Here is a 72089-nt window from a genome sequence, read left to right as displayed (position 1 = left end):
CTACAGTTAGTGCCCTCTCCATGGAATCTTTGTGACATTTAGGAATGTGCAAACCAAATTCCTTGGAAGATAGTAGGGCTCTAGGAATTTTTCAGCAGCAGTAGTGAACACATGCAAAAGGATTGGGGATTGGTATAATGCTTAAACTGTTTGACTCGCAGACACACAGGACAGTGTTTGAGTATCACCTTTGGGAGGGAAATTGGATAGGCTTAGAATGGCCTATTAAGGCAGCTAGCCTCATAATTACTGATAAACTTATGAAACCATGAATCTAAGAGAAAGGGAAAATAAAAATTTTAAAGTGCTTTCTATAAATCTGAATAGTATTAATAATCTAGCAAGAAGAATAGGGATTTTGGACAGGTGTAATACATGGGATGTAGATGTGATTGTATTAGAAGATACAATATTTTTAAACACATTTTATTTATTTATTTTATTTTTAACACAGTTTATTTATTTATTTGACATTTGTTGACCAGATTAGTCCGACTGAGCTATGGCCCTTTTTCAGTGGAGGCCGGGGAGAAAAGCTCCACAAGTACATATAAACATATAGAATAGCAAAACCAAAAGATACAGTATGATATATGAGTGTATTACATAAAAATGAAGTACAATATTTACACATCAGAGACTATATACAAACTTGAAGAAAGATTGGAAACTACAGGAAGAAAAGATAATCTGGTATTTGGGGAAATTAGAGCTTTTCGGGGATGACTGTATTCTGCAGAAATATAGTACAGATAATAGATATAACTTTAGAAAAATGGGAAGATTAGCCATTGTAGATTTAAAATGGAAAAAATTATATAAATTATAGCATTATATGCTTATACTAATTGTAAAGAAACTAAAAACTACAAGAAAAAAATAGCTAAGCTTGAGTTCTCACTGTGTGATATCTTAAACATTCTGTAATAGTGGCCCATGGGATATATGCAAATAACCTCCTGAGGTCATTAAGTGTTTCAGTTATATGGCTTCTGAATGTCCTTATTGGCCTGAATGTATTCACAAAGACTTAAGAAGAAAACAGTAAAAAGTTATGGACATTCAGTAGCCATATAGATGAAACACTTGATGTCCTTGAGTGGTCATTATGTGAAATAAATAAAAAAAAATACAAGAAGTGTTATATAAAGAAAGATATTTTTGCAAGGCAAAAGACTAGATTATTGAGTTACTTAAGCAGATTAGTAAAGGAAGATGGTAGCATAATGAGAAAAATAAAAATGTAAAAGGTGAAATAGAAAGAACTCAGAAAAAAATTATGAATAGTGTAGCGCAATATGAACAAGGAATGTTTAAAAAAGGAAGGTAGTGAAAAATAATGGGAAGTAAAAAAGTTAACAAAAACAGAGTATAAAGAATTGAAAAATGAGATTTCTTTAAATGAGCAAGATAAAGTATTATGACAAGAAAATATAGATTTAGCTGCAGGACCAGATGCATTGGGATATGAAATGTATAAAAATTTAAAGAACTGTCAAAAAATATTCTTTAAAGATTTAGAATGAATAGTTAAATTAATATTTTATGTCTAAAGAATGATGTAGTGGAATACTTATTCATATGGAAGAGGGGAGATAGAAGACAATTACAAATCTGGAGACCAATAGTATTAAATAATAATGATTATAAGATCTTTATCAAAATAACATAAAAGAGATTTAAACTAAAATGGAAAATATTATGGAAGATAATATGAAGCAGAAGGGTTGTCAAGAATTAATACTGATAGATAATTTGTTTGTGATACTATGAATGGAAAAGAAGAAGTGAAAATCATGGTAGGAGACCTTAAAAGGCTACAGTTGAACATGAAATCTTATGAGAGTACTAATGAAAGGATATAATATAAGCAATAAAGTTAGGAAATGATGTATGCCAGAGTCTAGTAATAAAAAGTAAAAATACTTGTAAATGGCTGATTAAGCCAGGAGGTACTCATGAAGAGTGGTTTAAGACAGGAATGCCCAATGAGTTGCATACTCTTTACATTAGTTATGAATGTGATAGTATGTGAAATAAATTACAAAATGAAGGAGGTAGGGTATGTAATACCAAAAGGGTTAAGAATTCCATTTCTGTTTGTGACAACCCACCACTGGACCAGTAATCAAGGAGCCTCAATCCTCACCATTGGCACCTGTGGGGGGACGTTCACTGGGAGGATAACAGGAACACACACACAGTGTTTCCAGCTGCAGCTCACTGCATCAATTGCAATTTCCCTTAAGAACAGAAAGACACCACAGTCAGTCAGGGGCTGGTTACTCCCTCTTCCTCCAGATCCCCAGTAAGACTCCCCACTGGCACAGCTATAGAGTTCAGATCTCAGCTGAGTGATCAAGCCAAGGCATCCAGCACCCTCTTTGCCCAATCAGTGCTTCGTGTCCTTGCCCAAGTAGCTTACACACACACTCTGAGGTTTGATTTACACACATACACCGGGGAAAGACTGACACAGGTTTACTAGCTATGCCCCCTTCAGCCTAGACTATAAGGTAATTACCACTGCCACTAGTCACTCCTGACAGCTACCTTAAGACCCTTAACAAAATGTGACCAATTTTACTGTGTAATATTAATAAATGGTAGTTTGACCAAGAGCAAGACTGTTAGGAGTGGCTCACACTGTGTCACCAAATAAATATGCAAGTACTCTCAAAACTTAAATATCTCTATACAGATCAGCCACAATGAAATGTTTAAATGTATTTAATAATAATGAATAAAAGAACAAGACAATACTAAATATATATTAACAGCGACATCAGAGTTCTAAACCACAGGAAATATTTAAAACAACATTGCAAGACAGACTCAAGTAAATAAAGAAAAATATCTAGACTAAGCTTTGCCATTTTTCTGACTATATCTAAGAGAATTAATAGTCCCTGCAGACAGCTTGGGAGGGACCCTTCAAATTGTAAGAAAGGTCAGTGATGTTAACTACATGGTAGAACTGCTAGGCAGGAGGCAGGAGCACAAACTGTACCATGTTAACATGATGAAATCTTACCATGACAGAGAGACCCTTGTGCTCAGTATTTGCAGTAGGAGGCAAGAGTAGTCTTAGGGGGATTTTGGCTATAACAAGCCAGCAAGCATAATTCCAAGTTACTATGGTACAGCCTAGGTTGCAGGCATACATGATGACAGCACAACACTGTAATGGGGTCAGCAATGTCAAGGCAGCTGGGATCTCAAGACAGTGTATAGCGAAATGTATTCCCAAATAAGTTCATCCCTCGCAAGCAACATTTCTCAAGGGTCACTTAAAAAACAAACTTGAGTCTTCAAAGGGGGGGAAGAAGTGTGATGAAAGGAGGTACTGCCAGCACAGCTGGCCTGAATTTTGTAAATAATTATATGTCATTTGTGAATATCAAACAAATTTATATAAGATGCTGGTGTTACAAATGTATTAGAACTGTATGTCGTATATGATGCTTGTGTTACAAATGTAGTAGAACTGTATGTCATGTATATATCAAACTGATTTGTACAGATGTTTTTTGTTAAAAATGTATTTGTAAAGTGTTTGTGCTTAAAATGTAGGCACAGTGTGCTCTACTAGAAGAGAACAGAAATGTACCTGCACTATTGTAACTGTTTAAATGTATATGCTTAACAGAGGAAACTGGAGGGATAACCTCAGTCCAGCAAACTTAAGAAAAATATTTGAAATTAAATTACTTTATAGGCTATGCTATAAAGGCTGTCTGTCAGGTTTCAATGCAGCCAGAGACACAAAGTCTGTACTAGGAAGCTTTCTGTATTATCTTTAGAGTGAACTAATTGCTGCTTTGGAAGTATGAAGGAATGCAATTCTTTTATAACTTCCAGCATTTGCTGAAGGTCTGAGCAAAAAGCCATTGTGTATGTATTTTTATAGGTAGATGCTAAATACTGCCAGCATTCAGCAGTGGGTGTTTTGCCTGGGAACTAGAAGTCAGATGACAAGAAATGATGTCAGGAATGAGAACCATAAACTGCTGTCCCACAGCAGACTCTCTAGCTTGAGCATTCCTGTCATGCCAGACATTTTTCTGCTGTTGGGATTCTGCCAGGTTCACCTGGGCCAAGTCCATGAGCTCCCTGAGCCTTGTCCTGAGGCTTAGGACACATGCCATAACAGACTCCTTGTGGGATTCACACTCACCCTCACAGTTATCACAAATCCACTCTAGAGGTCCCCTCACCCTATGCCCATACAACAAATCAAAGAGTGAAAAACCTGTGGAATCCTGGGACCAGACTCTGTAAGCAAATGACAGATGGGGAAAAAAATTGCCCCACTTCCTCTTAAACTGGTCTTCAAATGCCTGTAGCACGGTCTTTAGTGTAGTTTAATGTCTCCACAAAACCATTAGTCTGGAGATGGTAGGGTGTGGTCTTTAGGTGCTTCACCCCACAGTTCTTCCATAGACAAGCCAGCAGGTCTGACATGAAATTGATGAAACTGGTACCTCCATCAGTCAGTATTTCTTTTTATGAAACCTACCTTGCTGAAAATCTATAACAAAGCATTTGACACCTTTTCTGCCTCAATGGAGGACAGAGCCAATGCCTTGGAGTATCTGGTAGCATGATGTGCTACCACTAGGATATATTTCTTCCCTGTGGAACTTAGGATACTCAGAGGCCCCGCAATATCCATAGCTACTCTCTGAAATGGCTCCTGAATCACAGGCAAAAGCACCAAAGGAGCTTTTACCTTGTCTCCTGCCCTGCCTACCTTTTGGCACTGCTGACAGGTCCTGCAGTACCCTGCTACACACCTAGAAATCCCAGGCCAATAAAAGTTCTGCATAATACGCCTCTTGGTATGCTCTATGGCCATATAACCTGCAAAGGGAATGTCATGGGCTATGGCTAGAAGTGCCTCTCTCAGGCCTTGTAATGTAGGGTCTGAGAGCTCAGCCCGTCTCAACTCTCTCTTTGTAACCCTTCCCACCTCCCTTTCCACAGGAAGTCTGGTATCCTCTGACAGTGTTGCCTCACTGCCACCTAGGGTACTACTACTACTACACACCTATGCCTTTGCAGTCACTCTGTCCAAGGGAACATCAGTACCCACAAGCAGCTGTGACTCACCCTCAGTCTCACTGCTACAGGGTAGCTCCCTCCCTGAATTAGCCACCTCACCAGTCCTGGCTTCAAATGTAAGGTCTGTCTGGGTCTACCCTAGGCTACCAGATCCACATGCCTGTCACCAACCCTGACTGCATGTCACTGTATGCACAGAAGGTACTGCATTTTCAAATATCATTCCTTATCAAGACATCTTCAGGGATATCCTCAAACACACGTACTTGCTTGCTTCCTTTTCCACCGTCCCAATCAAGGTGAACCCTAGCCAAGGGTATTTGGAATGGGGTCCTTCCTAAAGCTCTGACTGGAGTACATTGCCCACGCAAGTAGTGCTCATCTTTAACCACTGCAGGCTGCACAATGGTTAGGTCAGAGGCTGTGTCTCTCTTAGCAGTAGCCTTTTTCCCTTCTACTAAAATATGATGTAACCTCTTGTGGTAGTTTGGTACTCTTGTTTTCTCCAGAAAACTTACCACTTGCATTCTGTCATTCCCACTTGTTGACTTCCATATCTTTTGTTCCCCATCTTGCCTCTATGGACATCTATATGCTACATGACCCCACTTGTTACATTTAAACATTTAACACGATCCTGGCTGTGTACCTGAACTAGTGGCTTCCCCTGGTACTGGTGGACTCTGTTGGGGTGGTTTAGGCTGCCCATCATGGGCTCCCTTATACTAATGTGCAGCACTGGGTATCCCTTTCCTGTGCACTGATGCCCTGCTTTCTAAGTATATGTCTCCTTTTTTCACCAACTCATCTGCAGTGTTGCATTCTCTATCTGCCAACTAGATTCTCATTTCCTCAGGCAAAGTGCTAAGGTCTTGTTCTTTCACCAAAAGGTATTCCAGTGCTTCAAAAGTGGTGACCTGACACCCACTCACCCACCTATGAAAATAAGTGCTTAACTCAGCAACATAATCATATACACTTTCATCTGCCTTACATCTATGCTCATGAAACTTTTTTCTGTAAGTTTCAGGTGTTAACTTAAAACATTCAAATGAACATATATGGTACTAAAATATCCATGGCTGCTTTTGCTGATGACCTTAATATTTACTGTACGACGCCTGCTTCAGATACCAAGAAAATACTAAAGGCAGTGGAAGATTTTGCAGAAATATCTAATTATAAAATAAATAAATAAAAAAACAATTTATTTCCTTTAAAAACGCCTAAACCCTTTTCGCTTTTACCATTGGTAGGTCAATTAAAATCCAAAGAAAAAATAAAATATTTGGGTATTGTTTTTTCAACTGATAATAGAGATTTCTATGTGAACAATGTTAAGCTGATTTGGGATCATATATTGTCTGATTTAAAAAGATGGAATAATTTGAAATTACCAACAATGGCAAAGGTTTCAATTATTAAAATGAATGTACTCCCCAGAATATTATATATTTTTCGAGCTGCCCAAGTTTCAATTTCTAAGAAATTCTTTAAACAAATTCATACGGAATTAGCTAGATTTGTATGGGAACCTAGAAAAATTAGAATATCTTATGACAAATTAATGACTCCAAAAAATAAGGGTGGTTTAGACTTACCTAATTTTGAATTATATTATTTAATAATAATCTCTAATAGAATTCTAAGAGTGGTTAATTTTGACATATCCAGTAGTAAATGGCCGCCTTAGTGGTTGGTTCTGAATTATAAGCATGCTGTTAGATTGGGTATTAACTCTAAGGCATTACCCTTTTTAAATAAAGATACCCTTAAATTGTATGCTTTGATGGAGCATATTAGACTATATATAATATTGTTACAAAACCTGTTTAAATCATTAAATCTCTTACAATATATGATGACTTTCCAACCATTTCACAAGAATCCGAATTTGAAAATCGGTAATCAATTGATAGATCTTAAAAAATTTCCACTTATAGTTGATTTAACCGTACTTGATCTATATCCTTATCTTGGTATCTCAATACATGACATGTTAAGAGAGATGAGCCTTCCTAACTCTTATTTAATTATAATGGGACAATTAAAGGATCTTTCCATAAGTTATTTTAGTAATTTCAAAATTAAAGAAGAAGATTTAACCAATTGTTCAAATCTATGGCAATTTCTTATGCAGGACTCTAAATATATAACGTCTTCATATAATTTGGTAAAAGACGTGAAATATAAAAAACCAAATACTCTTATCAAAATACTGGAAGGATAAAATATTATTGATTGATGATAATAAAATATTGAAAGCAATTAACCTAAACTTAAAATCAGTATCTCTTCAAAAGTTATTATTTACTCAGTTGATGATATTTAACAATGCTTATTACACTCATCTCAGTCTGCATAAATTCAACTCTAAAAATTCACCTAAATGTCCATATTTAATTGATCAAACGGCTGACCTTTTACACATGTTCTGGAGCTGTAAATGTATATTTAAACTTTGGAACTCTTTAAAAAATTCAATTACAAAAAATGGGTTATCAACAGTCCACACTTTCTTGGGAGTTTATGATTCTTCATATTCCTCCGAATAACTTGGACAGATCCCAAATGATCATACTTATAAATATTTTCTTGTTAATGAAGCTTTATAAAGCTACAAATTGGCTGAATCCATCTCAGACTTCATGGGAAAACTTTAAAAGTGTAGCGATAAAACATATTCTAGCACATAAATTACTAATCAAAGATCATAAGAAAAATATAAATAATACAAAAATATGGGAGCAAATCTTTAATATTGTGTTGGCTTAACGTTCTAATCCAGTTATCCCCTGGAAGTACATACTTAATATGGAAGTTAGTATTGATAAGCCTGTATATTGATACTAGATCTTTTAATACTCTTTTCAGAATTTTATCTCAATGTATAACGATCTTATGTAACTGTTGGAAGCATTCATGTATATAATGTATATATATTGTAGTATTGTATTAACAATTGGAAAATAATAAAGATTTATTATTGAAAAAAAAACATTCCAATGAACAATTTTAACTTTATTATAATTTAAACAGTCAGTATCAGACAATTTAGAAAAAGCAGTTACAGCTTTACTATGGAGTAAAGGGATCAGGAACTGTAACCAGAGCACTTGATGAACATTATACTGTTTACATACCCTTTCAAACATGTGAATAAAACTGTCAAAATCATCATCTTCTGTAAATTGTAGAAGAAATTTACTGACCGTTATTGCTTCTTGGATTCAGTTACTCACTTACCCATTACCTCCATGACCCTGGCAAAGAGTCAGCATTTCTTTTTCATGTTGCCTCTGCCTCTCATTTTCATTGGCTTCCAGATGACTCAGTCTTTCTGCTGATTCTAATTCCATCTGTTTCTCCTTTTCTTCAGGCTACAAACACTGCAGTCTCTCTGCTGATTCTAGTTCTAAACATTTGGCCTCCAGTTCAAGTCTGTTTAACTCCAGATGGATTTTTATGTCATCTGAGGCAAAGCTGAACTGTCCATTTTCAGAAAGTTGTACACCCTTAAGGACAGTCTGGATATCTTCCTGGTTGCTGGTCTGCAATGCAACAGTGGCTAAGGTTGCAATCATTTCTGCTTTAGTCAGGTTGGCTTGGCACATCTCAGCCAACTAGCTCATTGTCAGCTTGCCATAATCTTCTGCTGACATCCTTGCCTGCTCTACCTGGCTAAGCTAACAAAAAATAATATATGAAACTCTGAATGTCTACCATGTGGCTGCTTGAGAGTACAAACAACTTCTTTAGTGACCACTGTTTACAGGATACAGGAGTTCAATATCCACACCTCTGAATCCCAGTATGTGATATGGTGATCCCACCACTGCCAGCCAATTAATATGTGATGTGGATATCCCACCACTGCCACCAATTAATATGTGATGATCTACCACTGGACCAGTAATCAAGGAGCCTCAATCCATACCACTGGTACCTGCAGGGGATAGTTCACTGGGAGGATAACAGGCACACACACAGTATTTCCAGATGCAGCACTCTGCATCAAGTGCAATTTCCCTTAAGAGCACACAGAGACCACAGTCAGTCCAGGGCAGGTTTATCCTGCTGCATCCAGATCCCTACTAAGACTCCCCACTGACACAGCCATAGAATTGAGATCTCAGCTGAGTGATGAAATCAAAACCTCCAGCATCCTCTCTGCCCAATGAGTGCATCTTGTCCTTGCCCAAGTAGCTGACACACACACACACACACACACACACACACACACACACACACACACACACACACACACACACACACACAAACACCTGGGGAAGACTGGCACAGGTTTACTAGCTATGCCCGTTCTGTCCAGACTATAGGGTAGTTACCACTGCCACCAGTCACTCCTGCCAGCTACCTTAAGGCCCTTAACAAAGAGTGACTAATTTTTCTGTGTAATACTAATATTAATTAGACCAAGAGTAAGGCTGTTAGGAGTGACCCACACAGTGCCACCAAATAAATATGCAAGTACTCTCAAAACTTAAATATATCTACACAGATTAGCCACAATGAAAGGTTTAAATGTATTTAATACTAAATACAAGACAACACTAAATATATATTTAGTGACATCAGAGTTCAAAACCACAGGAAATATTTAAAACAACATTGCAGGACAGTCTCAAATAAATAAAGAAAAATATTTATCTAAACTAAGCTTCACTATATTCCTGACTATATCTAAAAGAATTACTAGTCCCTAGTTTACTTATTTAATTAGAGCAAAGCAGATAACATGGTGAATGGTTCTTGTTGTCAGGTACATGGCAGAATAGTGAATGCTCTGTCTCACTCACAGACTTCTCAAAATAATATCTAAAATATTATTGATGGGATGGGTTGCAGAATGACATAATTTCTTGTCATCTGACTTCTAGAAAAGAGAAATAAGTTATGGGTAAATCTATGTAAAGAATTCTTGAAGATATAAAAGTAGCGGATAGAATAAACATGGATATGATTAAATATGGATATTATAAGAACAGAAGTAAAGAATATACTAAAAGTATAAACAAAAAGTTATTTTATGTCATATGGGTTATATGGGAATGAAGAAATAAATGAAATTATGTTTAATCGTAAATGGATTTTAGAAACAATATTAAGCAAAATCATATGTGGTTATTGAAATGGATTAGGGGTTTAATAGGGGTAAAAATTTAGTATGACTGAAAGGAAAACTATGAATATGTGTAAATATATTTGTATATCTCTATATGTGTGCATTTGTAAGGTTTACCTTTACATGTGCGTATTGCACAAGAAAGTCTGCAGACGCCAAATGGAAAAAGGTTTGAATGTGCAATGAGTGAATGCACAGTGAGATTCGCTCATTGCACATTCAACATTCTGGGGCGGAGTGCACTATAGTGGGGATTGGGAAATTATTTCTTTCCCCACTGTAGTGCGATCTCAGAATTAGAATAATAAAGTAGGGGGTGTGGGGGGTGCAGCCCCCCACATGGGGATTGCAGGGTTTTTTTTTGTTTGACATTAATCTTTGAAAAACAGCAAATCTGCTTTTCGATTTGCTGTTTTTTGAACATTAAGGACTGTCAATGTTTTCACTTTCAAGGTTTTGAGTCACTCATGTGAGCACTCAAACCAGTGTGATTCAAGTTTATGAAGGTAAACCCATTTGTAAATTTCACTCGAACCACTGTGATTCGAGTTTATGAAGGTAAATCCATTTGTAATTTTTTGTAACAATGTTGTAAATAAAAGTTATTTTTGTATATAAATAAGAGCCCCTACTCTTTTTGGTAGGTGCTATGGAGACTTTTACACCATCCTGAGCTACATACATGGGATACTGCTGCACAGATAAAGATGCCCATATCTAGTCCAGAGCTATGGACCATGCCATTCATGCTAGTGTTTTCTTTCTTCTAAAAAAAAAGATGCAGAATAATATTGGTGCATGCAGTGATATCTCTGGGCTATGCTGGGTGGTGCATGGCCTACTGTCAGTATTCATCAGACATTCCTTCTCATCTTTAAAAAATACTTTTTTACTTCACAGTAGGTGTTCATTTTATTGTTTGCAAAAGTCATGCCTAAGTGCTCACTGACTCTTGTTTAGTGATGTCATAAGGCATTATATAAGAAAGAATCACATTTTAACTGCTTTACATTATACATTCCAATAAGGTGGTTTACCTAAGAATGCATGGACTGAATGTCCTCAATTGGTACAGCTAGTAAAATGTGTTATTTCAGTATTTAGTCCATACTTTGCAAGTGAATGAAAATGTATCATCTTTTTCATATCTCACAGTTTTCCTTCAGTTTGAACCATGTTGTCTGTTGTGATACTGCACTTCAGATTATTTCATTTTGTAATACACAATTATCTGTGGCCTTACAGACAAAAACATAATCATTTGTCCAGTGATGAGGGTGGAGTGCCAGCAGTGTTTGTTTACATGGCAGATATTCATTTTTTTACCAGGTTTTTTCCTGAATGCTTCTGTATTATTACTTTTAAGCTGTAGATAATTGCCATCTGTAACGCTGATAATGCATAAAGCATGCATGGCGTTTTTCACAGAAATCTTATGTTATGACATACAGTTTTCTTTCTGCAGTTCCATGAGGTTTTATGTAGTACTATTAGATAAAAGAAATGCATACAGTTGAAAAGGGTCCTGAGTCCCTTTCCATATTTTTTACTTCCATTAATAACTTATTCCACTTGGATTTAAACACTGATGTGCGTGTAAAGGTCAAATGGTAAACAGCAGAAATATCATACTTGAATCACAGTAGGTCAATGTCAAACGTATCATACACAACTTCTAAAGATAGGCTAAGTGATGGTGCAAGTGATTTTGAAGAAGGGCTGTCATAAGAGCTGAATGCTATGCTAGTCCAATATCATGAACTCCTTGATGCAAGGTGATGTTGCAGAAACTAATCTGACAGTGCTTCAGGACTGCAACCTTGAATTAGAGGTTCTGTTAGGTGTAAATGAATGCTAACATGGCCTGCATGAAATTTGTTGTGCTTGTCCCCCTCTACTAATAATTACAGTACTTTCTTGAGATGTACTTGTGGTCTACTCCCACGTGGCTGGACATTACCCTGTCTTCCTCCCTTCTAAGACTGACTTTTACTTGAGTCTTTTAAGTCCTAACTAGTATATGAATGCAGAGAGCCACAGATGGTTGGTGATCCACCCTACTAAACATCATTGGCATCATGGAATTATCCCTACTCTCTGCTATTTTCACGCAATGCTGGGAATCCTCACACATACCCTGTAGGACCCTAACCATTTCCAGCTGACTCTCTGTGGCAATGCTTTAAGCCCTAACAAAGTCATGGCACATTTGCTGCTATGAAGCCAATGCTTTACATGTTTCCTGGGGTAGCTGTGACAAATTCCTGCACTTGGCACCTCTTTGTAAAGATATCACTGTGGATAGTGTTACCTTTCAATTTCTGCCATCATCCTGAAAGTGCTCATCTGAGACTGGAGACACTGGTGTAAATGTGCATGGGTTTTCCTCCCATGCCAGCATGAGTAATGACAGCATGTGATTTACTTTGTGGCACATTGTCACTTCCTGCAGAGTTACTAACCTGTTGTGGGGTGTGAGATCTTACCATTAAACTCGGATAATTAATATATCTATGCAATCATTATCATCGTCTTCAACAACCACTTTGCCACTGATATTCTCCAAAGTATCGGTGTAGTGGAACTGTTTGCTTTTGCTGCTGACCCATTACCAGTAAGGAAGTAGCTTACATTAATTACTGGATAAGTTAAGTGTGTGGGACACTTATCTGCACCCTGCTTTTATTGCCATCCCATGTAGAAGTGGGACAATCAGCTGTTAATCGTAACTGAAGTGTGCTTAGTGTAATCATTTCATGTCAGCATTCAGTTCTCTAAATAAATATATGTTACTATTTTTAAACCAGTCTTTCTGAGCAGATACATGTCACTGCTATTGTCATTGGTAATAGCCAATGTGCACACTACCTCTGATTACTTCAGTCCCATTATCTTCCATGTTACAGTCATTCCCATGAATGAGAGGAAGTATTCTTCATCTGGTGTTAAAGGGCGTTAAAGGCCTCACAAGTATTGGTATGGAGAATCCCATTCTGCCTGACCTTTGCTCTGACTTGTACTATCATAACATTTGCCCTCCTCTTGCATTGTGTTAATGTGTGGTACCATCCACTGACTGTGTTAATGTCCGTAACAACTTGCTTCCAGACCATTATACTCTCAGCTTGTTTGGGCCCCCCTTTCCCTAAAAGATGTTTGCCATATGTGCTAATAGCTGCCTTGAGGATGCGATTCTTCTAATGGCTGAAGTTGTCCATTCTCTGCATCCTTCAAAAAAAAGTTAGATTACGTAAACCCCATAATTATATACAGCTGAAGAGTTTCAATCCAGCCAAGTAAGGTTGTGTTCAACTAATCTGCACCATCTAGAATGCATTCACAATAATATAACAAAAGCAGTTTATTAACAGATTCATCCTTCCCCCTAGCCATTACCACTTCCTTGTGTTTATAATACTGTTATTTTTCATTCAGCACAGACACCCAGAAATCTCAAGTAAAGACATATGTATGATGAGCCAACAAAAATCATCCTTCCCAACTTCTGTACTTCATAATTAAATTACTGCATTTCTGCCAGGTGTGCACAATCACTAAATTACACAAAAGTAAACATCTTTCTCAGTGTTCACTAATCATTTACACTGCTGCTGCAATGAATAACCATTTACAAATGACAGTTTTACAGTACTAACTTAAGCCATGTTAATATGCCCATTATATCAGTAAAGCAAACATTTCTTTCAGTAACTTAGTAGTCTAACACCATTTTGAACTGTTTCATATTAATATGCAATATAGCTATTATTTTTGTTTACCTTAAAAAGTCAGCGGTTTCCTAAGCTATTTGCTGCCTAACTCAAATAATCACAAGTTAATAGGACAGTGTTAAACATATTTGTATAAGTTCAGGGTTATTTACACATTTTACATGCAAATTAGGCTCATTTGCGATTATCTCCATTAGTCACAATAATACTGGAATGTGTAAGGCAACTTATCCATATAATTAGGTCTCGGCTACTTGTCAACATGGCCTTATGTTCATGTAAACATGCTGGGGATAGTGATGTCTCCTGCAATCCCCAGAATGCTGCAGGAACTATATGTAACTTCAAGAATATTTATAAAATATAGTAATAGAAGGACTAAAGTGCTTTCAGTACTGCATTTCAACCAAATCCATATCATGCACAAATATCAAATGTATTAATAGTTCTTATGTTACATTATTTAGACTGCAAATGTAAGAATCAAGTAGCATGCTGTTCACGCCTAACAAGCGATGATTCAGCATATAGGAATGAATTGACGGGCTTAGATGCTGACTTTAAATCTAGGGGTTACCATGACAATGATTTGACAGTCCTGCAACAAACAGAACGCAATGAAGAAACAAGACCCTACATTAGGATAGCAACTAGTGAACAGGTGGAACAAAGCACGCCATTTACTAGAAGTAAAACGAGGATGGTACTTTCATATACCAACAAGAACAAGAGTATTACTAATGTCTTTAGAAAGAACTGGGGTATCCTACAGTTGGATGATAGGCTCAGAGCACTTGTAGGTTCTTACCCCAGTTTTTCCTATAAGAATACTAGATCTTTAAGGAACATGTTATGTTATGAAAGGCGACTTCAAGATCAACCACTTACTGTTAGAATGGGTACCTTTCCATGTCGCAGTTGCAATCAGTGCAAATACATACTGGGCAGGAATAACTTTAGGCACCCGGACACAGGTGTGCTATATAAATTTGATCATTATGCAGACTGTAGGACAAGGAACATAGTTTATTTAGCCATCTGCAACAAATGCCAGGCTTTCTATGTCGGTATGACGAATAGAACGTTGAGGGAAATGGTTAGAGAGCATTTATATGTGATCAATAGGGAGAATGACAGAAACGCACTGGCTAGACATGTCCTATCGCAAGGCACCCCACACATTTTTGAGTTCTTAGTTATTGAATTGATACACACCACATTGAGATTAGGCAATGTTAGTAACTTCACCGAAAGGGAAGAATGTAAATGGATCATCAGAATGAAAGCAGATGAAGGACATGGCCTCAATGAGAGGGTTACTTTGAAACCCTTTCTAGTCAGTCGTCATCTGAAGCATTAGCAGTTATTTATTGCTATATATTTGACTTTTTCATGTTTTTGGTGTTAGTAGGATTATGTATTTTTAGAAGTTTTTCAGTAGTTTCATATATTTGAAATGTTTTTTATCACATGCTGTTTTTATATGCTCTTGTGTTTTTAATAAATATTCTTATGCTATTTGCTATCCGAAATGTTAATAACAGTAATAATCTATTACTACGTCCATTTTAGTGTCAATGTTGAATTTTTAATTTTTACAATATAAGTTTCTGACTTTTTTATTTAGAAGTTTCTGACTTTTTATAGTTGTGTATTCATACAAAGGCTTTCATTGGTTAACTGTTTAATTGATATGTATTTAAATACAGAAGTGATGAAGTGTTTTATCAAAGTCTGAAGAAGCGTCCAGAGTAGACGTGAAAGCGCTAACAACCCACGGAATAAAGTTTTTTTAGTTGTTCAATATAAAAAACTTTTTATTGATTTTCTGCTTTTTTGGTTGATGGTTGGCTTCGATAGTCGTGGAGTACCTGCACCTTGATATTGACATTTTTCGTTTGGGGACATAGCAGGTACCTTACCCTGAAAGATCTTTGTTTATTCATTTTTGGCAGTAAGACACTAATTGATATGGAGAAAAAAAATCTGTGTGTGTGAAAAGGTTCTCTTTTTCACTGTAAGGGCAGTATGGAGATAAAAATGTACACTTATGGCCAAAAGATTGTGGCACAGACACAACATCAGCTGATTACCCTTTTGGGAAGCCAGATAATTCAGGATGGCAATGTGTCTAGTTCATGAATTGTGACATTTAGCCCCTAGGAGCAACCTTTGGAAATAAAATATGCCAAAAAATAGAGCCTAATTGACCAAGGATTGGCTAATCTGCAAATGCTCATGTACATGACTGCAAAGACTGAAGAGTCTAGGCAACAACCTCAACAAGGCTCAGCATTAGACCTTACTAGAAAGCAAAGCAGACACTATCATTATGATGAAAATCTATGCAAAAACCTTCTCAAAGCAAATGTTGGCTACTGTTTTATACAGGATGAAAAAAGTTATTGTGGCTTCAGGGTAGCATGGTTTAGGGATAAGTCATATCCTCTTGTTAAGCAGCAGCCTGTACATAAAACTAACTAGTGTGCTGAATTAGCAATTGTATATGTACAATCAGCAGCTCAGTTTGCAGGACATTGTAATATGTGCAGACTCTGCTTATATTAGTCATGACTTCCTCACACTCTTGCCAGGCTGGAAGGAAAATGGCTTGCTCAACCCTAAAGGAAAAAATAGTTATTCATGCCAAACTAATCCCAGTCACAGATTCTTTTGTGGAAAAAAATATAACTTAATAGTTTTCTAGGAAAATATCAAAGTCCACTCAAAAATGCATGGAGTAGACAAAGCAGGAAATGACCTAGCCGATGGTCTGGTTAAAGAAAGTGGCTGGAAAGGTAAAACCTGGGACTTTACTTCAGTCTAAGAAAGTGTAGATATTGTTACTTGTCTTGCTCTCCAAAGATCGTCCATATATTTTTATCACCACACTAGTGAAATGCAGTCCTCTGTGTCAGATTCTATTTTCATGGATAATTCACACTATTTACATGGTTTAATAGCAAGGCCATTTCTGCAGTGTTATTAGGGGTAGGTAAGCACTCCACCCATTTCACTAATATGATAATAGAAAACGTATGGAAGATCTTGAGAGAGGAAAGAAAATATTATGTGCCTTATCACTCAAAAACATATAGTAAGGTGGAGATACCAAACTAGCAATAACCTTAGATCCTTAGGGGAAGACTGCTGTGTCTAGTTACCAGTATTACTGTACTCCATCCATGTCACTCCCAATATATCCACTGCTGTCTGTTTTTTGACAAGTAACAAGAGTATGTTTTTATTTTTATAATGACTAGCCTGATTTTGACTTTGTAATTATGCAGCAAGAAGATGAAACTGCAGGCAAGTTTTACCATTTCATCCAGAATCCCAATGCAAATAAATTTGTTGAAATTGGCTTATAAAACAACCGTTATCTTAAGACTATTTTTAGTGAATACAGACAGACTTTTTAAAAATATGGTCTCCTGGCAAGGACTGGTGGTTCCTCACATAGATTTCAGTGGGTAGTGACTTCTGGGCACAGAGGGATTGTACTACATTGTACACAAGGTGAGCTCACAGGATCCAGTTGGATATTGAAGAACTTGTGAGACACTAGAAGAAGTAGCTTACTGGCTTCACATGTGTAGTGATGTTACCAAGTATGTGCAGGGATATATCTCCCTAAGGCGTAGAGAACCCTTCACACCAGAGGACTCACAATGCCCTAGGCTGACCTACAAATTGATTAGACTGGACCAATAAATAGGTAATTTGGAGGAAATCATAATTGTTAATTGTTACCTCTAAGTTTACAAAATGGGAAAAGGATCATACAAAGAATCCAGAGGAAGGGTAGTCAAATTTTCTGCCTACAGGAAACAAAGCTCTAAGCTAAATAGGCACACAAATCCAAGAGTTAGTCTTGCCCTACCCTATATGAAGATCATAAGCCCAGGGGGTAAAAAGGGGATGATGTTATTGTTCTATAAGAGTCTAGAAGTAATTTCAAAGACATACCAATGTAGTGGAATGGGGCATTGGATTTTTTAGAAAAGCAATATAACTGGACATAATTGATCCAGCAATAATGTCTATGCCCCCAATAGGGACAGAATGGACTTTTTCCAACAGTTACTACAAGCTTTAGGTAGTTGCATTGCAGAAGCAGAATTAGCCCTTCTGGTAGGAGACTTTAACTTAACAACAAAATGTGTCAGAGGATAGGTTATATCAGGGTTAATAATCCCACAAGAGAAGCCACAACTTTCTAAAGAAAAAGTGTGAGGGCACGACTGGATAGATCTATGGAGCAGGATGAACCCAGGGCAAGTCGATGTCTCCTTTTCAAAGCTACTTGACAGATGAGGTAGTCATATAGATTTTGTTTTAGCACCATGTGAGACAGTGGGGGAAACAAAATAAAAAAATTGTTTATCTAAATCTATCAGACCATATCCCTATAATATGTGTGTTTGGCATACAGCCAGAGCCAAGTGAGAGGTGTTGGATGCGGACTTACTACAAATGGCAGACTAAATAAATCAGTAGGAATTTAGAGAGACAGTGGTAGATGTGATCCTGAGAAATATGGAGGTAGAGAGGCTATGGAGACTGTATGATGGGAAGGTCATAAGGCTGTCATATGAGGAGAACTCATGGTTAGAGCCATGGTCATGGAAACCTTCACAATGGAACCAAGCTATGAACACAGTACTACCCAAGGGTAAATCAAAAACCAAATGTGAGAAATTTTAGACTCACACCTTTGATTAATGTGGATCTAAAGATTTTAGCAAAAATATTAAGTAAACATTTGGAGACATTTCGCTCATTTATAGTGGCCCATGGGCAAAATGGTTTCTTACTGGGGAGAAAGGCTATCACTAACTGGTGGATACTGAAATGTTACTCAGGTACAGGCGTGGACACAGACATTGTACGATTTGACATTAAGAAAACATTTGACAATCTAAAATGGAATTTCTAGTTCTGTGCTCTTAAAACGAGGGGACTAGGCAAGAAGTATCCTGTAGGTGGTTCAGATGTACTCCACACCATCATTCAGAATAAGTATTAATGGGTGGCTGTCAGAGTCAGGAGTAATTAAGAAGGGAATGAGAGAACAGTGTGCACTTCCCCTAGTGTATTTAGTAATGGACAAACTTGTTTGGAAAAGTAGAAAGTACCTTAATAATGTTAAGCTAGCACCTTTGTGGCAAAGGTACTACCTTAATGATGTTAAACTAGAACCTTTGCTGCAAATAGTGGTTTCTAAATGTTTGCAAATAACTGTATGTTGTTGACAGAAGATGTTGAAATAACTGGAATTTTTCTGATAAAAAATTCAAAGAATTTGCAGGAATGTCTTGTTTATGATGCAATGAGGGCAATATTATTGTGAGTTGGGAGAAAGGTGTCTTTCAGGTACACCCTTTCATTTCAGACATGATCTATTCTAAATACCTGGGATTAGTTATAAGTAGGTCATGGGAGGATTCATGTCATAAAAATGAGGACAAACTAGAATTGAAAGTCAAAAAAGAGTTTATGCCTAGTCTTTGGGCATTCCCAACAATTCAGGGTGAACTTTGTGTCCTAAACAACATGGTAGCACCCCACATATTTTATATTCTTAGAAACTTACTGACAAGCCCATGAAATCCTGCAGCATATTAAAAATTCAGTCTTAGGGTCAACAGAGAGAAGACTGACTACATGGAAGTCAAGGTTCCATGTTGCTATGGTGGCTAGAGTCTGGCTGACTTACCTAGATACACTTTTGCATTCCATTTTTCCCAATTAATAGGTATGTTTAGCTGCGGACTCTCATTTGTTAGAGAACTGGAAACACGGGATGGTGTCAAAGCTCTGCCAGCATGGCTGCTTACCTTGGAGGAGTGTGTTAAGGCACTAGAGGATCATTCCTGGGGTATGGGTCTTCATAAGTCCTGTGACACAGTCCAGTGGTAATAACAATCAACTCTACTCCAATCAAGAAAATGCTGGCAGTCAACAGAGGTTGAATACAGGGAACAGATCATGTCTGACTTGCATGGGGGAGATGCTTGGTCTTTTGACTCATTTAAGAAGCAATTTAACCCCTAGAAGAAATTCAAGGTCATTTTGCACAAGATTCATAAAGATAGGCTGACTCATACTTGCTCTTTCCAGTGGGGAAAGTGGATATCATGTAAAAATGTAAGAGCCAGCACAATATATGGAGATTTATGATAAAAAGAGCAACACTTGTTGAAAGGATTACACTTATATTGGTCCAGAAAAGAGGGACCGCTAGTCAATAGTATTGAACAGAATAGGATACCTGCTGCAATATAGAAGCTTATCTTGTGGTATAAATACCAAGATCAATATATAATTGGAACCATACACCCCAGAAGTTAAATGAGCATAGGTTATTATCTCACAGTATAGCAGGAGATGAGGGCAGATGAATGCAGGAAGTGTTCATGTTCTGAAGTTGCAGAAGAGTGCAGCACTATTTGGAGTAGTGTCCATGGGTAAGTAAGTGAATAACAGGTATAGACCCTCCAACTAACTGGAAGTACTGCTTACTGAGGCTAAATACTGCAAAGATAATAAAGTGAGCTAACAGATAGTTGAAATTAATGGTATATAGCATAAATCAAGAGAAGCAGACAATATGTTTAACTACAGCTGAAAAGACGTGAAGAGAGGCTTTACTAACCAGTCATGTTTGCTAATATATTGGCTAAGAAGAGAAACTCAGTGTTGCCATCTAGTGTTTAAAACAGGTACTATATTTGGTGCAGTGCCATGGTAATATGATATGTCCCGAAACACAACAAGCTGAAGTAAATTCAGGGATAGTTTGGTCAGACAGTCCCCACTCAGCAGTGCCATTAAATGAGCGTAATAATTAGAAGATTTTAGAAGGATAATATCTATAACTTTGGTGCAGATGGTCACAGATTTCACAGGGACTATGGTTGTGAAGTGATAAGGTAAGACAAAAATGCCACAGAATCACAAAGTTAAGCAAAAACAAACAAAAAAAACAGTGACTGATAACTAACAAGAACTGTTAAAATGCAATGCAAAATAGGGAGAAAAAAGTCCCAAGTGAGTTAATTAAAAATATGTATTCCTTTACTCAGAGTGAGGACATGGGGTCTAACTGCAAGTTATTTAAACAAGCATGTTAATATAACTAGAAGTGTACTACTATGAGTAAGAGACAAGTGAGAAGAACGGAGATTTTTTGTACTTACAAAAATTGAGTTAGTATTTCCCCTGTGTGGTCTCTGATGAGTTCATAACTAAAGAGTGATGAACAAAATTGAAATTCTGATCTATAGCTTAAAGGCAATACAGTGAATAAACCCATTACATCAAAATGATTCTACACACACTATCAGTCATTTTTTATAATTTTTATGCCAGTAAAACTGTTTCTAGTATATTAAGTGCCTCAAAATGCAAACTAATAACAAAGATGCAAAAAAATATATAGCAATGGCTTGCATATGCATAGAGCCTGAAATTATGAGCACAACACACACTAAAGGTGAGATTGATAGACAAGAAGCAACTATTGTAATGCCAGTGTCAGAAAATGCAGACAAAAGAAGCAAGTGCGATCTGTGAAAACTATAGATAATGAGAGCAGGAAGCTGGTGAGCAGGACATATATGAGTGACCTACACAGCAGGAATAAGACAGCTTATGCTGATGTAGCCATACTGTAAATGAAGGCTGTGTATAGAAACAGAAGTGCTGCACAGGTAGACAGCAGCGGTAGTGTGTAGCTCTTCTGAGAACAAAGAGCATTGCTCCTGAAACACACAAAACTGTCAAATACATACACACACGCACACACACACACACACACACACACACACACACACACACACACACACACACACACACACACACACACACACACACTCAATGCAAACGTGTGAATCAGAAAGATTGGTAGAGCACTTTGTTTTTACGTTCACTGTATAACGTTGTCCCTGATACTATAGCACTACAGCACCATTTCAGATGAGGTCAGTGTGCCTGTACTAATAGCAGAACTGATCAGTGCAGTACTAAATGTAGCAGAATCCAGTGCACCAATGCTATAATTGTTAAAGTATGAAGCTCAAAATGAGATATGGTTCTATCAAAGCCATATTTTTCATGATGCTTTAATATTTTTCTAATACCCTTTCTGCCCGCCTTAAGCTTTACTTTTATACCACATATACATATGTATATATTGTTATTCATCTCTAAATACCTCTCTTTATTTAGTATTACATCTGTAGAATCTTATTCTTTCTCTTTGAAAATTGAATTGCTGTAATTTTCACTGTTTAAAAAAATATATTTTTTATCTTGTGTATGAACTATATGTCTCTGAATACGGAGCTTATGTATTGTAATTCTCTATGTTAGAGTGTGGAGCTTATGTACTGTAATTGTCTGTATTGGAGCTTTTCTCCTTGGTTCTCCACTGAAAAGGGGCATCTAGCCTAGTTGGATTAACCAGGTCAACAAATGTCAAATAAACGAAATTAAAAAAAAAATAAAAAAAACATTTTTTCCTTCACAAACCTTCTATATGTGTTTAAATACTACACTGTGAGTGCTAGCATTAATCATTGCTGCTTTGCTTTAAAATGTGATTTTGCTCTCATTACCCAGTAACAGTCTGACTCTGGTTTAGAACTCTCAGTGCACCTAATCATGTGGATTTAACAAGTAAAGTAAAACTGTTGAATAAAACTGATGGACGAGCAGTAGCATACAAGGATAGGTAATGAGCAAAACACGGAGTATTAACTTTCTGGGCTGCGTTACTTCTTCCTACATATTAAACTTAGCAGCAAGTCTGTACTGCAGATACCCATCCTTTACATGCTGCACGGTTAGCTCCTCCCTCATGGCTAAGTGTGTATATAGACAATGAAACAGTATAGGATGCATAGTGCTCTGTGCTCTACTCCCTCTGTATTCCCTACAGAGAGATGTAGAAAGCTGCTGCAGGGAGACATAGGGTAAGAAGGGCACTTAACAATGTAAAAAGCCAACTGTATGTACATATATATGTAGATATTTAGTTGCTTAGGTATTTTCTACCATAAGAGAAGAAGATAATATCTGGAATATGTGCATGCCTGTCAAAGCATGCAGAATATGTGCAGTTTGTTGTAACATGAAACTGAACAGAAAAACATCAGGTTTTCCCCAGAACAGAAAATAATTTTTATTATTATTGGTTCCCATTTCATAAGACTACAGCAGTGATATGCTTGAAATATGTATTGAATTTTGTCAGGTGAAAAAATACAAAAGTGTACTTTTTTTGTGAAAAAATGGCAAAACCAATGCACCCACATCTACAAGTAGATAAGACTGCTGGTGTACAAAGCAGTGAAGGACCATTTCTTTGTAGCAAAATGCTTCAGAGTACTGTATTGTGACCTTCAGCTACAAAATGCATTTTTGTGGTGATTCCAACTGCAATGGCATGTATATAACCTTATCTTCTCATAATGTACTTTACTGTAAATTAGTCTAATTTTTGAGGGTTATAAGACCAATGAAGAAACGTTTTTCAGTATTCACCAGGAAAAAATAGGATTTTTACTTCTGATGTTTTTGCAACCCTGTAAAGAAGTATTCTAGGCCCTCATTGTGCTCAGAGTACTAGACAGAATACCACAATGAAAACAGAGAACAATGCAAAGTGTCTGACGTGGCAGTAAAGGCACATGAACTAAAGCTACTGCGACCTGTCTTTGAAAAGCTATCTCTCCATTACCCTTTGAGATTTACAAAACTTTCTGGTAATAACAACATGGTGTTCAGATACAAAACATGCTAATTTCTGCAGTTCTAACCATACAGCCTCTAAGCACAACACACCTCTACATTTGGCTCCACAGCTTTAACTGCCTGAAAACATGCCACTGTAGCTACAACATATTGCAGTAAAAAAGCATATATTTTTGCTGGTGAAATATAAAGGAGGGATTCTGGCACGTAGCTCGCAAGACATTTCCCTGCGAGCTACATTGCCGAAACCAAACGGCTGCAGCAGCACTTTGCCGTAGTGCAATTTGGCTGAAAAGCATAGCAGCTGCAGCTGTAATCTATGAACGGGCAGATACAGCCATACGGGATGTGTAACGCATGCCTTCGTCTCATTCAAGGAATGCATTTATTTAATTATTTATTTATTTTGTTGTCAAAACAAACAGATAACCATTTTTTTATGGTCACCTGTATTCACAAAAAGTGGTAAATAAAAGTAGTCACAGTAATTTATATTTTGTTTGCTGTGGGAATAAGCACTGTGTTTTGCACTTAACACACAGCTCTCTAAAAACAAACCTTAGCCAAAATTCTCAACCATTTAAGACAGAGTGAAAAATCACTAAAAGATTTGAAAACCATCCTCTTCTATTACGTACTTAGATTGTTATTAGAATAGTATATAAGCATCCATTTTTTTCTTCAGAATATAACTATGTAACTCAATCTGTCATTATTTAGTGTCAGCAATCTTCTTCAGTCAAGATTAGATCAAAATCATGAGGTAAACTCTGGGACTGCTGAAATTCATGAACTATATCCAGCTCAGTAAACCCATTTCTGAAATCTCCATGGCTTATCACAATATGAACAAAATAGGCCCTAAGAACATATTTCAAAACTGTCCCTGTTTTTCATGGATGCCCCTGATTTTACCTTGCATTTTGCTCTGTCACTCCTAATAAATTCTAAAACTGTCAGTTTTGGGAGAAAACATTGTGGATTACACTTAAAAATAATGACAACAATTACAATTATATACTTTGTTTGCTTCAGAAAATGCATACTAATTCATTTCTCTTACTCTGTCAGGTTGTAACTGATTCTGGAGGTATGCGACTCAGGAATATGGTCGGATGGGACAACAGTTTAACACTCTCAAAGCGATGTCTCACCAACTCACATCAGTTACTGTTTAGTGCGGGAATCCCCAGCAATTTTTCAAAAATCCACAAATGTCCTAGACAAAAAAAAAAATATGTGGGTAAACTAATTGAAGAGTGCACTATGAAATTAGGGGGAACTGAACAGGCCTAACTTAATGCAGCCATTTAATGAAAACTGTAGCACACTCCTGTCGGTATAATACATTCTGGGAAACATCAGCAGTCTAAAGTACCCAAGCGGCTAAAAATATAAATGTAATTCTAACCTCTTCTTTTGATGAAAAGGCGATAAGCAGTCAAGCTGCAAGACTAGTGCCTTTGCCCAGAGCTACTTGCCGTAGCAGACATAAGCACAGCATAACCCTGCATATTTTATTTTTCCATCTCACTACTGGAGCAGCCTCAACACCAAACTTGGTGCCTGCACTGTACCTGCATATCTACTTAGCAACAAAGCAGATGCAGAAACAGGCAGAACCTTCAGTCCATGTTTCCTCTCTCCAGATCCCTCCTCCACAGAGTGAAACTAAAATCAAATGAAGGAGCAAAACTATTTTAGCCAAAAATAAAGACAGAAGTTGGTTTTACTGAAAACAAACTCTTTTCTTTATTTTCTTCAATAGTAACTGAATAAGTGCTTTTCCTTTTTTAGCTGAGTAGATACCCAGGGGCACAATCAATAAATCTATGGAAAATTGGGGGAGATGCTTGCCTCCCTCACTCTATGGTTCTAACATCCATTTCTCCATAGCATACTCCTTTGTGCCCACCCCAACAGTACTTTCTGAACTCAGAGAGTATCAGATTTTAAAGGTAACCCCCCCTCCATTTTAGTGCAATGGCTGCAAAGTAAGACATAAACTGCTAAAAGGCAGCAATCTGTAATTCCTCACTTAGGGTGTACCATCTCCAAGGATACTTCCTACAGCCTCAACAGGAGTACACATATTGTTTGTTCTATTTTATATCCTTTAAACTATGAAACATCTCTCTCTTGAGTACTTCCTGTGTTCCTCATATATATAACTGCATACTCCACTACTTTGCATCCATTGAACTAGGGTCCCTAACTCCATAAATGACCCTTGCACTTATCTTTAGCATGGGAATACAGCTTGCACTTCTGTGTGCCTCTAGCTACTTTTCCAGGTGCCAGTGTTCCTTGCATCACTCGCAATGGCCATATGGCATTCCCTTTACAACCCATATGAATTATCAGTATATTTTTCTATTGGTTTTCCTTTTTAAACCACAATTTTGCTTTTTAGCTATCACTTGACGTTTACACAAGTTTAATCATAGTTGATTGGGTGAAGGAAGAGGTTACATGAGATGATGATTGTGTTTGTTTTCATGTCATCCACATAAAATTCCGCTCTGTTAAATACTTCCAGTGTAAAATGACATAGGGTATAGAGCACTACTCTGCTTATGCCCTGTCCTAAAATTTCTGACCCTAAAGCACCATGTTTCCTCATCATTGTGCTTAGCTCATTATTTAAACAGCATATTGTGCCTCTGCAGTATGCATTTGATTTAACAATACAGTGCACTGAAATATGTACACTTTTGTTTATGTATCACATCTGTTGGCACAGTGGATAAGACAGTTTCTTTACAACCCATGGTGTACCATATAGGATGTATCTTAGAACCATGTGAACAATTATTTAGCAGGTAAACTTTACATGGCTACAATTAAAATTTAACAGAAGATCTGCAGAAGAGATAGCATGAGATTGTCTTTTATTGAAAATATACAGAGTATTTTCTACAGTCTGTTGTTCTTTGATGTGATCTGAAGGAAATACAGAAACTAACATTATGCAATCAAATGGAATTATAGTTATAGTAAAAGGGTATAAATAAGTAAGTGTGAAATAGGTCCAGCCAGTTCCAGTAGTACAGAGAAATGAAGCCTTGACTACAACACTAACAACTCAAGTTTGATTAGCATCATCGGTGCCTGATGGAGCTAGTAGGCAAGGAAGGGTGTGTTCACCCTGAAGGAGGTAGCATGCACTGCAGCAATCCTTTATATGAAGGGTAAAAATGCTAATGTATGGCATGGGGACAATGATTAGATCCGACAAGTCACTGGCTACTGTCACCCATCAGCTCAGGTATGCAGAATCATGCCTTTCCATGGTAAAGTCATCATAGGCCACTCTGGTAATATAGCTTGTATGTCCCCTTGCCCATGGGTAAGGTTAGGCCATTACAAACACATTATTGCTGAGATGCCATCTAAGGCCTAGAGTATTCTTATGGCTACTTGATTGACTGCTTCCTCTGGACAAGTCTTGCCTTAGTCTCAGGTGAAAGTCCAAGTTAAGTGAATGAATGAATTGTGTTCCATTTGTTGTGTGGTTAACTGCTGGCATGCAGAGGGGCTCAACACACATATTAAAGAAAAACAAGAGATAGGTCCACTTCTGTGATAGAATAATACATTTTATAATAGGCACCATCAGTTTCAGGTAACTTGAACAGAAAGGCTGCCTTTAATGTTCACTGTCAGTACAAAAAAACAGCATGCAAATGGTGGTGTATCAAATGAATGTGTAAATCTATTTTTTATTTCATTTTTTAGATTATTTATGTATTTATATGGAGAAATTAACTGTGGCATGTCATTAATAACAAAGACAATGGTAAATGTAGTATATATCTACATATTAGAGTAGCAGTTCAACTGGCCTTTTGGGGAGATAGGAGGAGACCAGAATACTCAGAAAAAGTTAACATAGGCACAAGGAGAATATGCAAACTTCATGCAGATAGTAGCTAAAAGTCAGGCTTGAACCACATTCACTGGAGCTAAGAGATAGAAAGTTACTGCCATATTGCTTATTTTCCTGCAGAGATCAGGAGTTCAAGTTTTGTGCAAGGACTACTTTTGGCCTCTAGTCTAAAGCAACATAACATGCATAGTTTTTGTTATGTATACTCAATATGTGGCGCTAGATTGCACAATGGCAACATTACAATGGGGACAGTTGCAGCCTCATATAATGCACATAGGAATAATGCATCCATCCTTGATTCACATCACAAGCACCATGAAATCATTCTGGAAAGCCCGATATCAGCCTTTATATATGTCATATGTTTGTAATGAGATAATGAACTAGGTTATATTTTTTTTGTAGCATTAAGTCTTTTGCTTTCTACTGACAACTGATTTTCACTTTCACATCACTTCAGTGACCATCAAAACATTTATGTCTACTTTACTTACATAGCTGAGGTCTGACAGCATCATTTTCTGAGGAGTGGAGAGGCAGCTTCAAATTTCCAAATGGAGCAAGAGAAAAGATAGTAAGCGAGCAAGTATTTCAGTCGACTTTAATCTTCTGTTGAAAGCATTTATTTTTTGCCCTTTTGTGCAAAGACGTTAATGTGAATGTTTACATGCCTACCAAATGAGGAATAGCACTGACACTGAGAGTTTAATTCAGAAGGTGATTTTGCTGTGATCATCTAGTCATAATCAACCCCCCATCTATAACGTTAAGTGTACACTTTCAGTTTTAGTTATCAACAGTAAACTTTAAAAACTGGACACCAATTATAACAATGAAAGAGCTGTGAATGGCAACTATTAATTTTCTGTGAAGGTTTCAGTATAGATGTTACTCCTGTTTTAACATATCTAATATAATTGCTTTTAGCACACCTTATGAAAAGCACTACTACTTTTTTTCCCCATCTCTGACAATGATGGTTTAATGGTGTAATACAATAAAATATTTTGGTTGCAATTTACACTGCTTGCATATCTCTTTCATAAAATGACTTTACATACATATTAGGCTGAAAATTACAGATTTAAAACAAATTGTGAAGGTGTATGGCCCTATTTAAATGCTCTTGCATGTGTTCATTCTTTCTTACACGTTTTAATATTATATCCTGTCCTGGACATAGTACTCACTAACATGTTAGAGCATTGCACCTAACCCCCCCCCCCCCGTGTGATGTCTTCCCTGATAAGATCGAACCATAAATCAGTCTCGTTCAATGTAATTAAAAGACCAGATACTCCATCAAGTTCAAAAGTGCTTTAGAATTTTTCAAAGACAAACTATTTCCTACTAAGTGATGGTAGAAGATATTTTCAAAGTCCCCTTGAATGCAGATAACATGGACTATCATGCAGAGATGTACACCAATGCCCTGTATAACCACTTAAGCAGTTGTATAGAATCAGCTGTACCTGAGTGGATTAAAACCAGGTCTTGCCAAAAAAACAAGCCACCCTGGTGGAACCCTAGTATAAACAGCCTACACACAAGAGAAAGAAACTAATGCCCAAGAAAAAGAGGGAACTGGCTTAGCAAAGGAAGGAATCCCTTTCTAGCTTAAACAAACAAATTAGAGATCTTGTTCAGTTCTCCAAAGCTAAATATGACACAAAATTTGTCTCCTTAGCTAAGGATAATCATAAGGAATTCTTTAAGTACATCCAAAATCTAAAAGGGAATAACCAGCTATGCGCTGACCTGGTGGTGGATGCCACTGCCCATACTCAACCAGAGGTAATACAAACCTGCTAGCTGACAGATTTGAAACAAACTTTACCCCATTGTCCCCTTCATTCATCCCCAAAATTATACCTGCCACCATTCCTCAGCCTATTAACTCAAGAGAGCAGGTCATCTTGGTGGTTTCCAAGGCCAAAAACATAGCGTCAGTGGAACCAGACAACATCCCAGGCCGGATTTTAAATAACTTAAAACATGACCTATCAGGCACACTTCAATCCCTCTTTAACCACAGCCTGCGAACAGGCTATGTTCCAGCAGAATGGAGGACAGCAACAGTAATCCCTTTGCACAAAGGGGAGACCATCAACTGACCCTGGGAATTATAGGCCCATAAGCTTGACTAGCCTCATCTGCAAGGCCATGGAAAGAATCATTATGGAGTTTGTGAGCATGGAATGTCTGTGAAGTGAAGGATTTGGTGTAGAAGGTCTAACACAGGTTACATCACAGCATGATGGAGTGAGTCCACAAAGTAAAGAGAAACAGGAAGACCAGGAGACATCTGAAGAAGAAACATGGACATGATATGTTGTAATATTTATGCATAGGAGAAAGCAAACCTAATCAATACAAAAAGAGCAGCACCAAAGATATTTGAAAAAGAAACACAGGCAAAGGAATCCAGACATGGAAAACTTTGCAATATAAAAAATAAGAAGACAGAGAGGAAAAGTAGAAAAAAAGATTAGAAATGGAGAAGTTAAAGAAATACAAACTGAGGTTATGGAGCACCTGTGAAGTGAAGGATTCAGTGTAGATAATCTAATTGAGAAAGCACCACAGCAGGATAGAGCAATAGACATTCACATTAAGGAGAAACCAGTGGAATGGGAAGCAATACGCCAGTTGCCATATGAAGATATTTTGGAGCCTTCCATAGGAAACCAGTAAAAATATTCACTTGTAGCAGGACACCAAGGGAAAGAACAAGAAATTGTGACAACTCTGATGCAGTCAATGTTGAGGAGGGATAGGCCAGTGTGTTCCCATATGACAGAGCAACGGATGACACAGGATGAAATTGAAGAGAATGTGCCACAGGCAGATGCTACAGAACTTTCTATAGAAGGGTTGACAGGTGCTGACTGAGGGTTATTTTTAGGGATAAACTTGGCTAGGCATGTAAGGGCCCCAGGGATATTACTATAGTAACCTCCTGTGATCTTATGATCCTATGTCTGCAGAAAATGGAAAACAAAAAATGTGCCCTCAGTTTAGAAGAAAATGAGCTAAGAGAAGAGTTGCATGATTTAATAGAGATTGATCGAGATACTAAGATCAATGAAAGAAATAGACTGCAGAAGGTCAAAGTTAGAAGTTTGAAAAAACAAATGAACACAGTAATTAGGATTGTCCATAGAGATCCATGAGACATAACATAAGTAAACAGGATATATTACTGTGCAGCTAAATTAATAACAGATAAAATTCTGCCACAAGAACACAGAGTGGTAAGGAAAAGGAAGGGGAGAAATCGAATACCATCATGCAAGTATCGAACAGACAAAACTATAAGTAATTAAGACAAGAAGTGTCACTCTTAAAAGAGTACAGAAGAGGAAACAGATCAACAAAAATACTCAGAAAGGTAGACATGATAAAAGCAATGCACAATATTATAACAAATCAGAATTTAGCATGCACTGTCACAAATAATAAACTAAAAATGTCAGCACAGACAGAAACACTTAGAAGATACACAGATAAGTATAAAGGAAAAGTACAACATAAACATTTTTTGATGACACAAAAAAGTGTTATAGAGAACCTGGAAGCAAGGTCAAAGCAACTGAAAGACCACCAAAAAAGAAGAAATAGATACATTTTATAGATGTATTTATGAAGATCTAGTGGAACATAACAAAGATGCTAAATGGATAGAAGAAGTAAAAGAAAGAATAAGATAGACTGAAACCAAGTTAAGAAAAGCCTCTAATTGGAAAACCATGAGCCTAGATGCAGTACCTGACTTCTGGTTAAAAGTATTAACATTATTGTACAAAGATTTAGCCATGCTCTCCTTATATGTGCACCCCAAACAGACACCAACCTGGCTAACAGCAGGAAAAAAACAACACTTCTACTTAAGACTGAACCTGCAAGCTACCCTAAAAAGTATTGACAAGTAACTTAACTTCTGACAAAGTATAAACTATACACTGGAACTGATGCTGACAGAGTTTATTGTCATTTAGAAGAAAACTCAATTATGGCGATAGAACAAAAGGGCAATAAAAGAAAGCCATATGAAACAAAGGATCATTTGTTGTTAAAGTCATAGTGCAGAACTTTAAAAAAGGAAGACTCTAAGTATGACATGGATTGACTAAAACAAGTATTTGACAGTATCCCACATTCATGGATAAAAGAGTACTTGAAAATGGATAAGATACTCCCTACACTGATAAACTACATCACTGTGACCATGAAACAGTGGCAAACCACTCTGCAGTTAAGCCATGATAAAGGACAAATTATTATTCAGGGATAAACATCCAAAGGGGGATATTCCAGGGTGACTCTCTGTCACTGTTGCTCTTTTGCCCTTGCCCTTAACCCATTAAACTGTCTGCTTAACAGATTAGATCATGGGTAAAATTTGGTTCCCAGAAAGAAACAAAGTGTAAAGACTTCTCATCTTCTCTTTGCCGATGATTTAAAACTGTATAGCTCATCAGATAAGGAACTGAAAGCACAACTGCAAGTTGTCAAAACTTTTTCAGATGATATAAGAATGTCATTTGGTCTTGATGTTGTTGTTGTTGTTGTGTCTTTTGGCTTTTCCCGGTTATGGGTCGCCACAGCGGAACTCCGGTCGGCTACTGGTCTTGATAAATGTGCAAAAGCAACCTTTAAAGCAGGAAAGCTACAGCACTAAGAAAATATCAGTTTGGGACAAGAAAGTGATATAAAAGAACTTGAGCAAGAGGGAGTGTATAAATATTTTGGAATTGACGAAGGAATAACAATAAAACATGAACAAATGCAAATAAAACTTAATAAGGAGTATTTTAGAAAACTTTAAATTAATCCTGAAGACAGTGCTGACATCTAGGAACAAAATTCAGGCTATAAACCAATTTGCTCTTCTTGTCCTAACTTACAGTTTTGGAGTGATTGATGGCCCTAAAAGGTGTTGGATAGATTAGACTGGAAAACAAGAAGGATGCTTCATGCTCATCAAATGATTTATAAAAATCAGTGTATACTAAGATTATATATTCCCCATTCCGAAGGAGGAATAGGCCTACTTATAATCAATAACATGTATAGATCTGCAATTGTGGGACTCCACACATATCTGCTGACCTCAAAAGACCCAAATATAGTGAAAGTTTTTAAATATGAGGAGAATAAATCTAAGATGACTTTCCTTCTTAGTTTAGCAAAAGCATATCCATGTCAAGCGGGAATGGAAATCAAACCAGAAGTAGACAAAAGTCAGGCAGCAGCTGAATGTGTACAAAAACAAAAGAAAGAATATAAGGTGAAGGATCGGATGAGAAGGCAAGAAATTTGGAAAATGCATAAGTATAGTTGCATGTATAGAAAACTCCTGGAAGAGCCCCATGATAATCAGGATCAAATACAACAATGGTTATGGAGAGGCAAATTCAAATCAAAAGATGAAAAGTTAATATTGGTGGCCCAAGATAGTGGGCTACGTACACATTGGTTTACAAAGTCCATTGAACATGTGGGAGAAACAGACAAATGTAGGTTTTGTAAAACAGAATTGAAAACAGTCACACACCTTGTTGTTGGTTGTGATATACTAATGGCAGAAGGACTGTATACTGAAAGGCATAATAATGTGGAAAGACTGTTGCACAGGGGATTGTGTAAACCTTATACTATTGAAGTAGCTGAAAAACACTGGAAACATGACCCATAATGCATCATAGAAAATGATGAAGTCTACATCACAAGAGATCACCCATTACCAACAGTTTAAAAGATAGATGTGAGAAAATCAGATACAGTGGTCCATGAAAAGAAGACAAAAGTAACATTGATCACTGAAATCATTACACCCAGTGACTACAGTGTCTTGCATACAGAGAGACACAAAGTCATAAATATCAGGATTTGTAGGCAGAAACAAGAGCAATGTAGAAGAAAGATACCTAGACAGTTTCAATAGTAGTAAGAGCAATAGGTCCTATAAAAAAGAATTCACAATTGTCTTTAGATATGTTGTTAATACATGCAACTCCATACAAATTGCAGAAGGGGTCATTATGGGGCACATTGTGGATGCTGCGAAGAACACTTCTGGCTAACATCAAAGATTAAAACAATACTAATTTCATGAACTTTAATTATACTTTGACTTAGGAATGGGGTTGATTCCTCTTATGGTATTAGAAACCCAAAAGATTCACAGTCATATTTAGATATGTTACCAATACATGTAACTCCATATGAATTGCAGGAGTCATTACTGGGCACACTGTGGGTACTGCAAAGAGCACTTCTGGCTAACGTCAAAGATTGAAACAATACTAATTTCATGAGCTTTATTCATACTTTGACTTAGGAATGGGGTCCATTCCTATCTTGGTATTAGAAACCCAAAATACTTACAGAAATTAAAAAGACAGCCAGACTTAATTAACCATGACATAGGTAACCTCCAAACTCTGGACCCAACCCAGTTCGGATTTATTAAGATCATGCCTATTATACATGGTTGGCCTGTTTGAGAAAGTCACCAAGGCCCTGGATGAGGGGAAAGACAGTATATCCTGTCTATCTTGATCTATCCAAGGCATTTGATATAATCCTTACTCAGGTATTATAGAGAAACTCTCCCAGTTGGGAATTAACCCCTACATTACCAGATGGGTAGCCAAGTGGCTCACCAACAGGACATATACTGGCAAAGTGGGTGACTTCACCTCAAGCAAAAGACCAGTTACCAGTGGCATACCACAGGGTTCTGTGCTGGGCCTCTTACTGTTCAGAATTTATTTCTCAGAAGTCCAGATAAACTTACATGGCCTGCGGCTGACCCAGTTCACTGAAGATTGCAATTGGGAGCAATCATTGAGTCCCCCAATGATGTTAATGTACTGCAGACAGTGTTAACACAGACAAATGACTGGTGCCACAGCTACAGATTAAAGCTAAAAAGAATGCATTATTATTCCCTTTGGAAAGGCTGACATACCTGATAATTACATTATAGACAGCACCCCCCCCCAAGTGTAAAACCAGTGGTACATGATCTGGGTACTCAGGTTGATAGCATCCTGAACGTTGACCACCACATATCCACAGTAGTAAGGAAATCCTCTATATAACACATCTTATAAGTAAAGGCATTACATCTAAATCTAAGGATGTTATAATTCCATTATAATTGGCTCTCATCAGACCAATAAATGAGTACAATTCGCCCTTTTGTATGTACCTCACCAGACACCTACAACAATTGGAGACACCACAGAAGTTTCTCATAAAGAAATTACAAGGAACACAAAACAAGTCTTACACAGAAAGACTGAAAGCCCTGCCACTGTATTCTGTCTCCTACAGGCTGCTAAGGGGTGACCTGAGCCTGACTTACAGGGCAGTCTCTGACCTTGCCCTGATGGAAGTGGTACACATTCGTAAATCAAATCACACAAGGGTGACTCACTCCAGGGATCTTGACCTAGCCTGTGACATGAAAAGGTCATGCTGAAGAGGTAGATACATCTCCCAGTAACTGCCACTTCACTGGAACAAGCTTCAAATTCACATGAAACAGAGCTCCTACCTGACCCTCCTCAAATGCAACCTAGATCAATGATTGGGTGACTGCAAGTTCCCTCCTGGGGTGGTATCTGTGTCCCTCCTGGACAGAGGAAGTCATTATTAACCATAGATCCTTACCTCTGTGAACTTCACTCACCTAGTCACCAACAATTGGGGCAACTTGGGATAAATATCACTAGACTAGTAAGGGGGTCTAGGGCCTTATCCTCTGCTGAGAAACAGGTGTACAAAGCACTGGTCTTCCAGCAAAATGGTCATTGGCTGCAGCAGACCTAGGTGGCCACTGCCATTGCACATCCTTCACTACAACTGGACTTGTAGGTGGAGGAGACATAAACAAACAAAATACAACAAATTAGTACAAGTTTATTCATAATAAAAATTATATTTCACACAACAGATATTTACAATGTAAATACACACTCCCACCTTGCCAGTCTTTCAGACCGCATTAGTCTGGGTTCTCTGCTGAAGTATAACCCTTCGGCCAACAATGTAGAGATCATTCATTACAATGTGACCCTAAAAACTGAAAACAAAAATCAAAAAACACAAATAAAACCCAGAAATAAGAAAATGACAAAGCATATATACAGTTGTTATTGTAAAAGTTGCACACTCTCCCTAATGTCTGCCTCATAGACGTGGAGCAAGTCAAGATGGCACTTCAGCGGGTCACTAGAGTGATGTCTGCACTACTCAACAATGTAGGTGATACCAGTGTCATCACTCATCATCCTAGCTAGCTGGTGCCAGTCATTGGCCTCATATGATGTATAATTACAATTTTCCAGCAACTGCTCTTGATAGTGCCTGCGCAGTAGATACAAGAAAGCTTGGTTTCCTGGCTTTACCATGTAGGAGTCCTGCTGAACCCAGCATGTGAAGGACACATGTTCATACTATATTCACGAAGATCAAAATGGTAACCCTGTTTACATGGTTGCACATTATGAACATCACATGACATTCATCATAGGGCGGCAACAGAGCACTAATGAATGCATCACTAGTATAGGGTTCAGGCTCCATGGACTTTGCAGTTTCTATACATGGACATAGTGTGCACATGTGCTATTTGTCCAGGGATGGGCAGGAACCAATATGATCATGCTACCTGGGTGTGATAGCATAATGTATAATAGCAGAAAATCATAAAGGGTCATGCTAAGGTAACTCATCAGCCTCATTATGATGTTTTGAGACTAGACAAGCATGATAAAGCGTATGGCCATCATGTTACAGGAGACTGAATTGAATGGAGCAAGTCAAAAACAGGAATTCAGTGGATACTTATTTGCACTGTGATACAGGCATAATGAAAAAAATAATAAATTACCTGGCAATGTATCTTTGCACTGCACTGATTACACCCATGTTTCAAGGCAGCAACAGGAACAACAAAGAAGCAGGAGCAGTAGATTAAGTGAGGTGATATAGCCCATGGCATGACCTGATAATGTCCAGAGGGTGAGCTCAGCATGACAGAAGTTGACAGGTTGACAGATTATGTCCAGCTGAGGCTATCAGTATGACACAGAATATTACAATGTCAAAAAATGTGAATGTCCAGCTGGGAATGACCACATAGCAGTTTATGCATATAGACTGCAAGACATCTTACAATGGAAGCTATAATTCCTGTACAGAGGTCATGACATAGCCATGTTTATAACGTGAGGTGAGATGCACAGTATTTACACACTACTATGGGCATCAGCACAGTGCTGCAAGAAGTTGAACAGTGGTGACATGCTTATTGATAGTATAAATATGAGACAGGGTGTGAATGGACACAGCACAATAGGAGATGGGTATCTGGCCACCAAACAAAAGGTTGGAACCTATACTAAGACATAGCGTCAGCCAAGGACAGTCAAGCATACACACACACACACACACACACACACACACACACACACACACACACACACACACACACACACACACACACACACACACTGACACTTAGAACCAATTCATAATGTCCAATCCACCTACTGCATGTCCTTAGAATGTGGGAGGAAACCAGAACACCCAGAGGAAACCCATGTAAATGCAGGGAGACATGCAGACTCCGTGAAGAAGGCTCTGCAGTTGAGAATTAAACCGGAGAACTTCTTGCTGTGAGGTGACAATGCTAACTGCTACACCACTGCGCAGCCCATAATAATAATCACATTATTATTTTTTTGTTTTTGTCCTTTGCATAATCCCTAATTATGGACTAGACTCTGCTTGTTTGCCAGTGCAACACCATATTGTGCCCACCTCCATATAACAGAGGGAAGCATTTACTCAAATTATCATGCAGGTTCAGAACTCTGCAACATGAAGATATAAAACATCTCACAAAGAAATTGAAGGCAACTATTGAGATCAACAAGGTGTTCCATAAGCTTAGCCTAGCTACTCAGTCAAATGATAGTGACAAGTCTTTCTTCCATTATGTTAGAAAACTAAGAAATAATTCATACCACTGCTTTGATATTTTTCCATAATAGTCCCTTCCACTCAAATCCAAAAATATTGCTAAAATACTACAATGCAAGTTTGCTGCCAGTTTCTCACCCGGAATCATCAACCCCAGTCCAGTCATTCCTGAGTCACTTCCTTTCAATCATCAAGAAAGAACATATTGTTAAGGTACACTCAAATAACAAAAGCCCCTGTTCTATGGGTTACAACAATATACTAGGTTGTCTTACAATCAGTGCAAGAATGTCATCACTGATTCTCTTCCTAAGCTGTCTAACATAAGTGCATTTATAGGCTATGTCCCCCTGTCCTGACAAACAATGTGATGATGGTACCCCTCTGTAAGGGATCCAGGAAACTACAGAACAATCCGCCTCATGAGTCTTGTCTATGAAGCCATGGAGCATATCATCACTGACCTCATTAATCATGACACCAAAAGTTTCATTAAGCTTGAATGGCACCAGTTCAGCTTTGTAAGGGGTAGGTTACAAATGTTAAATCTTGTCAGCTTCTTTGAAAAGGTCTCATAGGTAGTAGACAGCTGTCATACTGTCTATGCTGCATATCTGGCTCTGTCCCTGTCGTACTGTCTATGCTGCTTATCTGGATCTGACCCTGTCGTACTGTCTATGCTGCTTATCTGAATCTGACCCTGTCTTACTGTCTATGCTGCTTATCTGTATCTGACCCTGTCATACTGTCTATGCTGCTTATCTGGATCTGACCCTGTTGTACTGTCTATGCTGCTTATCTGGATCTGACCCTGTCGTACTGTCTATGCTGATTATCCGGATCTTACCCTGTCATACTGTCTATGCTGCATATCTGGCTCTGACCCTGTCGTACTGTCTATGCTGCTTATCTGGATCTGACCCTGTCGTACTGTCTATGCTGCTTATCTGAATCTGACCCTGTCTTACTGTCTATGCTGCTTATCTGTATCTGACCCTGTCATACTGTCTATGCTGCTTATCTGGATCTGACCCTGTCGTACTGTCTATGCTGCTTATCTGGATCTGACCCTGTCGTACTGTCTATGCTGATTATCTGGATCTGACCCTGTCATACTGTCTATGCTGCTTATCTGGCTCTGACCCTGTCGTACTGTCTATGCTGCTTATCTGGATCTGACCCTGTCGTACTGGCTATGCTGCTTATCCGGATCTGACCCTGTTGTACTGTCTATGCTGCTTATCTGGATCTGACCCTGTCATACTGTCTATGCTGCTTATCTGGATCTGACCCTGTCGTACTGTCTATGCTGCTTATCTGGATCTGACCCTGTCGTTCTGTCTATACTGCTTATCTGGCTCTGACTCTGTCGTTCTGTCAACACTGCTTATCTGGATCTGACCCTGTCATACTGTCTATGCTGCTTATCTGGCTCTGACCCTGTTGTTCTGTCTGTACTGCTTATCTGGCTCTGACCCTTTCGTTCTGTCTATACTGCTTATCTGGATCTGACCCTATCATACTGTCTATGCTGCTTATCTAGATCTGACCCTGTCGTACTGTCTATGCTGCTTATCTGGATCTGACCCAGTCATACTGTCTATGCTGCTTATCTGGATCTGACCCTGTCGTACTGTCTATGCTGCTTATCTAGATCTGACCAAGGTGTTTGCACTCTCATTGCACTAAAATGGCTTAAACTAAATGCCAAAAAATGCAGTATCATCCCCTTCAGGAAAGAGCAAATTAATATAACCTGCTACACTGATAACAGCCCACTATCTAGCAAGGGAGTGATTAAAGATCTGGGCACTTGTGTCAATGTTTCCCTTTCTTTTGATCATCATTTGGTGACTGTAGTTAGAAAATCCTCTATATCTCTCAACTAATTGCCAACGGCATCTCATCTGAGGTCAAGGAAGTAATTGTTCCCTTATGCTCTGACCTGGACATAACTAGAATTGAATATAATACACCCTTTGCCATCAATCTTACTAGCCATATTAAAACAAAAACTGCAACGGTTCCTATCAGAAAGGATCTTTGGCATCAAACAGCATAGTTCGCTGGAGAGACTAGAATGCCTGTCCCTGTACATTATGATATATATAGGCTCTAGTGGGTTGATATTTGTCTCACTTACTGTGCCTTCAAGTAAGTGATTATCTTTAACCTCTTTTTCTCTGTAAACCAAATAGTGTAGTGAGCATTAGCACAAGAGATCACAACCTGCATTAGGAAATAGATATAAAAGAAGGGATAGCTTCATCATCCAACTCCACCCCTTTATCTAGAATAGGCTCACATTCCATGTCAAGCAGTCTGATTACATGTTGTCATTCAAACATTGCTTGGACAGTTGAATGGATGTCCTTAGTATACTCCATGAGTTACAGGCCTTGCTCTCCTTGAAGAGGGTGGGTTTGGAAAGGCACACATGGCATCTGGAGAAATAGCCCTGTATATCCTATGATTCTCTACCTCACGTGGGATACTATTACAGCTGGTACTCTGAGGAATCTACATCTTACACTTCCTGCAAAAAGAACTGCATGTCCTGGCCTAAGTAGCTGGAATTTGTGTGCCTATCAACTAGGTAACTCTAAGAAAAGATACCTCATATGACATGCCTGTAGAGGTTGCATGTCTGCTAGATGCGAGAATCACAGACACTGCCTGGATGGCACACAGACATATTGTATATAATACCCTCTACATTGAATAGAAACCTGATAGTTGATGGAGTAGAAGTCCTTTTCACTGATGTATAAGATGCCATGTGTGGTAAGTTGGGCCTTGTTGGAGATGTGGGTGCAATCACTGGTGTCTGGACCTCATGGAAATGGGCTATGCTGTAAAATACATACATATTGGTGTTTTTTCCTCTGATTTATGTGGAAACCATATATGTTCCTTCACATACTGCTGCATCCCATAGCTTAACAGGTGCAGTATCCACAAGTGTGACATCTGTGAAGATGGTAATATGTTTGCTTCCAGATGCTAATGGTTCTTCATGATCAGGAATGGATAATGCTAAACAAACTTTCAAGCACACTGCGATAGGAGGTCCATGCTTCCCCCTAAATCCACGTGTAGGTGACACATGTCTGCTAACTCCCATATGATGTCTATGTCCACAGAGTAGCACAATGTCTTTGTCATGGAGGTGATGATATGTCAGGCACGGGAGGATGAATCACCAGCTCAGAGGGAACAACAAGCTGAATGACATCACGGACACTGGTTCTAAGTGAGGCCATTAGCACTGCTCTGCTGAGTCTGCTATTATTCCAAGTATAATAGCACAAGTGAAGCTGTTGTACATGGAGATATCCTGCTTGACATGGAAGGTGAGCTTATTTTGGAGCAAGGGAAAGTGCTACATAATGAATAAGGTTTAGTTCCTAGCTCTACCCTTAGTTCACAGATAATTAACCTTAATTGACCTGTTCTAATTTCTGTGTGACTCACAAGACACACAACTGTGGTCTCTTTCTTAGTTTAAATATGCAATTAAAAGCAGAATATAAGTAAAACACAGTGTAAAACAATCACAATATACAAAATAGAAGAAGGCAATAAAGTAATACAAAATACAAGAAAGTAAAAGCAAGCGAACATTCCTTTCACAGCAAGTGGTGGCAGAGTCTGGGTGAGCTTTTCCTTGAAAATGTTTTATTTTACCTCTTAAATAGAAGATCTGAAGTAGGATGTTCATTTGTCAGCAACCTGTGGGTTACGGATCCGATATCGGATCCGAGCCGGTAACTTGTTTTAAGCTAATGGATCCGAGCTCCTAGCTCCTCCCTTCACCCATAATCCCCTGCTAACCCTCCATGACCTCAGATCTAGTTTGCCGCACTTGTGGATGGCTGGATCCTTTTGTGCTCGTCAGCTAAGTGAAAATTTCACTACTTGTATCTGTACTTTTCCTGTCAGAATTTTTTTCTTTTTTAGTTAAAATTAATCAAGTAAAAGTGTGTAAGTGTTAGGCTCCTTATTATTTGTTCTTTAATTAGTTACCCCTCCCTTCACTGGTCATTAGTGTGTGAGTGTGTGTTGCGTTTCTTTTTGGGGCCTGTGTGTGTGTGTGTGTAGTTGTTTTTTTTCTTAAAAAAAAAAAAAAAAATGGCTGAGGCCCGAAAATGTACTGAGTGTGGCCATAAGCTCTCCCTGGTTGATGGCCACACTCAGTGCGTTCGGTGCCTTGGGGTTGAACACCTTACCTCAGGCTGTACCATCTGTGCAGCGTTCAACCCCAGGGCACTGAAGGAGCGGAGGTCGAAGCTGGTCCTGGCGGGACATTTACCCCCTGACTCGGCTTCGGCCTCCGCTACCTCTGCTGCTCCCGTGGCTCCACCACAGCCTGTGGTCGCTGCCACTCCTGCCCTCCTGCCTCCGTCCGGCACTCAAACTCCCTCTAAAGTGTCGGAGGACAGGGAGGCCAGGAGGGAGAAACGGAGGGAGAAGCACCACAAGCGGCGGGCTGAGACCACCATTTCGGCCCCGCCAGCTAAGCGGGCTTCTCCCTCCACTGCTTCTAGGTCTCCTCCTCCTCGGCTCCGATCACCTTGTTTATCCCTGGGACCCAAGGAGGAGGAGACCCGATCTCCGTCGAGGTCATCGAGGCGGCATTCCAGGCCTGCCTTGGTGGCCTCTTCGAGATCTACTTTCAGTTTATCCGATGCAGACTTGGACTGGATGATGCGAAGATTCATCCAGGCCCAGCTGCAGATGGGAGTGCTCTTGCCCCCCCCCCCCAGGGGGAGAGCTCGTCACCCTTTTTCTACCCTATTGCTCCTTCTCTGACCCGCTATCCAGGTTCAGAGCGTTCGGAGCTGAGCAGCGTTGGAGCCGGGGGTGGTTCGGCACCGACAGTACTTGGTACTTCGGATCCGACCCTGACCTCGAGCCTGTCGGATCCGACCTCTCGGAGCTGTGGTCCGAGCTTCAGATCCGGGGGATTCAGTGTGCCTTCGTCTCCGTCCAGGTCGGAACTCACTGGTCCCTTCATCGGATCCGAGTGGGAGACGACTTTCGGATCCATTAGAGAGTGGCTCTCCCTTGGCCTTCGATGTTGTGGAGAGGGCTCTGTTGAGAGCATCCGGACCCCCGGTCCTTGCATCGGCTCCTCCCTGCACTCCCTCTCTGCTGGGCCAGGCTTCCATCACCTGGCCAAAGGGACAGCCTGCTTCGATGTCACAGATGGTTCCATTGGAACAAGATGTTGCTGGTGAGGCCTCCTCGGACAGTCCCCCCGAGGAAGCTCCCCGTAAGCATAAGTGCAAAAGGAGGCACGTGGACTCCCCTGAGTCCTTAACTGAGGACACGGACTTGGAGGAAGGGGAAGGCTCCCCAAGATCGCCCCCTGAGGATGTCTCATTTGGAGACATCATGGAGATGCTGAGAATCAGAGGTGGGTGGTCTGCCCCCAAGTCTTCCTCTGACGAGTCTGTGTTTCTGGAGGCATTCGAGGCAGGCCCGTCTACCTCTTGGGTGTCCCCTCCGGCTGACCCCCTGGTGGACCTCATTACCACCAGGGCGTGGAAGGATCCGGACACTGTGGAGTCAATACCAAAACACCCAGATAGGATTCTTAGCCCCCCCCCCTCAGACCGATCACATTGGAGTAAGGGGCCCCCCGTAGATGCCATGTTGACGGCGGCAGCCACAAAGAGGGAATTGGCTCTGGAGAGCCCCTCAGTCCATCCACCAAGCAAAGAGTCCCATTTGATGGACTGCTTAGGGAAGTGAGTCTTTAGTTCAGCGACCTTCTCGTAAGGTCTCTGAACTATATGGCACATGTCATCAGGATGCAGCGGGATCTTATCAAAGAATACGCTGCATCCCCCCCTGAGTCCATGTCGGAGGATGACAAACAATTATACTCCACCCGAATGGCCACTCTGAGATCGATTTCAAACACCTCTATGCGGCTATTGTCCCACGCCACAGAGGGAGCCGCTAGGGCTAGCAGAGCAGGCCTAGTCATGAGATGTCAGGCCTGGCTCCGTCATTGCGATTTTGCGGAGCCCTTTAAAGTGTCCTTTGCGAACGCCCCTTTTGATGGCTCTGCCCTATTTGGCAAAACAGTTTGCGAGACACTTGTCCAGAGCGAGAAGGATGGGAAGACATTTCTGCCATTGGAGACCACTTCTCTGCTCCCCAGCGGTCCTTTTCGAGGAACCAAAAGGGTCAGAAGAAGATGTGGTTCTGAAAATCACAACATTCCCAACCAGCTCCGGACAACCAGTCCTACCGTGGCAGAGGTGGACAGGGAGGATGCCGCCCCAGGGGCAGAGGGGCTCCGAGAAACTTTGGGTCCAGAGAACCTTTCTCTGAGCGGCCCGCGCAGCAGCCCTGAGGGGTTGCCCGGCTGCTCCACTCTGGAGGCAGTCGGGGGGCGCTCCTCGAAACACCTAGCGGCATGGGAGTCCATCACAACAGACCGCTGGATGCTTTGCATTATATCCAGAGGGTACAAAATACCAATACTCCATGTCCCCAAATCCAAGAACCTCCCCGATGTACCACCCGATCAGAGGGAGGCCGCAGCTACAGAAATTCAGCAGCTGCTAAGAAAAAGAGCCATCCAGCCCGTCCCCCAAGACCAGCTCGGATTAGGGTTCTACTCCAGGCTCTTTTTGGTGCCAAAAAAGACGGGGGACTTGAGACCGATCCTAGACCTTTCCCGCTTGAACCTGTCAGTAACCAAGGAAAAATTCCGGATGGTCACTCTTCAATCTATTCTCCCCCTTTTGAGGGAGAATGATTGGATGTGCTCTATAGACCTCAATGATGCGTACTACCACATTTTAATGGACAAATGATCCAGGAGGTTCCTTCGCTTCCGGCTGGGGGGCCAGTCACTACCAGTTCAGGGTCCTTCCCTTTGGCCTCACCACAGCCCCCAGGGTGTTCACCAAGGTATTAGCAGTGATTGTGGCCCACATGAGACTCCAGGGAATACAGGTCTTTCCGTACCTGGACGACTGGCTCCTGACCGCACCAACAAGGCATCTACTTTGCTCAGCCAGAGACTTCTTTCTCCATCTAGCCCCACAGTTAGGCATTACTATCAACGTTGGCAAATCTCTACTGGCTCCAACGCAGGTCATAAAATTCATAGGTGCCAGAATAGACACCAGAGATTTGCGAGCCTTCCTAACTTCCGAGAAAATCCGGAACTTACAACTTCATGTGTGGGCTATCCTCCATTCAGAGGCTTCACCAGCGGAATTGGTCCTGAGGGCACTAGGCTCCATGGCGGCAGCGATTACGCTCCTTCCATGCGCCCATTTGAACATGCGGCTACTGCAATGGACTCTGCTAGTGCAATGGTCCTTTCAATCCCTTCCTCTCCACCATCCCATTGCTATCAGCAAGGCTTGCAGGAGGGCACTACTATCATGGCTCCAAGCTTCGAACTTCCATACGGGCCGTCCCTTCTGCACCTCTCCCCCTCTCGCCACAGTGACCACGGACGCTTCCCGCCTTGGGTGGGGGGAGCATTATTCAGGCAGGACAGTCCAAGGCACGTGAAACGATACAGAGACCTCCCTGCATATCAACGTTCTGGAGATGAGAGCGGTGCTGTTGGTGTTGCAAGCACTTCAGGGCTTCCTCCCCACAGGAACGATTGCAATTCAGTCGGACAACATGTCGGTGGTCTGGTATATCAACAAACAGGGGGGAACCAGATCTTACCCTTTATGCCGCGAAGCCATGAGAGTGTGGGAATGGGCGATCTCCACCAACCGCTTTCTGATTGCAACACACATTCCGGGGAGGACCAACATCCTAGCGGACAAGTTCAGCCGCACCCTTCTTACCCTATACGAGTGGGCTCTCAATCCACTAGTAGTGAAGCAGATATTCGCAACATGGGGGCAACCCTGCTGCGATCTTTTTGCATCTCCATCAAACACCAAATGCAACAATTTCTTCGCTCTAATCCCCCCTCCAGGGGAAACTCCAAGAGACGCTCTGGTGTATGCTTGGCCACCCAGTCTACTCTATGCCTATCCTCCTCTACCACTAATAATACAACTCTTACAGAAAGCTTCGCGGTTGGGGAGCAAGATGATTCTCATTGCCCCATTCTGGCCTCTGCAAATTTGGTTCCCTTACCTGTGGTCTCACCTTGTGAATCACCCTTGGATTCTAGATCCCACTCCAGATCTCATCTCCCATCCGTCGAACTTACCAACTCCAAACCTGGACAATCTGAAACTGACAGCTTGGTTGCTCCAGTTCCACTCCTAGTTGGGACTCCCAGTATCTCTTCACCAGTCAAAGCCATCCTCGTGGCAGCGCATAAGCCCTCCACCAGGAAAGTGTACCACAGTAAATGGAAATGTTTTTCCATCTGGGTGGAGCATCACGATCTAGATCCCTTTATGGCTCCTCTTCCATCCATATTAGACTTCCTAACTGAACTCTTTCAGGAAGGCGCTAGTTGTTCAACTGTCAAAGTGCAGTTGGCAGCCATATCACATTACCATGTGGGACATGATACAGGGCCCTTGATGTCAGCCAAGTTGTGTAAAACCTTTCTCAAGGGCACCTTTTTACTTAGACCCCCTGAAAAGGAAGCCGTGCCCCCCTGGGATCTTACATTAGTTCTTCAAGCCTTGACTGCTCCACCCTTTGAACCCACTGCTTCAGTAGATCTCAAATTCTTGTCATGGAAAACAGCATTCCTTGTAGCCATCACTTCAGCAAAAAGAGTGTCGGAGCTTCAAGCTCTCTCTGTGAAGCCTCCTTACCTGATCTTTCACCCAGATAGAGTGTACCTCAGGATCAATCCCTCCTTTCTTCCCAAGATAGCATCAGAAGCCAACATAAATCAATCCATAAATTTACCGGTTTTCTTCCCTAAATATCAGAATAAGGGAGAGTACAAGCTGCAATCATTAGACGTTCATAGGCAGCTTCGCTTTTATACTCATAGGACGGCTGGCCATAGACAATCCAACCAGCTGTTCGTTTCCTTTGCCAAATTTAACTTGGGGAAAGCTATCTCTAAAGTATCTTTATCTCGCTGGATTTCCCAATGTATCCTACTGGCGTATCAAGCCTCGGGTAGACCCGCACAAGAAGGAGTTCGTGCTCATTCCACCCGTTCCATTTCTACCTCTGCGGCCTTCAAGTCTAGAGTTCCATTGGATGATATTTGTTCTGCAGCCACTTGGGCTTCATCTCATACCTTTATTAACCACTACAAACTAGACGTGCTTTCTAGAGGGAGAGCATCCTTTGGCTCTGCGGTGCTTTGTAATATCCTTCAATGATGGCCACCCAAGGTGCAGGTAGCTGGGGACTCTGTCCCACAGGTTACTGACAAATGAACATCCTACTTCAGATTTAGAAGCTATGTACTCACCATAACGTTCCATCTGAGTAGGTAGTTCATTTGTCTGCAACCATCCCCCTGGCCTTCTTCGGATCTACTAGTAGTTAGATATCCTTTTGTTGGATATATATTGAGGGGCAAACTCGATCTGAGGTCATGGAGGGTTAGCAGGGGATTATGGGTGAAGGGAGGAGCTAGGAGCTCAGATCCATTAGCTTGAAACAAGTTGCCAGCTCGGATCCGATATCGGATCCGTAACCCACAGGTTGCAGACAAATGAACTACCTACTCAGATGGAACGTTACGGTGAGTACATAACTGCTAATTTTAGTTCCTAGCTCCACCCTCAATTCATAGATGATTAACCTTAATTGACCTGTTCTAATTTCTGTGTGACTCAGGCACAGCTGTGGTCTCTTCCCTAGTTTAAATATGCACTTAAAAGCAAAACACAAGTAAAACACACTGTAAAGAATACAAATCAAATATACAAAACAGAAGAAGGCAATAAAGTAATACAAAATACAAGAAAACAAAAGCAGACTAACTCTTCCATCACAGCAAGTTGTGGCAGAGTCTGTGTGAGCTTTTCCAGTATGCAATGGATCCAGAGTAAAATATTCAGAATAACCTTTTGAATGTCCTACATTTGCTTTTGTCTCAGTTTATTTATCAAACCATCCATGTCCTACAAGCAATTTTGGATATTGCAACTTTGATTGATAAGATTATTTAACATGTTTGTACTTTCTACTTTAGTGCAAGTGTAATATACCAGAGACTGCTATTACAGTGCATTTATTTTTCTCTATACTCCTTCCTCTTGATGTACCTTTCTCTTCACCAAGTTTAAAATCTCCCAAAATTTGTTTTAACATTTACTATTGAGTCAGTCAAGCATTCAACCATCTTTCAGTTGCTATACATTCCACAACATGCAACTGCAGTGCTCAGAATATAGGTATATACTTTTTCTAATGATACTTTGAAAGTGGATATAGTATTTTAATTACAATGAAGCACTGATGGTTTAGGACTGAAGTTGCTGTTATATCAAAGTGATCAAAATAAAGAGTGATCAGTATAGTTTACTTAATGGTCTAAGCAGGTCAAATATGCAGTTGAAAAAAACAATCAAACACTTTTGTTTTGCTGTATTGTGTGTGAGTGTGGAAACCTTGGGACATGTTTAAAATATCTGTTCATATTAACTGTTTCTTGAACTATGAAACATTGCAATCTCCCTTTGTTGATGCAAAACATCAGGAGTGCATTGTCTAAACCTAACGACAGCCAAACAGCATTCAAAAACACATCATTGTCAGAACAGTGCAAACTACAGCAATGGATCATTTTTGCAGCAGGTTGAGTAACCTGCATCCCTCATGTTCAGAGCTCTGCTCCCGCACTCCATCCCTCTAAATATACTACTGCAGAGGTTGCACTAATTTAGAGAAAAGGGAAAATGTGAAAAAGTAACAAGGAAACACAATTTTAACTCTTAGCTGAGTCTTGTGACCTCAAAACAAAGTGCAGCACCTGAGGAAAAGCAAGTTGAAATGTTCTATGGTATCAATAACAAAAACATATACATACAATTTTATATAAGCTATATAGATTCAGTGAAACGATAATCAACTCATGGTAATGCTTCATTTTGATGCCGTATTCTACATAACAACCAAATTAAAAATCACCACTAATGCTAATCTTCATTATAATCCAAAAAGAAACTGAACAAGCTGAAGTAAAAAAGATTTAATACGTTCCAAGTGACACCAAAACCCTTAAAATAACAAAGAATCAAGTGCAATGCAGTAAGCACTGTCGTTTGGCTAATATAAACAGCCAAGTGAATCAAGTTTCCTTTTCGGCGATATTAACTGAAACCAGCAAAGGAGATGCACGGAACTGCGAGTAGACCAGGAGATCTATGGAATTGCTTCCATCTAGGAACAGAGACTCATTCTCGGCATGGCTCAACAATGATGGGGGCTTTGAGCACACTACAAATAACCATGCAGGTATGGTAAAAACTTTTCAGGATAAATTATCCTTCTTAGACTATGTTTTGATAAAAATTAAAAGATTACAAATGGATAACAGCCATTTCTCAAAGTGTTTAAGGAAGAACTTGGTTCCTAAGGGGTTGCGCATTTGGTGCTACCCCACTGGCCTTGTAGCTAATTCCACTCCACACACTGATTTAATTAAGCTTTTCAATAAGTTTGGGGCTGATTACATGACTTTGGTTATAAATGACAATAAAAAAAAACATTGATACATTATCAAAAAAAGCTAATGAGTTGGATAACCTGTTAAAAAATTATCCTGCTTTTAATAATAATGACTACGATTATGAAAGCATTTTCAAATCAATTGATGAGAAAATAAAATCAATTAAAGAAAGAAAATTGAAAAAGTTCATCAGCGATGAAAATGCCTATGCCACTGGTTCACCTTACCCCCCCACCCCTGACTCCACAACAATGGGGTTCTAAATTATCTAATGTCATGGTCGAGAACTACAACAGGTTTATCCCAGATAACAGCTTAGATGACATCGAAACTGAGGACGACCATTTTTTAGAAGCAAGTGCATTTCCACCTCTCAGGAGGTCAGAAAGGCTGCAACAGAGACAACATCTAGGCCTGTATCCCAACCAAGTGCATGGATGGGGTACGATGGGCCAACAACAAGTGAAAGGTGCATATTTGAACGGGGGAGGAACAACAACAGGGGACTGTGAAGAGGCCGCAAATAAAAGAAATGGAGGTCTCATCAAACCTTTGGGTCTTAACTAACAAAATGAAAGACTTTAAGGTATACATATTTTCTCACTTTGAGTTTGATGAATCTATTTCTGATCTGTTATCGAGAGGGTTGACCTTTATACCAAACTGAAAGATGAATTTGGTTAATTCAATCATCGATTTAAAATTATTTGTGAGGAAGCTGAATTTGGGTTTATTATTTCAAACAAATGAACCCATCATAAACCCATTCTATATTTCAAGTACCTACAACCCCCCACTACACCCAGCTTTGGAGATGTTCGAAAGAACGTGCGAGCATTATTTATGAGCTCTTGCATCCTCTCAGATGTATAACAACAAAAACAATTTGAGTAATAAAACCTGAGAAAGGTGGGGTTATGACTATATTTAATTTTACTGATTATATTTCTAAAATGAAAGAGATCTTGAACGCAGCAAGTTCCACTAATGAATTAAATGGAGCTTACAGGTGTATTAGGGGAATTTTACATGACCTGTTCATTGATGGTGACATCAACATCGAAGAATTCAACTTTATGAATGTACCCCATCCTAGTACACTGGTTTTATGTGGTGTCCCAAAAATTCATAAGGACATTATTAGCTCACCAATGAGACCAATAGTGGACGCCCAGGGGTCTATAACAAATCCCATTGCTAAATTCTTAGATGGCAAACTGAAGGCAGTTTTACAAAGTGAAAGCAATCTGTGCATTGATTCTTGGGATTTCCTGTCCAGAATGAGAAAAGCAAATTTTGGAGAACATTACATGTTTATTACCATCGATGTAAAGGACTTGTACTCAGTAATACCACATAAACAGAGCATTGAATGGGTAAACTCATATTTACTCAGAAAAAGACTACCACAAAATAGTATTAACTTGCACGAACAAGTTCTAGAAGTGGTCCTTTATAACAACTTCATACTATTTAATGACAACCTGTATCTACAGAAAGAAGGCATAGCTATGGGGTCCCCTTGCAGGGTGCTCTACGCTAACATCATAATGTGTGTTTGGGAAGAATTGTTTATTTTTGAATCTCCCTTCTATCAGTGGTGTAATGTTTACTTACGTTTCTTGGACGACATTTTTGTTTTATGGAGTGGTGAAGAACATAAAGTTGTTGAATTTTTAAAATATATCAACAACACAACTTCTTTTTTTAAAATTTACAGCTGTTAAAAACACAAACAGTATATCCTATTTGGATGTTGTTTTTTTTTAAAAAGGATTATGATAACCACATCTATCTATCAGAAATCTTTCGTAAAGAAACATATAGTAACAATTTTCTACATTTTGATAGCAATCACCCCTACACTCAAAAAAAGGGCTGTCCTAAAGGGACAATTTGTCAGAGCAGCTAGAATGGTCAGCAATTGGGATGATTTTGTTTCAGAATGTAATTTATTGAAGAATATGTTTATACACAGAGGCTATCCTAACACAATGATTGATAATATAATGAATGAAGTCATGACAAAACGTGATAGTGGATGCTTTAAACCTTTACTAGGTGGGACGCAAGTTGTATCAACTTATTCTCCTATTAGTACAAACACACTAGATGTTACATGTACTAATCTGAGTGTTTCTGAGAGTAATGAACAAAATGAACCATACCGCACAAGTAATAATAAAGGTTATGATTGTTTTAATAATAAAAATAAAAATAATTTCACTAGGAGCTTTATCACAACTTTTAGTACTGACAGTCATACTATACAGACTATTCTTTTTAAAAAAATTGGAGTTTATTGATAAATTATAATACTTTACATAATAAGTCTGATTTTACCCCGACTATAGTTTACAAAAAAGGACTTAATTTAAAAAAATGTTTTGAAATTTCAAGAAACACTAGGTGTGGCATTATGCACAAGTGTGGTAGGTGTAAATACTGTAGGCATGTACTAGAAACCAGTTTAGTGCTTATAAATCGTAATAGCATCAGAGTTTCAGGGACATTTAATTGAAATACTGATAGAATAGTTTATTGTGCCATATGTTCATCTTGCAATACTGATAGAATAGTTTATTGTGCCATATGTTCATCTTGCTCTAGTTTTTATGTCGGGAAAACCGAGCATAAACTAAAAGAACGGATGGGTGAACATATTCGGGCAATTTGCGACAAAACCGAAACAAATGCTTTGGCAAAACACGTGGACACATATTCTTCACATTCATTTAAATTTGTAATCCTGGATACTTTACAATTAGATAAGAGGGGAGGTGCATGGCAAGCTCTACTGGAAAAAATGGAATTACAATGGCAGATTAAATTAAATACACATTGTTGGCCAGGATTAAATGGTGCACCTTCTGTTGGAAGCGTTCTTTGGTTAAAATCCTTTGACAGATAGTATCCATAATATTATTAGGCATGTTTAACCACCCATATCTACTGGTTTGTGCCACCATTATTTATTGGCAGTTTTTACTATTTCGTTTATATTTATATCCACATATAATTCCATTTTGGACATGTAGTAGTAATATGTATACATAGACATACATTTTTTAATGTCATATATTTTTATAGAATTGTGTTATAGATTGTGTATGTTTTGTTTAGTTAATTCATCGGAACATAAAAAAAATGAAACTACTGTTTACAAATAGGAAGGATTTTTATACAAAAATGTTTTTGATACATTTTTAATGTTTTTATGGGTTTATTTGTTTAAGAGGGAAATTGATTGCTGCAACTATGTAACGAGCCACCTTGTTATTTAAAGAACAGGAAATGATGGCTCCTTTGTCAAAGGAAGTTTGGCATAGCCAAATGAAAGCGCTTACTACATTGCACTTGATTCTTTGTTATTTTAATGTTTTTGGTGTGACTTGGAACGTATTAAATCTTTTTTTACTTCGGTCTGTTCAGTTACTTTTTGGATTATTGGCTTACAGTACTTGGAACATATTAAATCCTTTTTACTTTGGCCTGTTCGGTTACTTTTTGGATTATTGGTTTGCAGTACTTGGAATGTATTAAATCTTTTTTACTTCGGCCTGTTCAGTTTCTTTTTGGATTATTGGTTTGCAGTGCTTGGAATGTATTAAATCTTTTTTACTTCGGCCTGTTCGGTTTCTTTTTGGGTTATTGGTTTGCAGTGCTTGGAATGTATTCAATCTTTTTTACTTCAGCCTGTTCGGTTTCTTTTTGGATTATTGGTTTGCAGTGTTCTTATTGCCTAATCTTCCTTATTGAACACATTCATGTGTATGTTAATTCTCTGTGACCATGGTAAAAAACTCATTACCAGAACTAACATTTAGGAGGCATGGTCCGCCAAGTATTTATCATTACCATCTTCCTTAACTGTTTATGCTAAAGAAAAGTCTTGGTGAAGGCCTCTGCAATGTCATGAAAGAAACCCAATGAACTGTATTTTAAAAATGTGAAGCAACAAATATTTGACAGTATACTGTTAAAAAGAAGGGGACACATATTGCTAGCTATGCATTGCTACTATCTGCTGAGAACTACTATTTTGATATACTTGTTGGGTTGGATGTGATTTCTGAGTAAGTCTGTGACCTTTGCATTTCACTTTAGAATAATACAGAAGTAACATTTTAAATTCATAGTACTATCCTTTGTTGACTGAATTATTCCCACTAGGCTAGTAGCATCTTCCAGGGGAGACCTGAGGTGGTATTTTTACTATTTGGCTGAGAGATCAGACAACCTCCTAACTCTTTTCAGAAGGGTGCCATGAGATCTTTTACATCCATCTGAGCTACTACCAACTCAAGCAGAGGACACCTCAGTTTAACATCTTATCCAAAGGACAACACACTCAGAAGTGCATCACCTCCATTATGATGCACTGCCACTCCAGAAATCAATCTTTCTGGTTCAGGAATAGAACTCATAACCTTCTACAACAAACATGAATGTACTATTTGTCGAGCCAAGAGAAATAATGCTTTCCAAGTGGAACTGTGACATGAAGAAAGAGATACTCTGGGATTCTGAATGGCTACCACAATCTGGAAGCTTTAACTGTGAAGAGGTTTGCATTGTAGTAAGCCTGATTGATTCACAGACTGCTGTCTCACTACTAATTGATGCCAGAACTGACAGTAGTACGTAAAGCAGTCTAGGAGCTGAAGTTGTATGGAAATCTATCAGTCTAGCCATGTTCTCTACCCATGAAATGGTGCTGGCACTGGCATAATGTAGTAGAGTCATTCTCTGAATTGTTTTACCATATTATTTTTTCATGAGGAGGGAACAAGTCAATGCCATCTTATGGTGGTGTACTCCTATTCATTACCCATAGTCACAGCTCATACTATGACTATTGATAGGTAGCAAAGAGCCATCCCCTGTGTGTGTGTGTGTGTGTGTGTGTGTGTGTGTGTGTGTGTGTGTGTGTGTGTGTGTGTGTGTGTGCGTGTGTGTGTGTGTGTGTGTGTGTGTGTGTGTGTGCACGTGTGAGTCTCTGCATGGATGTGTGACTGAGTGATTCCATTAGTGTGAACATGTCCGCAATGGCTTGTCTGTGTGTGTGTGTTTGTGTGTGTGCGTGTGTGTGTGTGTGTGTGTGTGTGTGTGTGTGTGTGTGTGTGTGTGTGTGTGTGTGTGTGTGTGCGTGTGCGCGCGCGCACACGCGCGCAGTCACTCATGTGCGTGTGTGAGTATGTAGGCATGTTGGAAGATTCTTGCACTAACATAATGCATGGGGTGGTAGAAAGAACATGACTGTAAAGAGGAATAGCAGTACAACTAGCTGTTAATGGGGTGTTTCTTGGTGTGGCTTTATCTTTCTTGTAAACATCTTTATTAAACACGATAAAAGTTGTCACTGAACGAGACATTCTTGACATTGTGTTAACTGGCAGCCCTGTATAATCCAATTACCTCTTGCCATGAGAGTCTCTCTGAATCTCCGGTACAGAATTTTAAAAATAAATTTTCTTTAGAAATCACCACAGGACTTTTCCTCACTGATGCAATTTACAGGGTTTCATTCTGACATCTGGTTATTGGCCAGGCTTGTAATATTCTGTAGACTGATAGTCTTGATTTGCCTATGAACCTATGAACAATGCTGATGGATTTAATGAATAATATGTAAGTGAAATTCAATTAAAAATAAATCAAAATATCCATATGATAAAAAGCTATAATCATGAATATATGCTTTATTTCAAAAATGGCCGCAGCATTGTTAATTTTGGAAGTTAATAAAATAATTTAATTTTCTTTAGCTATAGTTATTATTTTAAAGACTAAAATCCTTAGAAGTGTTGCAGTGATGGAAGGGCTAGCAATATGAATGTCCAAGGCTCATGACAGTGAGTCCTAGAACAAGACTTTGTGTATAGAAGTAGCAGAGGAGTAGGGGTGTGGCCTCACATCAGATGGTATGGGTGCAGCCTCACATCAAGTGGTATAGGGAGGAGCTTTCATCCTAAAAAAAAAAAAAAAAATTAAAAGAGCTGTGAGTTTCAGTATTAAAATAATACTGTGAAGGGATTCACAAGGCAAGTAATGTCAGAAACCATTATGTGTCTGCCGATGCCCACTCTCATGATGTGCCTCCTACTTCTAGAAGGACCAAGCATGTCAGCCAGGAAATACTTTGCAGATGTCCTGATAATCATTAGGCTTCATCTTGAACAATGCAAGGGTATCACTCTGTTTTACATGAAGATTGTAATTTTATTTATTTATTTAACTTTTGGAGACTGGGATAGCTCTACTGGTAAGGGCCCATTTTCCAGAGGGGACCTATGATACTACAATAAATTTTTGTAACAGTTAAAGCATACAAAGGCAAGGATGCAAGTAAATAGTAATAAAATATTTGTCCCTCCATTGTGTTATTTTTCTTAATTTATATTTTGGTTTAGCTGAGCTTTAAATTCTTAGAATTAGTATTTATTAAGCAGTTTGTCTTGTGCACACGCAATAGATCAAGGATGGATGGCTCCTTAATGTCACAGAATGCAGAACATGGGACTCAGTGATGGAGTCTGTCTGAGATGGAATAAAGGAACAGGGTTTTAAAAAAGCCTTGCAATGATAACCAAGATTCTTTAGATTACTAATCTTTTCAGTTAGAAATCTCTTGGGTGTTCCTGTTGTCTAAAGTGTCTAGTTAGGTACTTGCTGAAAGGGGCATTGTATTCTTAATTGGCCTGATCAGATCTGTATACAGTAAGACAGTAACTTGTTTTGAATTGGATGAGACAGCTCTAGATATCAGTTGTGCTAAACTAAAATAATTGTTGACTACTAATGCCATGTTCATATTATATACTATAATATATCATTACTGATCTTGTTTTCTTTTGACTCTATTTTTTCTAGTTTTGGGAATGAACTTATATTAGGGAACAGATGGCTGTATATATAAATAGAAAAGAAAAATACTGGAGAGAGTAAGATAAACATGAGGATGATAATTTTACTATAAATAATATCAATTAGAATATTTAAGATTTTGCTACAAGTGCTCACATGCTAGTAGCTGTCAACATACTTGCTTGCTGCTATTTGCTCTAATTGGCAAGTGCTGTAACTCCCTCTAGCCTGAGCTTAATAAATTACCAAGCCCTCCCACCACCCAACCTACTGAATTGATTAACCCTACTGGAACCATAAATGCAACCCTAATAATCCCCTTTAATCACTTACCCTAACTATCACACTCCCTGCTCAATGATAATTTCCCTGATTGATCTTGAAACCTAAAACTCAGTTCTCTCTCCATAAACCTAAAGTCTCCAGTCACTTTCTAACCCTAAAACTCCACCCCCACTCCCTTGCACTAACCCTAAACTCACTTCCCACTCCCTAAATCCGAAACTCCCTTCCTTCTCCCTAAACTGAAAATCCCCAGCTGCTCCCTAACCCTAAAACTCCTCTCACACTCCTGAGACCTAAAGCTCCCTTCCAGCTCCCAAAACCTAAAGTTCCTGCTCACTCCCTAACTCTAAACTTCCCTCTTTTTAAGCCTAAAACTTCCCCCTCCCTAAACCTAGGTGTTCCTTATGATGCCTCTCTAAAACCATAACCTGCTCTTCCACGACTTCCTACTCCCTCCCCATGGCTGCTGCACTAACCTTGAGGGTTGGGAAGGTGGTTCAACGGCTAAGGTGTTTGCCTTACAAACACAAGATGCAGGGTTTGAGTCTCACAGGGGATAATTGGCTAGGCTTAAAATGACTCGCAAGGCTAGTTAGCTTAGTACTAAACTATAAACCTATGAGAATTCTGCTACTATGCTCATGGCTACTGCACCTCACTCAAACATGTAGTCGAGTTTCAGTGTGAGCAGACTGTCATGTGAGCTACAAGATGCCAGTCACCCTGGCTGTAAGATATTGGTATTCTGGCACCAAAACTTCAGGTGCTTTTAGTTGACCCAATATTTAAATCACTAATTTACCTTTCAATAAATAAATAACTTTTGTAACAGAGTAAAAGGGTTGATGTGTTAGCACAGTCACATAGATCCTGAGTCTATAGAATGTTTATGGCCAAAACTTCTATAGAAATAAGATATGGTGTCTTTCTGTTCTAAGCCTTATGCACTGAGGCAGTGTAACCTCAGTTAGTCATCTGAGTAGTAGAACTAGAGTTGTCAGCAAAGGCCTAATTTCCTCCAAATAAAAAAATAGTTACAAAAGACTTGCCAATGTAACTGCTTTATTGAAAATATGAACTCTAAAATTCAGTAGATCAATTGTTTGTAACAGATAGTATTCAAATACCTGCAACTGTAAGTTTTAACACCAAAATGAACATGTTCAGTTAATGCCAAATGGTTACCAGCCCCCCCCCCCCCCCCCCCCCGTTACTGGCCAGCTCCTCCCAACAACTGAGTGATGTACACAGTGTATCCTCACCTTTGACATAGATACTGATTTTTCATATCCATTTTCTCCACCTTTTGGGAGTACAACAACAATTTCCAGTGATGGGAGGTTGTCAGAATGGTTAAGGTGTTTACCTTGCAGACACAAGGTGCAGGGTTTGATTCTCACATGGGATAATTAGCTAGGCTTAAAGTGGCCCACAAGGGCAGTTAGCCTAGTACTAATCTATGACTCTATGACTCTATGAGAAAAGCAAGGGTGATGAAAGTGGGGAAAAGAGGCTACAAAGGTCCTCATCCAGGCCTCATCCATGTAAATGAAGGACAACAGAGATTCATAACTAAGGATGTTCATAACGGTGGGAGGGGAGAAGGCGAAGAAAGCCCAGGTGAAAGCCAATCACTAAAGTGAATGGCTCAGCACTGAACACCAGGGGATAAGGTTAAGTATCCTTCAGTGACCTCAACCTGGCATTGCAGACAACAGTGCTTCCTCTGGTAGACATAATGGCCTATTGTCCTCCAAATAAAATAAAAAAATCATTGCAAAAGACTTACCACTACAACCACTTTATTTAAAATATAAATTCCAAAATTCATCAGACCAGCTGTTTGTAACATATAACTTTCAAATATCAGAACTACAACTGTGAGATTTAACATCAAAAGGAACATGTTAGTACCTCCCCATGTGTTCTGGCCAGCAAACTTCCAACAATCTGGTGGCATACACAATGCTTACTAGGCTCCACCATGAGTCCTCATTTTTCATATTCATATTCTTTACCCTTTGGGAATATAATAACCACCTGCAGTTCAGAAAAGCAAGGGGGGATGTAAGCGTGGAAAGAGGCCACAAAGTCCCACTTCCATCTGTATGTTCTATGTGCTCTTCCCCCAATTTTTCTGACAAGCTACACCTCCAACACCCAGGTGGAGCATCATAAAATGCATGTTTAATTATAATTTATCCTATACATAAAAGGCTAACTGCATATTAAACAGACCGTAGTTTAGTTTGTTAAAGTGAATACCATCAGAATAGTAAAAATCTGTATCCAGTTTACCAAAATAAGAGTGTACTATAACAACAAAACCAATCTACTTAGCTGCTCTGGCTATTTATAATTCAAGAAACATCAGGAAGATTTAGTCACTGTTGGTTTGTGGACACTTCTCCATAAAGGTCTTGGTAAGATTTCCTACCAGCAGATGTTCATAAACGGGATACTTCTGTAGAAAATGGTGAAGTGTGCTAAAATATAACCACGCAAAACTCATTTTGGAATGTAATAAATATCATTGCCACCCAAGTGAATTATTATTGTATCAGGTACTCTATTAAACTGATCAAATTCTCAACAGACAGCAGCAGCTGGATCCATGATAAACCTGGGTGCCCAGTCTGTTCAATTATTCACTGAGCAGGATTAAATCCAAGGTTCATCCTGTTGGTCAGATGGATGCTCTGGAGGCTGCTTTGAAATTTAAAGAGTGGCCTATGACCAGCAGCAAGCATAGACCTACAAAAGGAACATATAAATATAATCATCTAATGTAACTCAGGAAAGCATTTGATTTCCATATCCCTACGCATTTTATCATTTCCACTGATTGTCCACCCACAGTGAAATCAAAGATGCCCTCGCTATTCTAAAAGACTGAGAGAAGCATCCCTCATGGCTGAAACCAAAGCTTTTGTTCAACATGGCATTAGCATCTGATGGTGACAAAGGCAATTTGTTGTTGGAATATTAAGTCATAGAGCAAGAGTTGGCCTAACATTTTTTTGTATAGTCATGGCCCAATAAATCAGACATGAAGTTAGGGTTTTCAATTTCCCATAACAAAATTTGATAACAACCCTCCAATTTACTTTGTTTTGATTTTTCACAACCAAATTACCACAAACAAATATGTCACCACCATGTCAGCCCAACACAGTGACTGTAGTAACTCACTGATTTTGAAAGTGATGGTTTAAAGTCAGGAAAATAATGTTACCTATAACACCAATGAATAAAAATCACTAACTGGCTCCATCAGTGCTTTTACTTCTATAATTAGTAGTTGAGCCCCTATTGGCTTTGTCAAATCTCTGCCACCCTCATTCATATGACTCCGACCTTTCCATAACCTGAGGAAAACCCAGTGATGCATCAAAGTGGGCAGGCTAAGCATCTGGTTAACCATCCTTTTGCAGTGATTTGTAAATTTGTAAATTAAGGGAGCTGAGTAAGTCACCTAAATAGTATTTTTCAATAATGTACTGAATTATGGTATCTAAAATACAAGTAATCTCTAGGGTATCCCCAAAGTCTCATATAACCCACTAAACAAGTATAATGGGTCCAAAAACAAAACAGTGTAAGAAACTTCTCTGTGTGAAAGATTTTAAATCCATATATATATATATATATATATATATATATATATATGTATAGAGTTAATCACTGTATATTAATCAGATCAGACATATATATATATATATATATATATATATATATATATAGAGTTAATCACTGTATATTAATCAGATCAGACAATGGTAGTAGAGGTAGCGAACTTAAACTTGTCCTAAGTAAAAAAAATAATAAAAAATAATATAATTTGAAATATTATACAGAATTACTAAGTATTCGAAAGTAATCCAAACAAGGTAGGCAGTCTGTTTCCAGTCGAAAATTCTGTATTAAGTGCACAGGCAAGTGATCAAAAGAAAACAAAAATAACAGAGTAATAGTTTCCTCACAAGCCTTCTAACTATATTATTTGGCAAGGGAGCGGTTTATTGTGCTGTAAAACAAAGTGTTATTGGTATACATGTTAAATTCATATCCGATTCCCCCATCAGTGCAACATTCAATGCAGTGGGGCTTGCCCCCTGCCTACACCCTTTAGATTTTCTATTTTTTTTTTTTTTTTTTCTGAACATTCGAAATTTTAATGGTTCGATCATTAAAGGTCGACCTTTTGTGATTGGAATCATTAAACTTTCGATGTTCTAATATAGACCCCTTTAAATAAAATTAGTAGTTATGTGGTACCCCTTATTCAATCAGATTATTTAGTCTGTGATTCTATCCAAAACAATTTACTACATGATATCGATAGTAAACCAGTTTAACTGTACATTGTATAACAAAAGATACAAAGGTGTAGCACAAACACATGTAATGTAGTGAGTATGCAACATTCTAAATGTCATAATATTCATATACTGCTGATATAAACAGAAGGCCATGACTGAGTAAGTGTGCCCATTATACGTTTTCATTATGTTACTTAGGTTATTTACACAACATGCAGTAGTCAGTTTATCAATACATATATATGTTTATAGATATTTATATCAATAATTTGCTAGACATATGTACTGAGACTCTAGCATGCAGCAATAGCATGGTACCCATTTCCAAAAAAAAAAAAAAAACTGTTCCTTTGTAAGTGACCACTGGCTACAGGCTGACAACAGATCTTTTGGAATGTGGTTCCTGGTGTACACATGTATCTAGATACGCTTTACACCAAAGTCAGTCACATACACTGAAATCAACTCTTTAGGAATATGGCCTTAATTTGTTACTCAGAGTGTGTCTGTGCAACATATGTTAGAGCTTTTTCTATGCTATAAATAGCTGTTAGCTACTTCCAGCAAAACAAAGTGGGTAAATAGCAAGCTGTTGTAAAGGGATACTTTGTAGCTTTAAAAGAATTGACAGACCTTCCCCCACACTTTCATGTTAAGGTGTGGAAATTCTCACTGGAATAAATGATCATTGCTGTACATATACAGATGACAAGTAGTAGGACTCTAAACAAAGTTGGACTGCTACTTCCCAATGCCTTCAGTGGGAAGGTTTTTTTTTTTAATCTCTCATGAAAGATGCAAAATTAAAATGTGCTTTACTAGCTCCTTAATTATTTTTGTCATGTTCACGCCCCCTTTTTTCTATTTCATATTTATTCATACTTTGGTAACCAAGAAAGTGAACTGGTCCCAGAACCATTTTCAGCCACAACTTGGGCAACATTGGCAAAAAAAATAACAAGTAATAAATGCACTTAGCAATACAAAGAAAAAAAATACTAACATAAAGACATTGACAAAGAGTGCATGTGTAACATATAGCCAATGTGTGACAGTGAATACCTAAAACATTAAGCAATGTTTACTGGAATGTAGACTAATAATGCTTACGTCCACTATATACTAGGGTAAGTTTATTATAAATAAACTGTATGCAGCTATATTGCATATATGTATATGTGGTTCCCCTTCAGAGGGTCGAACGGCTGAAATCTCGAAACGCATATGGCCAAAGCCATATGCTCGAATTTCAGAAGCTCAACCTTCTGAAAGGGAAAGAAAAAAAAAACCAAGAAAACACAAGCCCCCCTGCACCCCCCACAACCCCCGCTACTTATATATTCTAACTCCGAGATCACACTACAGTGCAGAAAGGGAAATCTCCCATTCTGCACTTAATGCCAATCCCCATTCAGAAGGTCGAGCTTCTGAAATTTCAAGCATATGGTCTCGACCATATGCATTTCGAGATTTCAGCTGTTCGACCTTCTGAAGGTGAACCATATATACACATATATGCAATATGGGTGCATGCAATCTGCTATTTATAATAAACTTAACATATTACGTAGTAGAGTTAACATTCCATTAAACATTGCTTAATGTTTTATGTATTCACTGTCGCACATTGGCTATGTGTTGAAGATGAAATCTTTGTCAAAATACACACATACACACACATATTATATATCTACATCCATATCTATATATATATATATATATATATATATATATATATATATATATATATATATAGGTTCATAGGTTAGTACTAAGCTAACTGCCCTTGCGAGCCATTTTTAAGCCTAGCCAATTATCCCTTGTGAGACTCAAACCCTGCACCTTGTGTTTGTAAGGCATATACATGGTTACCCTTCAGAAGGATGAATGGCTGAAATCTCGAAATGCATATGGTCGAGACCAGAATGGGAAATTTCCCTTTCTGCACTGTAGTGCGATCTCTGAGTTAAAATAAATAAGTAGCGGGGGGTGTGGGGATGCATGGGGGGCTTGCCCACCAGCAGAAACAATGTTTTGTGTTTTCTTGATTTTTTTTCTTTCCCTTTCAGAAGGTCGAGCTTCTGAAATTTGAGCATAAGGCTTCGGCCACATGCGTTTCGAGATTTCAGCCTTTTGACCTTCTGAAGGGGAACCGTATATATATATATATATATATATATATATATATATATATATATATATATATACACGTGGGTGTGCATGTGTGTATATGTGTGTAATGATGTGGATACTCTACAACAGGGCCTTACAGAAACAGATGCTTGGTGCCAGAGCCATAGGCTCAAGCTCAATGCCAAGAAAATGTATAGTTATCCCCTTTGGGAAAAAACATGTACCCATGAATTACCATATAGGTGGCAGTACACTAAACACCGAAAGTGTGATAAGAGACTTAGGGACACAGGTGGACAGTGGTCTCACTTTCAATAACCACATCACTACAACAGTCAGGAAATCCTTCTATGTGGCACACCTCATCACTAAGGGCTTTTCATCCATAAAAAAGGAGGTCATTGTCCCACTGTACTCATCCCCCATTAGACCCATTATAGAATATAATGCCCAGTTTGGTATGTACCTCTCAAGACATCTGCAACAACTGGAAAGGCCGCAGAAATACTTCACTAAAAGAATCACAGGCCTATAGCAGATGCCCTACGCTGACTGCCTTAAAAGACTCCAGCTATACTTTGTCACATATCATCTACTCAGAGGTGATCTCTGCTTAACATACAAGGCCATGTTAATCCCCGAGCTGTTGGACATGCTACACTTAAAGAAATTCAAATCCCTCAGAGCCACATGCTCCAGGGATCTAAATCTTGTCATCACAATAAACAAAACATGCTGGAGGGATAGGTTCCCGACCCAGAGACTCCCCAGTCTCTGGAATAGATTGCACATACACGTCAAGCAGAGTACTCGACCAAGAAGGCACTGCTACTGCACATGGATTCACAAACCATTTGTTTATTATTAAAATCTCCAGATATTTTCCAAAACAGTTGAATGAGCGCTTTCTTTCCTCTAAAGCAGGGATTTCATCAGAATTAAGTATTTAAGGGGAAATTTTGGAGGGAAAAGATTGATTCTGATGAAATCCCTGCTTTAGAGGGAAGAAAGCGCTCAATCAACTGTTTTGGAAAATATCTGGAGATTTTAATAATAAACGAATGGTTTGTGAATCCATGTGCAGTAGCAGTGCCTTCTTGGTCGAGTGATTTGTGGACTTTTAGCACTGGTTGGCTTTTTTTGCTATATACATCAAGCAGAGTGCCTGTTTGGCCCTCTTCAAAAGGAACCTTGGCGATTGGATGGGAAAAAAGAAATTCACCCTGGGGATCACGTCAGTTGCCCTGCTAGACAGGGGTCCAGGGAAGTAAATAGTGTGGGAAGAAATAGCCAGGGAATTGTTATGGCTAGGCTTGTATAGGACCTAGGGCAGATAGCCTAGTACCAACCTATGAACCTATGGACCTATATTGATTCACTTTGTATTGTTGAAATACTGAAATGTCGAAATTCAGTGTTTCAAAACTATAAAGTCAAAAATTTAAAACCATGAAAACTCAGAACTGCGAAATTCAAAATCTTGCACACCGGAGATTATGAATTTTGTGCTTCTACTCCACACACACACACACACACACACACACACACACACACACACACACACACGCACGCACGCACACACACACACACACACACACACACACACACACACAAACACACCTTCCTCCCCACACACAAACACAAGCTCTCTACTACATAAAAGCAGGGTCAAGCCCCCCTGCGCCCCCCATACCCCACCTACTTAAATATTCTCACTCTGAGGTACATACAAACACACACAAAACCCTACCACACAAGCTACATTCTCCCTGCACACACACATTACAGCAATAAAACACACTGACACACACCATAGCCCCTACCCAAAACCCTTAACACACACACACTTACCTGAATCCATAACCACAGCAAAACCTCAGAAGCGCAAAATTCAAAACTTACGGTATACGAGGTTTTGAATTTCATGCTTCTGAGCTTTCACTCTTCTCAGGATTCCACTTTATGGGCTCAAAATACTGAATTTCGATATTTAACATAATTGTGTGCGTGTGTGTGTGTGTGTGTGTGTGTGTGTGTGTGTGTGTGTGTGTGTGTGTGTGTGTGTGTATAAAATGGAGAACTAGATTATATGTCTGTGTGTGTACTTCAATTCCTTTAAATAAAAAGGAATCAACATGGAAATTTTGTGTACCTGTACATGTGTGCGCACACACACACACACACATATATATATATATATATATATATATATATATATATATATATATATATATATATATATATATATATATATATATATATATATATATATATATATATATATACATGCATATGCTACTTGGTCTACATAAAAAGAATGAAAAATCACTTATTCAAATATCTAAAGACTTAGACAACTTCACAGAAATCATAATTTAACTAAAACTAGTATTGCCAGGAAGTTACGGTGGGAAAGGAATCACATGGTCACCATGGTGAACTTTACCCCTTCCCCCACTGTTGTACGATCTCAGATTTGGTATATTTAGTTAGGAGGGTGTGGTGGTACAGCCCCCCCACATAAGGGGGTGTTGGAGTGCTAAGCCCCCACATGTGTGGGTATAATTTGCATTGGTTTGAGTTTTTTTGTGGTGCAGGACACGTGGTTACTTTCCCAGAGTTTCTAACTGGTGATCTGAGTGTTTGTTCTTTTGCGGTTTTGGTGACGTTGTCTCGACATTTACTGATTCAGGTAAATGGGTTTTTGTTCTTATGAAGTTGACTCATATACGGATATATATATATATGTGTGTGTTTTTGTGTATAAAAATGTATACAGTATGTAAAATGCTATATGTGGGATGCAGTACTGTATCTAAATGCATGTGTGTGTTTGTGTGTGTGTGTGTGTGTGTGTGTGTGTGTGTGTGTGTGTGTGTGTGTGTATGTGTGTGTGTGTTTGAGCGTGTGTGTGTGTGTGCATGTGCGCTTGTGAGTGCGCGCGCGTGTGTGCATGTGTGTGTGTGCGTGTGTGTGTGTGCGTGTGTGTGTGTGTGTGTGCGTGTGTGCGTGTGTGTGTGTGTGTGTGTGTGTGTGTGTGTGTGTGTGTGTGTGTGTGTGTGTGTGTGTGTGTGTGTGTGTGTGTGTGTGTGTGTGTGTGTGTGTGTATTTAAACAAAGTTAAGTACTTCTGATTTCTTTTTCTTAATGTTTTTAATGTAAGGATACATAAACTAAATGTGCATTAAAGTAAATTCAGCTGTATATTATGGTTGCCATCAATGGTCACATTTCTTTTATGGACTAATGACTGGTTCAAACTCAGTGGGAATTTATTACCATGGATCTGCGAGTACAAGAAATGCATCCCCTCTGGGAGGATGTCACAAAAAAGCATAAAAGACCTTTTTTGAACAAGATCAGTTTACCTAGTTGATACTGTTGCCAACTGTCTCTAATTCTATAGTTCTGTCCTGTGTTGCGGGGGGGGACTTGAAAATGATAAATGTGTTGATACTTTGCAAGAAAAATATTTTCTGGCTTTTGTCTGAATGTCAGAAAGACATCTTTGATACTACATTTAAGTTATCTTAACATATAAACTTAAAATAATCAACATTTAAATCTTAGCATTTCAATACTGTGATGCTGCTTGTGCAAATTTGAATTGGAAGGATTTTTAAAATGTCTGAAAAGAGTAAACAGTCCTTCAGTATGCCTCACAGATAAAAACAGAAAACAAGATCAAGTGTAGACTTCACATCTAATCTGAGAAAAGCCACCTTAGTGTAGGAGAAAAATGCTAATTATATGGAATAAACCTACATAGATAGATAGATAGATAGATAGATAGATAGATAGATAGATAGATAGATAGATAGGTAGATAGGTAGATAGATATAGATATATGTAATTCATGAGAAAAGACTGCTCATATCAAATCCTAAGGTAACAAGCAAGAATCATTTATGAACATTTTACAATTCATTTTGCTAATAGCTATTTAAGCTCTAGGAATCTGTCCCTCAAACAGTTATTTTTCAACTAGGAGGGGCTAACAAAGGCAATGTCAAAGAAGTAGGTGATTTGAATGCCTGAACAGCAGTGTTAATTACATACACAACAACCTCAGACTGCACTGTAATACGAATAATCCTGCTTGGCTTAGAAAGGAATATTGAGGAAATGGCACCTTGAGCTGTGAAGCCCAACAGTTGCAACTAAAAGTTTGAGGAAATCTGTGCAAGTGTCTGTAAGCCCCTTGAACAAAGTACTGACCGCTTAATCATGCATACCAGTTTGTTGTCACTTTTCCTGCCTTCCGTTGTTGTAATAATTTGGAAGCCTTTCATACACTAAATTTGTAAATCAGCCAGCTTTCAGAAACAATTGAAAAGCTAGTGATATTGCAGAATAGTTTATCTCGGGTCACTTGTTCATATACTGTACTTTACACCTTTCACAAATTTCTGTTATGCAGATTCTATTATGCAACAATTTTCCTCATGCAATGACACATATGGGCATAAAATAAATAAATAAAATGTTGCATGTGCATGCACAGACGCACATGCATATGTGTGTAATAAAATAGCTGGTGATTATTGCAGTAAAATCTTCTCCAGAAATGAAGATGTTCATAATTACAGAAAATATTATTTGCATAAATTTCATTGTACAGGCTTAGAACATCATTTAAAATTTGATTCTCCCCTAAACCAATATGTTCATACCATAAGAAAATGAAAGAATGAAAAACAAGATAAAAATAAGGTAAAAAAGTAAAAGTAAAAAACATTCCATATTTGGAGCATATTCATTTATTGCACTCGCTGGGAAGACTTCCATATTAATATCCATATTTCCACTGCACCACTGAAAAAGTTGGGGATCATGCTTTCCTTGGATACCCTTCTATTTTGATCTCAGCCAAAAGGAACAATTACAAAAACACCAGTGAAGCACAGAACATTAAAACTAAGTAGGTGCATAATTACTATTTTTATAATATGCTGCTGTTATCATAGCATCTTGTAGTTAATGCTCTCCCACCACTGAGTGGTTGCAGATTGTGATATCTGATGACAAAGACATGAGCTCAAAAAACAATAGGATTAGTACATAGGCTGTGTAGCTGTAGACTGAACCCAGTGAAAAAACAAGGAGACTGTAAGGATCATTATAACATTTCTAGAATGTATTAGTGTATCACATTCTACATTATCACTGTAAAACTAAATGCATGCATTGACAAAATCCTGCTGACTTGCAAATTACTGTGCAGTCTCAAATAATTCTCATGCTTTTTCAGGATGTTAGTGTTACCACTAATATAGCAAAAGTTTACTGGAATCGAAACAGTGACCATGCCTCCCAATATCCTTGTATATCAGCCCTGACACCACCGGCTTATACTGCATGTAGTGCGTTTTGGTACATTACTTTTCCCATGTTGCTACACACTGATTGTTCTAGCAAGATAATCCTTGTTTGTATCAGTAAAAGGCACTTCCATCCTTGATGATTTATGTATATAAATTTAATCAGCTTGTCATGGATTGAATGTGTAACTCTAGTCAAATATATGACTACATGTTCTATGCAGATGATGATATTCTTGGAATCTCAAACTCATTAGGAATGATTTCCTGTGACTTACAGTTTACACTGAAATTGCACTTAATAGCTTATAGTATTTTTAACCATGGTCTTTGCAACAACATGTTTGTATATTTTGTATATCATGTTGAATAATGGTCATCAGCATGTCAGGAGCACATCAGTGTGACAGCGCATGTCCATCTGCTTTATGGTATACTGCACGTAGGCCATGAAACATTACAGAAATGCTACAGAGTAGATGTGATGCACCTGCTTTGAGATCAAGTTGCATAACAGAAACTGTTTAAAGGATGAGAGTGCTTCCTTTGCTTTCCACCACTTATTCATCTTGTTATGTGCTGCTCTGGTTCTCCATCTAGATGCTGTACTGTCTAGCTGCCCCTGTTATACCATAACAAGATAGTCTCCAGCATGGCACATCATTTGTTTCTTAGCCCAGTATACCTTTCCACTCAAACCATTTTGGGTAAGGACCATCATCTTCTAGTGTTGCAGTAGATACGCAATGTCATCTATGACATCAAGAATACATTACTTAGTCATTTTGCATTCCCAAATTAGTATTCTCTGAGGAAACATGATGTAACTCGTTCTGGGGTACTTCATGGCACATATAGCCACATATATATTATTTGCCTTGCATTATATACTCCTCAGTGAATGCCTGATTCAGGATATTCTGTTGCTGATGCAAATATCAGAGGTCCCTGCAAAGTGCTTGCAAAGTGCTCTAAGGATGATGTTATCTATCTGCTCTGCATCCTACCTAGCAGGTGATGACAAAAATCTTGCCCAGCTTACATATGCCATCACCTCATTAAACAGTGCTACTCATGTAGCTGTATAGGAACAGTATCCTGAAATAAAAACTATCTGCAGATCTGATATCATATAGAATGTTTGCATTTCTTTCCATTCTTGATAGTACAATATATGCAATTCATTCTTCTATTTGCAGCATTATCTCAGAAAGGGTGCAGTCCATATCCCTGATATAGAAGCTGAGGATATGCCTAGCTTATCAGCTTACAACCTGCAGGCTGTTGGAATGGCTGTGTCACTAGAATGGTGAGTGTAGTTTCTTTCTTCACTTACCAGTTTATGGCATCCAAGAGTACAGTACATTTCTAATATACGTAGTTCATGTGGTCATTAATTATCAATTTTTAATGCTGAGCTAATCCATGATGGGTTGACATAGATGTATGTGAACCTCTGTAACTTTGTTTTATGACTCACAGCATTTTGTGTGAGTACATTACAGATTTCATCTATGCAATTAATGTATGTTACTATATTTATTTAAGTTGATAGGAATATACATCACTTACTATGTCCTTCAAGAAATCAGTATTAATGTAATCTGAGTCACAAAAGCAAAATTAAATGAGAAATTAAATGAGAAAACAAAGTAAGTAAAGTTATGGTTAGTTTTCTTATTGGGATGTTGGTGGTAGGTAGAAAGATATACTACTACACTTATATTTAAGTAGGAATAGTTTTTATAAGTTTCAAAGTCAATTTTGTTCAACTGCCTTATACTAAGCAGGGATCAAAAGATAAAAAAAAATTAACTAATACATAAACAAACTAAAATGTATATGTGTAATGACATGGGAAAGCAAGACATTGTGTGATAAGTTAGTCTGCAGTGATAAAGTAAATCACACAATTGATACGAGTAGCTAAAGGCTAGTGTGATTTGTAGTACATAGCCCAGTGACTAGAGTACCAGTCAGATAAATGACCTGATCCTAATTTAGACATAGAAATCATTCTTTAAAAAAGTCTGTTTTACTGCTTAACATTTAGTATGTCATTGTAAACAGTGACCTATGTCTTCTATGTAGTTCTTTGAGTGATAAATACTTCTGAAAGCCAAGTATAGTTTTAGCATGCTTGTTTTACTTTCTGAATTTAACGTTTTGAGATGCACTTACTCTGTTCTTTAAAATAAATTTACAGGGTAGAGTATAACATATGTATCTGGCAGGTGTAGGTGACAAAAATTCAAACAAAATGTTGGTATTTCAACATTGGTTAAATAGAGAATTTCATCAAAGAACGACTAGAGAATAAATACAAGGTATGCATCTCTACAAAAGCAACATTTCATAGGTTCATATGTTCATAGGTCTTTATTAGCTAATGTCCACAAGGGCATTTTTAAGCCTACCCATTCATCTTTAACCTCTGACAAGTGCTGGTACGCTTGGTTAATGAAAGCAGGAGCTTGCGAAGTGAAGCATTTGCAAGCAGGGGCCTGGGAGATGAACCATTTACAGGTTGCTTATGTCCATTAAAGACATAGGTGTCACACTACGGTTAAATTTCCTGTTCCCCATCCAATTGTTCAAACTACACTTGAATTGGGTTGGGGAGGAGCTCTGCTTCACTTGGATGGGGAGCCTGTTCCAGAGAAGGGGTTGTGATGATAGGAGGTTTTGCCAGCCATGCCAGGGAAGTAGGGCAGTGGATATATGACTTGTGCCAACACAACTAGCTGGAATTTTGTAAATAATTATGTTATTTGCATACCAAACTGAGTTGTACAGATGTTTGTGCTATAATCCATTTGTGAGATTTGTTTGTTTCAAAATATATCAACAGTGCACCCTGTTGGAATGAAAAGAAATGTACATGTATTATTGTACCTGAATTAACTGTATAGGTTTTAATAGAGGACACTGGGAAGCAAAGGTTAACGTTAAGAAAAATAAGGGAAATCTAAACAAGCTGTTAAACCATTAAAATGACACCTCACAGTGCTGAATAGGACCAGAGATGTTAGGTCTGGAAGAAGCCTTTGATTCCTTTGTTCATTAGATCAGTAAAAAGAAGGTAATCCCCAGGCATTGCCATAAACATTTAAGATGTGTATTGTAGCCGTCTATGCTAAATTCCTGTCTCAGCTTCAAAGGGTGTTACTGTGAGAACCTAGAGTCAGGTGACCAGATGAGGTCATTCTGCAAGCCATCTTGGATATTATATTTTACAGTGAGTAATCTCTGAGTTGGGAGTATTCTGTTTGGGAGCTTGACTAGAAAGACTGCTCAATTATTTCATCTTGTCTTGTCCAAGTAAGTTATTAGGGGAAAGTAATTTCTTTATATTTAGTCAGGAAAATGTAGTGAAGCTTAGTTTAGATAATGTTTTTCTTTATTTGTCTGAACCTGTCCATCAATGTTGTTTTTAATATCTCCTGTGATTTGAACTCTGTGGCTTACTGTTTATGCGTATTCAGTATTTTCATGCTGTTTTTTATTTATTACTAAATGTATTTAAAACTTTTATTGTGGCTGGTCCTTGTAGAAAGTAATTAACCTTTGAGAGTACTTATATTAATTTGGTGACACTGTATGGGCTTCTCCAGAAGGCCTAGCCATCTTGGTCAAATACTTCCATTTGTATTAGTATTAATATTATAAAGCATAATTGGACACCCTTTGTTAAGGCAAAAAAAGGTCCCCTGCATGGAAGTGATTACAAGTCTCAATCAAACATAACCAAACCAAAAACAAGAGCCAGCAACTGTGAGCTGTGTAAAAATAGTTTAATGGAAAACAAGAAAATAACAGGTTTCGGCTATGGAATTAACCTAGCCTTCATCAGTGTTAATATGCCAAACATCTTGTAGTCCTTATATACAGATACAAATAATTAATCAAGAAATTTAATTGGTGAGCTCATAAATATTCATTTAGACCAGGCAGGAACAATCCACCTAACTTTACAAT

Source organism: Protopterus annectens, chromosome 3.part1 (genome assembly GCF_019279795.1).
Source record: "Protopterus annectens isolate FY-2018-M chromosome 3.part1, PAN1.0, whole genome shotgun sequence".
Taxonomy (NCBI): domain Eukaryota; kingdom Metazoa; phylum Chordata; order Ceratodontiformes; family Protopteridae; genus Protopterus; species Protopterus annectens.
The sequence above is the reverse complement of the archived record's forward strand: the minus strand, read 5'-3'. Positions refer to the sequence as shown.